Source organism: Raphanus sativus, chromosome 1 (assembly GCF_000801105.2).
Source record: "Raphanus sativus cultivar WK10039 chromosome 1, ASM80110v3, whole genome shotgun sequence".
In the NCBI taxonomy this organism is placed as follows: domain Eukaryota; kingdom Viridiplantae; phylum Streptophyta; class Magnoliopsida; order Brassicales; family Brassicaceae; genus Raphanus; species Raphanus sativus.
The window spans coordinates 16,284,631-16,343,081 of NC_079511.1; the positions used below are offsets into that span (position 1 = coordinate 16,284,631).

Genomic DNA, 58,451 nt, shown 5'->3' on the forward strand with positions numbered 1-58,451 from the left:
AAATGGTATACACAAATCCACATCATTGATCCTTTGAACAATTGGCATTACATGGAATTCAAGAATATCCATGAAATCCCTCACATCAGCAGTAGGTACACAAACTATCCCATATGTATGAATCCTAATCACTAAAATATATTTCGGATATGTAGATTTAATAACAGAACACTTGTTTGGTAGATATTATGGGAGTGGTCTTCAACATGGAAGCCTATTTTGATGACCCTGAAATGCCAAAGATGGTATTTTACATTAGAGACAACATGTAAGTATAAAGAAACATATGATCAGACAAAAAAATTTACATTAGTTATTTGACACACATTGTTTTATTCATAATAGTAAGAGTGAGATAAAATGTGTGACAACTGGCGGTCATGCTTATGACTTCCAAGATAGGTTTGAAAGTATGAGGGATCGTGGACAGGTGATTGTGGTCCTTAAGATGTGGAGGATCTATAGGATGTAGAGGATAAGTATGAGTAGTGAAGAAGGTCATGTACTATGGCTTGAGACCGAAGGTGGATTATCTGACTTCGGGTTTAATCCGCTTTTGGAGGAGGTTGAGGAGTTCCGACAATTGCTCAATGACAATGACCCTTATGTTCGGAGGTACGGGACTATGAGGCCTTTGTAAGGTTTTATCTTATGTATTAATGTTGCTGAAACTTTTTAGTATGTTTGGTGTATGTGAATGTTGAATGTTCTTATGTGTCTCTAAACTTTTCTAAGTGCCCAACTGCGTAAAACCTCGGAAAACTTGAAGATAGTGTTTGTATAAAAAGTCTAAATATGTCAAACTTTGCTACAGTTTTACTTTTGTAATTGTGAAACAACGTAAAATTAGAATAACTTGAAGTTCGTGTTCGTATAAACATGTCAAATTTAGTGTTAGTTTCACTTTCTTAATTGTTCAACATCGTAAAAACTGTAGAAACTTTTTCAATAGATTAAACTTTGTAATCGTCCAACTTCGTATAACTTAAGAGAAACTTAAGAAAAACTTAGAAAAAACAGAAAGTTTAACTTTGTCATTATCTTTAGGAATTACTTGTACATCAAAATTCCTAGAACTACAATGACACTGAGGAATAAAACAACCTCTTGATATCATTATATTAGGCATTACTTTGGGACCTTCACTCCTTATTTTTCCTTTGAGAAATTGAACTTCTTCTTCTAGCACTCGAACTTAGTAGTGCAATTGTTGTATCCCATCAGTGAAAGCTTCATCAACCCATTTGAAGACGTGATTGTCGTTCTCAAGCTACAACATTTGGTTCAAAATATTTAAACGTACAACTTAATAGAATAAGCCTTCTTAATTACTAAAGTGAGACGGATGTACCTTCCTTTGAGCCGCATAGAGACACCGATAATACCGGCAATATGTATTTGGATATTAACTTGATGATGCTCTCCACTCACCAACACATACTAGGTATTCCCGGAGTTCTTGCTCGGGGTCTCCAACCACCGGTCGTGGAAGGTGAAGCAGACAATATTTCTCTTTCGGGGTTGGGAGAGAATGATGGGAAAGAGAGAGAAAGGGGAAGATATAAAATGGGGAAAACAAAAAAAAAAGGTTTTAAACGATTTGGGGTCTGCAAAAAATTTAACAAATAGGGAATAGCAAAATTAGAAATTCGAAAAGCTAGTGGGCGGGAAAATTTACTTTAGGATTTTCGTGATAGAAGTTTCACAAAGTTTTCAGTTTTACAGAAAACATCAAAATTGTACTTTTTATTTTTTTCTATTTATCTTAGTTTTAGTCTACTTGAATGACTGATTATTTGGTTATATCAATCATATTATGTTTCCTAGATTCATTTTTCATATGATCATGTAAACACAAACTTGATTCCATTCCATAGTAAATTTTCAAATGTAACAAGGTGATTATTAACGAAATAGCTATAAGAACACAATATATTTCCTATATGATTACAAATAAGTAACAAGATGAAAATTTTATTAGTTCTGATTACATTAGAATTAACATAAAATACCTCATAAATAACCATTTTAGTACTTTCATGACTTATTAACAAGTCTAGATTTTACAATTCTATTACTCAGTTTACTTATAGAAGTTATACCAGTAAAGAACAAAGTTTCACTTAGTTGTACAAACACAAAATACAAATTTCACCATTCAACGTTCCCATACAATAAAAATATTAAAACTGAAAGTGAAAGGAAAGGTTTGCAACCTACTCCTCTTGGGTTTCTTGTGGGGATGTTCATTGTGTTCCTTCTGTTCCAAACTAGTACCCACATTCCCTTCTTCTCTCTGTCCACTCTCACGCTCACTATAGTTCCTACTATATGAGCTTTCTTTCTCAACTCTTGATAGTTACTCGGTTATTTGAACTATTTCCAATTCTTGGATGTCCTCTACATGCACAATACTTATTCTTTGCTCTTTATCCACTGATGTTAGATAAACAAACACATATTCATCATCCAAAATATATGATTGCCTCTTAGGTTCCACTACCAATAGAATGTAAATCGAATTCAGCCTCTTCATAAATGAATCTATTCCCATCTTCCTGCATATCGTCTCCTTCAACAACAAATAAGTGATCTCTTCCAATGATGGCATCCTAAAGGATATAGCATACAAACGAGAATCGGTTGGAATTCATTCATAATCATCTCTAGACTTCGAATAGTGTCCATCATAATCAAAGTGTATGTTTGTAGAAGAAAGACACATTGTCTGCGATAAAAAAATAAACCATAAAGTTATTCCTGGTTATATAGTTATAACATTTAAGTTATACATTTTTACACATATTTGTCAGTAACCAAGTTTTATAGCTTACCGTCTAATATAACCAAGTTTTACCAAGTTTTACAGTTATAATTATTTCTCCTCTTCAATTCAAAACCAAATAGTAATTGGATTAGCTTTGATTCCTAACATTCTATCTTCCTTTATGATTTATACAGTGGTTGATTATCCAATTTCCTAATAGACAGACCATCCACACTTTTCGATCCTTGATTAATCTCATTACAACTACGAATCTTGTAAATCGGAACCCCTGTAACTCATTTATGGTGGATCCTAAACTTTGGTTTTAATGACGATTTAAGATACAACCCACACGACGATTTAAGATACATACCCTGTATAATGGAATCAATAGCTCAATGATATCACCATCCAAGTGACAAAATCGAGTTAGATCAATTCGATGATAGCGAAGAAGAAAAAAGAATCCACCTCGACGGATAAGAGAGGGTAGAGGAAGGAGACTCGAAGGGGAGGAATGAACTCGGGAAGAGAGAAGACAAATTGAATGACAAATTAGAATTGTCGAGTACCCATATTTGGAATGATTTGATTGGTAAGGTTAGAGAGGGACGATTTCGACATTAAACATCCATATGGAGAGTATCATAATAAATAAGAGTATGTGAGAATTAGTAAGAGTATGACACAATAAATTTTGCCTCACTAAGAACATCGAGACCATGATTCTAAATATTGTACTCACTATATTTCGCTATCTCTTTCTTGTTTCTAAGGACAACCTCAATTGTAGAAATACCCAACTGAAAATCTAAATAATAAAATATTATTAATTTTTTTTCTGTTTTGTTTTTATTATCTAATCTATCTTATTAAAACAGAAACATTGTAATGGACCTAACTATTATTTTGTAAAATTTTAAATTAAATGCACACTCTCTTGTATAGGTATATGATATCCACATGAATTCATTAATAGACTGAGACTCTTTTTTTTATTTTGTTGGTTTAGAAAATAAATGGTCCAACGCTAATTAAAAGATTTGAAATATATTCATGTTCATAATCATACGATTGGCAACTCCATCTTTTCTTTATTTAAGTTAGTGCATAGTTGCATACGATTATTGTTTAAAATTGTCCTCGGGTTCAACATAACATATTATGTACAAATATATGTACAGATTCTATTTACCTCTATATTACGTAATGTGTAATATTATTAAAATTGAATTTAATACCACCAAACCTTAAGAATACATATAAACATTTCTTTGAGAATATATCTTCTCTATTAAAAAAGATGTATCATTTTTATCTACTATAAAATAGTCATATGATTATAATTTTATTATAAAATAATTTTAATTAGAATTTTATTATAAAAAACAAAATAAAATAAAACCAAATTTTATTATATTAGTCTACTGTAAATGTTCATTATACATTTTTGTCTACATAAATATATAAAATACCAAAATTTTAACAAATGTTTGACTAATTATTTTATATTAGTTTAATATCTTAATAAAATTGAAATTATGTGTATATGCACGGGTCTGAATAATAATGTTAACTAGACATATAAATATAAATATAACTATTATAAACTAAAAATATATAACACTAAAAATATTAAATTTATTTATAAAACATGTTTAATAGATTAACAAAATGACCCATAATTCTATATTTACAATTATGGGTGATTTTGCTAATAAGATATATTAGGAAATTGCCTTAGAGAATATTTGTGTAGTATATATTCGATGCATATGATTATTTACATAACAGATATAGATATCTCGAAATTTACTTTCAAAGAAAATATTTTATGGAAAAATACATTCACCAAGTCATTACAATTATACATAATATTTCGGTAACCATATACTGTGATTTGGTATTTATTATAAATTACTTAATTGATTTAGTATATATATCGGTGTACATTATTGTTACCCTAAAATTAAACTATAAATACTGATCTTCTACATCATCTTTACACACCCACGATCACTTCCAAAAAAATAATAATAATAAAAATGACGAAACTAAACACTTTTTGTTTATATATCAGACACATGTAATATATTAGACATCAGAATATAATAAAATTCACCGAGTAAATATGTAATAATTGTTTTTTAAATAATTAACTTTATAATGTACAAAAGAAAAATAAAAAAAAATCATAACAATAAAAAACATATCTCATGCTTCCAAAAAATATGAAAACCCGCCCGACCGGGCGGGTCATGATCTAGTAATCTATTAAAAGGGAAGTACATTTAGTACTTAACCCTGACTTTTCCTAAATAATTACCATTGAATGCCATTAGGTTAACCATTATTAATTTCACACCATTCATCTAACGTAACCATTATTAACGTAATTCATTAATGGGCCATAACCTAACACATTAGTCAGTCGCCTAACATAACCCATTAATATTATTTTTCTTCTTCTTCTTGATTGACACTAAATCTACTTTTACTAAAACAAACACACGTCCTTGGCATTTCATCTAAATCAATACAATGTATATGTACTTTGGACAATACATTATATAGTGTATCGTATATGCCAATGTTTCATATTATGTTAGCATAAATTCGTTTATACAAGTGGATATGAATTTTATTTATACTATTATTTCTGTAGTATGACCCTTTGATAACAGGATGTGTCCAACATTAAAGATATAATTGTAATTTATTTAATAGATCCACATATTAATCTAAAGCTAACAATATAACAAATTATAGTTCGCTTATATATTTTATGTATTTACAATTTTTTAAGGGATGCTAAAATTTTGGAATAGAACAAAATATGATCTACCTCTATATTATTTTAATTAGGAAATTTAAAATTTATATCATAATCTTTTATAAAATTTTAAGTTAATTTTTTTGTTATAACTGTAACGATTAATTTTTCATCTAATTTAATGTTTAAATATTACAAATACATAATTTAATATAAACAAAAAAGTTCAAAACATAAAATAAATACCCGTCCGGTCGGGCGGGTCAAGATCTAGTTTAGATTTATTTTTCAAACAAAACTAGCAATCTGTAAAAGTAACAAGTAGTATCCCCATATTTCGAGAAGTGTTCTTGTAACCTTTAAAAGAAGATACTAGATACTAAAACTTTTTATCTCTCTCCTGCTTTTTGAGTTTTATTATTTTTTTTAGATCTTTTTTCTAGATATTGCCCCTGTTCGGAAACTTGCTACGTGCTATCCGTGCAGTGACCACGGGCCTAACGAGTTACTTAAAAATCGGGATAAACTCGGAGAGTACGCGGGGTGTAACTTTTATTCATAATATAATTGTGGTCCAGGTAGTCTGCATGAAAATAAATTGATGGTGTGTTTCAACTTTGGGCCAAATTAAATTGTTTCATGGTCTAACTGTAAGATGTAAGAAACTCTCTTTTAAATTCGGCCAAAATTAATATATAAAATAATACTCTGGTTGCCTTCTCAACATTTTATTTTAGATAGAAAATCTCTTTATTTTTACTTACAATATATACATATTCACAGCTGTATATCTATTAATCAACTTCGATTGGAATTTGTTTTGCTTTTGGACTCTTCTCTTCTATGATATTAATACGGTTCTTTTTCTTTTTCTTCTTTATGTGACAGCTCATTCTTTCTTCTTTAGCAAAAGTAACATCTTTGCAGTTTCCATGATGAATATCTCGCTTATTTACATGGTGACGTTTATCAGTTTATTTTAGTAAAGTTTTTTGCAAAACAAAGACGTTTTGAGGGAGTTTCGGCCCTAATACGGATTTGGGTTCGAATCCCACAGGGCACTGGGAAATTAACATTTCGGCATCGCCACGGATAGGGGACCGGCACGTGGACCGAAAACATAGGCTGCAAACACGTGATTAGTCTGGATTCACTTCTGTGGAGGCCAAGATACCTCAGTATAATCCAAAAAAACCCCTTATTTATTAACGAGGAAAGCAACCTTACTTTTGTAATTTAATTAAAATCGAACCATCTAATGTGTACCTCTCACAGACATTTTCAACCTCATTAAGTTAATGCCTTATATAATTAGAATATATACATTTCTGCCACTGAATAATTCATTTACGGACTATAATATCAACGTCATTAATAATATGATTCATTAATAAATAGTCCAGAGGTCATAATTTTATAATTATGACCTCTAGACTATTATAATTTCTACCACTATAAAGAATCGTAAACAAAACACTAGAAAACAGTCATAATCATAAACCAGTTAAATACAAACATAAGAAATTGTTAAATGTTCAAATATGTAACTTGGTCAGGAGAATTAGAAAAAATATATGGGTTGATAATATAATTTATGAACTATACTAATTTGTCATATAGTTAGCTATACAAGAAGAGTCGGCCCTGGTCCAAATCAGATGAAGCACCTGTTTCCAGCCGTAATATTATAAAAACTACTTATAGTGTATAGGTTAAATGTCATTAGATATTTCCCGTAGTGTCAAAGTTTCAAAACCACCTTGCTACATATATTTTTTAATTCAGCCTTATTTTTGGTCTGGGCTTGTGTCCTTAGGAATTCGAGTATCCCCTCTGAATTCAAGCATATTCATTAATTCATTGATACAACTGAATAAATATTTCTATTCTAATTTATCGGTTCTTAATATTCTTTGGACCAGGGTTTACATCATACTAAATAGCATATTATATAGATATATTCATTAATATTTACAGCATACTATATAGCCTCTCTTACTTATTCAAGGAGAGGACATATATCATATAATTAATATTTTTTTCATTGAGAATTCTAAAACAATACTTATTTTGAATATATATATATATATATATAATATATATATATATATATATATATATATATATATATAATATGCTATTTAGTATGATGTGAACAATTAGAGTTAGAAGGTAAAAATAATTAAAATCAAATTTTTACTTGGATCAATTTCAATAAAAAGGTTATAAATCGGGTAAATGATTCGAGATTAGTATTGACATACTTTTATTCTACTACATAAATTCATTTACTACCATTTCAATTTAAAATGTATTATTATGTAACACTATATATATCATAAATTATTATGTAATCTTTTTTTAATTTAATAATCATTTTACTCTGCGTAAAACGCATGTTTTAACCTAGTATAATAGAAACTATATATTTCTATGTTTTATTTAACGTAAATCACATGACACTTGTCTTATTCTCTTAAATAAATTTCCATGGTTCTTATTAAATAATATTTGTATATTAAGTTGTAAGTAAAGAAGAGATAAACAAAAATTAGTGAATATTATTTGAGAAGTAATTAGTTATTTATATATGAATATAATAAGAGGGTTTAATTTAGACATAAAGTACAACTTGAAAAACAAGTAAATTCTATAATGTAAATCACATAATATTTATAACATTTTCCTTTGATGTCAATTGTAGCCGTAAGATATTTTTCCGTTAAAAAGCTTACGAAAAAAACTCAGTGAGAAAAATAATGGTTAAAAGAAATAGAGTATATCACGTAGTTGCTTCCATGCTTCCCTTCTTACGTACATGCATTAAGATATCTGAGACGACATAATCCGGTAAAGTAAACTACCTTCTTAAAAGTAGTAGTGGGTAGCATTTTTGTGAATAAATCAGTCAAATTATCACATGAACGAATTTCTAAAACACAAACATCACTATTTTCGGTAAATCATTGGTGAAAAACAATTTTGGTATAATGTGATTTGTCCTATCTACTTCGATATAACCGACTTTCAGTTGTGCAATACATGCACCATCATCTCCATAAACAACTGTTAGAGATTATTTTCCTTTAGATAGAACCCAATCTTCTCGTACTACAAACTAGGATATAAACCCTACAGAGAAATACATGAAACATTTAACGACTAGTTTCTTTTTTTACTGGATTTTGGATTTGCAAGGATCTATCAATCCAAGCTGTAAATATCAGATGATCTTTGCCTGAGATTGGTCAATCCTTGATACCAAGATCAGCCGATCCCTGCTAGATGAAAATTCAAGGCATGTGTCAACCATATATATGAAACCAATGTATTGTTGATTTAACTAGGTTTAATTTATTATGTTAATGCATGGTAGGATCCCTATACTCTGAGTTCACCTGCAAGGACGGGTAGGCCAAATGTCCATGTAATCCATCCTAGAATGACAGTAAGTGAATTTATTAGACATGATTCAAGGAAATGGAATGTTGAAATGCTTGAGGACTTCATGGCACATGATGATATACACTTCATTAGAAGTTTGGCCATAAGCCAATCTCTACATCGTGACTTACTGTTGGAGTTTTACCAAGAGTGCTATGTGTATTTCTAAGTCAGAATAATGGGTTGCTAGAAACGTACTCAGCGCTGGTGAAGATGTCGTTTATACAGAACCAAGTATCATGATGCTTCAAGCCTTTTCCTGGAAGATAAATTCCTCCTAAGAAATTTGTCTATCTTATATGGTAGTTTATCATATGACATGTAGTTGTTACAAGAAATCTGAGTTATTGCCTTATGCAATGTGGTAATATATGTCTAAGATGTGGGAACCTGATGAGTGTGTAACTCATGCTATCTTCGAATGTCCCCAAGTGTTTTCAAGTGTGGGTTCTATCAGTTACACCTTCTCATCCGAATATATTCCATGTGTCAAACATATACACTAACATGTATTATAGAAGAATAGTATTAAGGATTTGGAAAATGACATAAATCTTTATTTATGGATAATTTGGTATGTCTGGAAAGCAAGGAATGAAGGATTGATAGAAACCCATTTGGACTGATCAGACATGCATAAAGAGAATTCAAAACATGGTTCACATCAAATGTACCAGCTGAAAGTTTGACTCAAACATCAACAATAACAACTAGTCTTATATTCAGAGAAAATATGTTTGGTAGATGATTCTTGGATATCTGCATCGATCTTTAGTGGATGTAGATAGGTTTGGAAAGATATTTTTGGACAAGCACAACATATGAATACAAAAAATCAAAAACGAAGACAATCTACATTATATTCTTAGCTAGAAGCGCTAGGCAAACTAATGCAAGCATGTTACATCATTCAACATGTAAGCATTTCATGACTGATTGCATATGTTAGATAGCGATGATAAAAGGAACCTCATGCATAATCAATTTTCTCCATAAAATTAAAGGAAAAACAAGAACTGGAGAGAAGTTTCTAGAATTTTAAGATATCATATATTCTTTGGGACAAAATAAAATTGCTAGTCTTTTATCTATAACCATTGATATATAGATTTGTTTGGAAAAAAAGTATTATGTTAAAATAATATCGAAAAGGATTAAGGGAAAACGGAAGGTAATTTCGTAGGACTGTGCACAAATACCAGTTTCTTAAAACTAGGTTTATAAAGGGTGAGTGGAGGTGAATCCGTGAATTCATAAAAAAGTAAACAAAAAAAGAGTGGAAGAAGAGTGAAGCCCGTGACGAAGATGGATAGACGTAAAAGGTAAATCGAAGTAGGGCTATGCATAGAGAATAATGGGCTCAGTATTAGTTTCGTAGGCCCATATAATCCGCCACTCACTTCACTTCTTTCACTTGTGAAATAACACAGAGCTTATTAGAGCAACCTCATCAGTGGGACAAAAAAGATGTCCTTAGCATATTTTATTAGTTGTTTTAAGTTAAGGACAATGCTTAAGGACTTTTTAATTGTTGAAGATTATTGGTAGAACAAAAATATGTATCTTAGTAAATTAAATAAAGCTACCCATCTTACTATTCAACCAAAAGATCAAACAAAACAAAGTAGTTTTAACTTTTACACTCTCCAAGTGAGATAACAATTCTCATTACCATTGATGGAGTCTGGTTCTAGCAAATTCAAAGGAGAATCTTACGGCGGCGACGTGGGGCTTCACGCTTAACATACATCTTCTCCACTTCGTTGAGAGGCCGGCTTGATCCATCAGGAAGACTCACAAACTTCCAGCCACCTCCATTTCCATGTTTGCCCTGAGGACCCAATTTCTCAACTGTGATTTTCCAACCATCTGATGAACGTCTTCTGCTGTACTTGTGGCACTTCACTTCTCCTTTCCACTGGTTTAAGACACCAAAAGAGAATGCATATTTAATAGAATCTAAGAATCAAATGATCAAGGCGTCTAACAACTTTACAATAACAGACGAGAAAGTAGATAACTATCTATCCATAAAATGCCATGGTTCATCAAATGTAAACTACCCACAAGTAAGTAGCAATGCCATCATTTACTTTCGTTCTTTCTAAGACAATTATCAAGAAAAGAAACTAGCTTTGCATTTCAATGTTGACTCCGCAAACTAACTTGCATCTAGTATAAGGCTTTCAGCAATTATCTCAATCAACAAGAACATGATGAAGTTTTAATTTCTACAAATAAGTTCTTCTTTTTTAAGTTTTTAAGTTTGTAAAGTGAGCCACACACACACAGAGAGACACTTACTCAGGGTACTCATCAAGCAAACGCTCAACGGAATCATCCAAAGGACGACCAAGCTTCCTCTCCTCTTCTTCCTCATCCTCTTTAAGAAAAAGAATGGCGTGAACACGCTGCCTCATGATCCTAAAATCCTTAGCAAGCCTCTCAACGATATAAACCTCGGGATTCTCCGTATGCAACCTGTACATCTCAGTCTTCTCAGAGTCCTTGAGATAAGACCCTCTAGCACCAGGCTCCTTGACTTGCTTCAGAAGCACGCTCATCTCCATCATCTTCTGCTTGATCCCGCCAACGAATCCCCTGCTGTGCCTGTTCTCTTTCTCAATCTCCTTGATCATGTCATCGTACTCGTTCATCTCGTTAACCATGGCGGCTTCTCTCGGTCCCAACTTGCTCATCACATCACCCGAAGAACTATCAGAAGAAGGAGGATTCGCGGCGGCGTTGTTGTTCTGACGGCCAACAGAGACGCCGTCGAAATGCTCTTTGCTTAGACCAGTGGACCACATCGATTTGTGATCCCAATCGAGATCGTCGGATCCTCCTCCTGCGAACGATCCTCCCGTCGCGATGTCCCAGCCGTTTTCGTCGCCTGGTTTCCGAGAGATTGGAAGATTCTCGGAGCGCCAGAGGCAGTGGTGCTAGGGTTAAGGGAAAGCGAGCGATGGTCGTTGGTTGATTGAGTTGAAATCTCCGATTAATCGGAATCACGATGAAGAAGAAAGACCCAACGGAGGATAGTGGCCATCGCCCTTTCAATCGTCCATTCCCACGGTGACACGTTGCAGCTAAGGACGAGAAGAAAAACTTCTTAGTTAAGGACATTTTTGATATGTCCTTCGGTTAATTGCACATTTTTGATTTATTTTTTGCCAAATAATGGCTTAGGACATTTCTTAGAAACACCGATAATAGTGCTCTTAGAACTCTCCACTCTCACAACACGACGACTTGACTCAGATCACAACACTCTGCTTCTTCCTCTAAATCAAATGGGAGGAAAACAAGATCCGACGACGGCGAATGGGAGCCCGAAATCGGAACCAACGGCGACGAAGAACACCACCCCAGATCTGCTCAACAGCTTCTTCTCATTCAAATCCCTAAAACTGAAGACGAAGCAGCAGGAGCTACTGCTCCGCGTCTCGATCCTCGGCCTAGTCTACGTCCTAGCCTTCATCGCTCGCCTCTTCAGCGTCCTCCGCTACGAATCCATGATCCACGAGTTCGATCCCTATTTCAACTACCGCACCACGCTCTTCCTCACGGAGAAAGGCTTCCACGAGTTCTGGAACTGGTTCGATTCCGAGTCCTGGTACCCTCTCGGTAGGATCATCGGCGGCACGCTTTATCCAGGTCTCATGGTCACCGCCGCTCTGATCTACTGGGCGCTGAGGTTCCTCCGCTTCTTCGTCCACATCCGCGAGGTCTGCGTCCTGACGGCGCCGTTCTTCGCCTCCAACACCACCGTCGTCGCGTACTTCTTCGGTAAAGAGATTTGGGACACGGGGGCTGGGCTCGTCGCCGCTGCTCTCATCGCGATATGCCCTGGATACATCTCTCGGTCCGTTGCTGGATCGTATGACAACGAGGCGGTGGCGATTTTCGCGCTTTTGTTGACGTTTTACCTCTTTGTTAAGGCGGTGAAGACGGGGTCTCTGTCGTGGGCTCTTGGCTCTGCGTTTGGTTACTTTTACATGGTTTCGGCTTGGGGAGGATATGTCTTTATTATTAACTTGGTTCCTCTTTACGTCCTTGTGATGTTGATCACTGGAAGGTATTCCATGAGGCTGTACGTTGCGTATAACTGTATGTATATCTTGGGGATGCTGCTTGCCATGCAGATTAGGTTCGTTGGGTTTCAACATGTTCAATCTGGTGAGCATATGGGTGCTATGGGTGTCTTCTTGTTGATGCAGGTTTGTTACCTCTTCTTGTTAGCACATTTGGGTTAATCTTCTGATGAATGATCTTTTAGAGTTTAGTGGGTGGGTATTGATTATTCAACCTTTCTTTAACATTTGTTTTGATTGTGAGCTAGAAAGTTGGAACCTTTTTACTAATCTTTCTCTAGAAGACTACTGAATCTTAGATCTTGTTGGGATTAAGCTTCAGACTCATCTTTTGCTTTTCCTTTAGAGATTTCAATTCATTTTTCGACTTTTCTTTAGTGCCTAGTACTACTGTAATTGGGTTTCTGTTGATTGCGAGCTAGAAAGTTGGAACCTTGTTGCTGGTCTTTCTTCAGAAGACTACTGTTTCACACACTATATCTTGATCTACATGTACAGGTGTTTTACTTCCTTGACTGGGTGAAGTACAAGCTCAATGACACCAAGTTGTTCCAAACCTTTTTGAAGATAACTGTCACATCGGCCATTCTGGTTGGTGGTATTGCATTGGGTGTTGGAACAGCATCTGGCTATATATCTCCATGGACTGGTCGATTCTACTCATTGCTTGACCCCACTTATGCAAAGGATCACATTCCCATTATTGCCTCTGTCTCTGAGCATCAGCCTACGGCCTGGTCGTCTTTCATGTTTGACTACCATATTCTGCTCTTCCTTTTCCCTGCCGGACTTTACTTCTGTTTCAAGCGTTTGTCAGATGCTACGATATTTATCGTCATGTATGGTCTCACCAGCTTGTACTTTGCTGGTGTCATGGTTCGGCTTATTCTCGTCGCCACTCCAGCGGTTTGCCTTATCAGTGCCATAGCTGTCTCCGCTACTGTCAAGAATTTAACTTCTCTGTTAAGGACGAAACAAAAGGTTCCCCAGACTGGTTCAACGAAAGGAGTCGGTAGTTCAAAATCCTCTTCAAAGGTGAATCTTTAGTGTCCTTGTTTCCACCAATTTCTACTATATACCACTTATCACCTGCTTTGAACTGTAGTACGTTTCTCTGGTGAGAGTAGAAAATTTAATACTTATCTCATATGTCCTAGCAGGTTACACTTGATCAGTCTCAACCTTTCCAGAAGAACGGTGCCATTGCTCTTCTTGTGGGTGTATTTTATTTGCTCAGTAGATATGCTATTCACTGCACATGGGTGACATCAGAGGCGTACTCATCTCCCTCAATTGTCCTAGCTGCAAGAGGAGCCCATGGGAACAGAATCATCTTTGATGATTACCGCGAGGCCTACTACTGGCTTAGGCAAAATACTCCTACCGATGCTAAGGTCATGTCATGGTGGGACTATGGATACCAAATCACTGCTATGGGAAACAGAACGGTCATCGTCGATAACAACACCTGGAACAACACTCATATCGCTACTGTTGGACGTGCCATGTCTTCTTATGAAGACGAGGCATATGACATCATGAGGTCTCTTGATGTGAACTACGTATTGGTCGTTTTTGGTGGCGTTACTGGCTATTCTTCAGATGATATCAACAAGTAAGTCTCTTTAATTCTCCCATGTATTCCTCTTCTCGTTAATTTCTGAAAATCTGGTTATCGTTGCTGTGCGTGTCAATAAAATATGGCACTAATCATTGGCTTGTATTGTATGTTAATAAACAATCACTTCTTTACTGCGTTAAATAAACTTTTTGAATACAGTTGATGTGTGGATTTAACTGATCCATTTTACCATTAAAAATTAAAAATGTGGGTTAGGTTCTTGTGGATGGTGAGAATCGGAGGTGGAGTATACCCAGTGATCAAGGAACCTGATTACCTTGTGAATGGCGAGTTCCGTGTAGACAAGGGCGCATCACCAAAGATGCTGAACTGTCTCATGTAAGTTTCAACCTCAAGACTCTTATTCTTATTCCTAGATATTCATCCCCCAAAATGAGCTATAATTTGAAAACCGATGCAACTCATCTGAAATGTATTTTTTCGTTTCTTGTAGGTACAAGTTATGCTATTACAGGTTCGGCGAGCTGGTCACGGAATATGGCAAGCCAGCCGGGTATGTTAACTACCTAATTTCAAGTGTTAACATCGCAAACGCGTTTTTACTTTTCAACATGGTAAAACTCGAAGTTGGGCTGTGAAATGATTGGCAGGTATGATAGAGCAAGAGGGGTGGAGATAGGGAACAAAGACATCAAACTGGAACACTTGGAAGAAGCCTACACAACATCAAACTGGATTGTCCGTATTTACAGAGTCAAGCCTCCCACAAACAGGGTGTGACTCTTTTAAGAGCTTCCATCATCAGAGAATGTGGCTTTAGATAGTTTGGTAGTTTTAAGCAGGAAACAAACTTATAATTTCGGATTTTTGTTGGACATGGTTCTGTTTTCTTGCAGAGACAACTTTTTGCGACTTATTATCGCGTATAAGTTTGAAACATATTTGCACTGGTTTGTTCATCTTGTTTGGCGAGATTGGTTTGAGCCCATATAAACCCCAATAAGTCCTAAAGTAGGGTGAACAAAATCCTAACATCACTTCAACCTGAAGTAAGGTGAGTCAAATAAAAATCAATTCAACAAATTACTTTTCGAAAAGCTAGGACTTCATGCTTAATAATGGTGTTATGTAGAATTTGCTTTCCAACAAATTTATCATCAGTCTTACTTTATAACTTGAGTGTACTGTAAGATACCCTTCTGGTTGCTAAAGTTTACAAAGCAACCAAGAATCTTTCTTTGCATACAAGAAACCTCTTACCAAGCCTTTTTTTTTGTTGCACATCGCTAATCAAAGTGTTTCCCTTTTAGCTCTACCAGACCAAACTAATAACAAAACTGCATACGAAAGAAAGAAGCGTCTCTTATCAAATAGCAGGGAGAAAATAGTTTCATTATAACCAGAAAAAAAAAAAAAAAAAACAAAGCTCACATGAAAGTGATGAAAACCTTAAATGCGAAGCTACACTCACAGGCAAAATAGCTAGACTCTGACATGATAAACATTATCCTCGCAATCAGCTTCGACACTGGTCTTTAAATTCATATATCCTCTAGAAGACTCAGAACAGCAAATTTGTTAGTCTTACTATGAACATCTTGCTGCAGCTGGTGATAGTTCATATTAAATAAAAGAAGATCTTGTTGCACCCGTTGAGGTTTAATATTAAGCGTGAGATCATCAACATGATTTACAGAGGCGTAAACTGTAGCTTGATTCTTAAAACCTTGGATTTCAACACGCTGGATAGTGTTCCTTTCGGGATGGAAGTAGAAAACAGAAAACGTATAGTTATACTGCTTAAACAAAACAATTTCCCCTGTGGCAGTCACTCCAATTACGCAAACGTCTGAAGCATGACGGTAAGTGTCCCCAAATTTATCAACAGGCAGAGTGTAGGAATATTCCGACCAAGCTCCTTCCACGACATCCTCTAGAACCCATAGACGCAACTCATGCATAGGAAGACTATTCACGCCTATATTCTCACCCCAATAATATCCACTAGAGTTATGACCTCGCCAACTAACCACACCTAGTTTACCTTTATAGTTTATCAAGCTTCTAGCCCAAGGACCATAAAATTCTGCCTGAATAAACTTGAAATTCTCAGACCGAACATCAAAGCAAACTATATAGTAAGCTTGATCCCTTCCTGCAGCCAAGTAATATAAAGATCCATTGATGCATATCCCTTCGGACCTAGGATAATGGGACAAGGAACATTGGATCTTCCTCCACCTCATTTCTCCAGTTAGTGTCAAAATATTGTGAATACATCCATAAAGTGATCCATCAGCAATGAGTGACATTACCTTGAATACCTTCTCAATCGGATCAAACCCTAAAAAGCTCTCATGGGCCGTCCTCTGTTTAGGTAAGAAAACAGTCTGTCCTGTGCTAGGGTTAAACATCACATGCGCTGTATACTCATCCTTTTTTGAGATCGGCTCATGACGGAAACAAAAAAAACCAGAGGCATGACTAATAAATATTAGCCTGTCATCAGGTATCTTCAACTTACAATAGGCGGCTGACGACGCCTTCCCATTTTGACTATGGATCTGAGGCGAACAATAGAAGAGAAACTCATTCTCTGTAGCTCCTCTCATGGCAAATAAGAGACTCGGGCGAGCCGAAGACTTGGTTAAGAACAACTCGGTAAAATCTGCACTGCAGAGGATGGATCTCCATTGCTTCGACACGCAACGGCACCTTGCTATTGTGTTGGTAGACAATCTAGAGAATATTTCGTAAGAAAGATCAAGAGGGATTGAATTCATGATCAGACTGATGAATGCAAATCATCCTAGGCAATCAATTAATATATAGTTCGAGAAGAGCCTAGGGCTTTCATATTGAACCGAACCGAACCATATCGTTCATGGTTCGGTTGATTTAGTTCAGTACCGGTTTTTAAGGTATAAAACTGGTCAAACCTTGGTTGTGTTTTTTTTTGGGTCTACTAGATTTACTGCTGTAAAGAAGGCATATGCCAAAGCAGAAAACCAATCACCTATATATGAAGAATTATGGAATGTGGTTTACTTTCTTTTTTTTTTACTTAACATTGTGGTTTACTTTCTGAGGGAGATATGTAGTATGTGGATATGTTTCGTTTGGGTAAGTCTTTTCCTCTTGTTGCAGCAGGCGAGCTGCTTTTCTTTGTCTGAGAACAAACTACTTCATGTTCAATGGTGTTTGTCTTAAGTTTTATGTTATGACATTGCTCGGTTTTAGTTGGTATCTAACTAACCTTGGATGAATCTTAAACCTTGTTATTTTCTTTACTCTTAATTTTATTCAGGAACCAAGATATGTTGAAATTTGCTTTCCTTGATATTCATCATCATGAGTTTTATTATAAGGCAACCAGTAATCTTTCTTTACAAACAAGTTATACTAATACTACTTCTGTCTACTTAAACTATGGTCTTTTTCTGTTTCATGTCGCTAGTCAAAGTGTTCCTTTTAGCTTTAGTAGTCCAAACTAAATAATAGAATGAATACGGAAAGAAAGCGTCTCATATCTCATAGCACAGAGGAAACAGTTTTATGATAACAAGGAAAAAGTGGTAAGCCAAAGGAATGATAAAAACTTGTAAAGTGCGAAGCTACACTCATAGCCGAAATAGCTATACTTTGTGATATTATATAAGACTATGAAGACAATTTCAGCCGACATGGATAAAATAAAACTTAGTATCTTTGATTAACTTGATGTTTACATAGAAAGAGAGAGAGACAGAGAGAGAGAGAGAGAGAGAGAGAGAGAGAGAGAGAGAGAGAGAGAGAGAGAGAGAGAGAGAGAGAGAGAGAGAGAGAGAGAGAGAGAGAGAGAGAGAGAGAGAGAGAGAGAGAATACACGTTTTATTAAAATAGAGCATTTAGCCGACTGGAAGAAGGGATTGTAGCAGTCCGGTTTTGACACCTGTAAATTCATACATCCTCTAAAAGCATCAAATTTGTTAATGCTTTCATACCTAAAAAGATCTGTCGCAGCTGGTGAGGTTTCATATTAAAAACGTAACATCTTCTACATGGTCTACAAAGGCGTACACTCTACCAAAATTCTCAAAACCTTGGACTTCAACGCGTTTGACAGTGCTTCTTTGAGGGTGGAAGTAGAAAACGTAAAATGGGTTAGACCGATAATAGTCCTTCATCAAAACAATTTCACTGGTAGCGGTTACTCCAACTGCGGAAACGTTTGAAACAGAATAGGCAATGCCAGAGAACTTATCACATTTCAGAGTGTAGGCATGTTCCGACCAATCATTTTTCTCGACGTCCTCTCGAACCCAAATAGTCATACTTGCATTAAGGGAATGGCGTGGCCAACTAATCAGACATAGTTTACCATTATAGTTAATCAATCTTGTAGCATAAAACATCAATAAATGAAGGACACAAAATCAATCGATGACTTCGTTGGCACAAGAGACTTGGACAACATAATACAAAGTACAAGTATGAAATCACATTGATCCTCAAGTTGTGCTTTAGAAGTTACCAGTAGAAAAAAAATATATATAAATATTATATATATATATATAAGTATTATATATATATTTTGTTAGTCAAATTTAAATTTATACAAAATAGTAGATAAGATATGTTATACTGTTTAATTTATTTGTAAAAAAAAACAAAAACAAAATTTTTAAACAATTTATGTCCACATTTTCAAATATTTTTAAGTTAAATCAAATGTTTCAAATGTACATAATAGAAACAATTAACATGATTCAAATTGTGATAAAATTGTATAAAATTCAATATAAATACTAAAATTTTGAAAAAAAAAATTTAAATAGTTTCAAAAATCATTTTCGAATTTTAAAAAAATGTTTTTTTTTAAATTGAAAAAACCAATTTCTTTTTATAAAAAAATCAAATATGAAAACATATAATTTGAAAGTTGAAACGATAAAAATTATATATATGTATACTATTAGAAAATTATATAATATTTATAAATTTTAGTATAGATATAAAAATATAATAAATAAAATTAGTTTTTGCTGTTATAAAAAAAAATTAGTTTTTATATATTTTTTTTGGTTTTTACAATAATTATCAATAAAATTCCGGATCCAGATATCCGGACTGAAAAATCAAGATATACGAATTCGGACTCGGTTTTGACAGATACAACATTTTACTATCCAGATTTGAATTTGGCGTCATTGGATATCAGGATTTACGGTGTAGATCCGGATCGGATCTCGGATCAAATCCAAATTTCGACTAATAAATCTTGAGGTCTACAATAGCTTTAGATTAAAAAATGAATATTTAATTAAAATAAGAAAATTGCCTAGGATAGTCCTAATTTTGTTTGTCATAAATATAGTTCCCAATGATCAAAATGACCAAACTGTTTCATTAAAGAGTTAAATTTATATTTATACCACTTAGGTTAACTAATTCAAACCTTAGGACTTAGAGGTTAGGGAGTGGGGTTTTGGGTTTAAGGTTTAAAATTGTATAAAATTAAAAATAAATACTAAAAATTTGAAAATATATTTTTTAAATAGTTTCAAAAATCACTTTCGAATTTCAAAAAAAAGTTTTTTAAAAAATTTGAAAAAACCAATTTTTTTTATAAAAAATCGAAATTGAAAACATATTATTTGAAACTATAAAAAGTTTTTTATTTTTTATTTTTAATAATTTATTTATTTATTTGTATTTACATACCTAGGATATATAAGTCTTTTGTCCCTCTTGAATGAAACATTTTAGTCATTTTCATTCTTGTATGCTATTTTAGTGACAAAAACATAGCAATGGTAATTGCCTTTAAAATAATTACTAGGTGGATGTCCGCAATTTTGCAGGTTTGAATGTTTTGTAACAATATATTTATTATAGTTTGTCAAATTAAAATATTTTTTCATCATCAAAAATTGTATAAGTGTTTACTGTTAATATTTGTAAAGAATAATTATTTTTGAAAAGATGATTATGACTATTTTAAATATCTGTTGATATTTTGTATTTAATTTTTTACTACAATTAGTTATATATAATATTCATAATTCAGATTTTAATAAAAATGAGTTTTGAAGGTATGTAGTATTGAGACATTTGATTTTTAAATAATTTGTTGCTAAAGTCATATGTCTCTATTAAGATTAAAAGATAAAACAATATGATTGTTACACATTCTCTACATATTCATATTCAATTACATAGGAAATAAAACTACTATATAAATTATATAAATTACTTTTGAAATATATTATATAGTTTATAAGTACTTTAGTAATAAAATGATTTTATGAGCATTACATATATTTTATAAAAATCACATATTTAATTACCATAAATTATTTATGCAATATATTATATCGTTTGGATACTGATAAAAATTGGTTCTAGAAGTGATTTACTTACTCATAAAATAAATAAAACAGAAAATCTTTTAACGAATCAAATTATAATAGTTTTTTATAAAACTCAGAGACACCTAAGCAAAAATTAATTAAATGAGTTATCATTTAATATAAAATAAATTTTCAAAATACATTTTATAAATTAATATATAAGCTTTTATAAATGACTTAGATCCTCTTACAATAATTTAAAACATCTGATAAGTCAATATACATAATTTTATAAATGATTTATAAAGCATGCAAGGAATTTATTAGACATTAATAGTTACTATGATACTTTATATACAAATATAAGGCTTTCTATTCGAATACAAAATCATTATATCAATTCAAATAAACATTTTTGTTTATTATTTTATATAGTCTATAAATATATAAAAATTTTGATCACATTATTACTCTTTCATAGTTTCAACAATTAGTTACCACAAATAATTATTTCTAACATTATGTAGATTATTTGGAAAGTGGTAATTGAATTATCCTTTTCTTTCAGATATAATTATAATAAATAAAATTAAAAATTATTGGCCAGTCAAATTATAACAATATAAAAAGTTCATTTATAATCTACACGTAATAAAAATCACTTATGTGACTTCTCAATTAATATATAGTAGGACTTATATTTTTATAAATAATTTATAACGTTTTATAAATCATTTTAAAATTATGATAAGTTTATTCTGTAAAAAATGATAAATAATTTAAAATAATATTAATAAACATGTTTGGATTTTATAATATTTAAAATATTTATTATATAATTATATTCAAATACAATTCATCAAGTATATTATAAAACTATTATAATTAACTTATATAAAAATTCGTTCATTATATTTTATAGTTTATAAATATTAAAAGTAGTAAATAAAACAGTATTAATTTTTCTATAATTATAAGAATCAATTTTTCTATATTTTTATAAATAATTTATAACATTTTATAAACTATTTTTAAAAGTCTGATAAATTTATTCTGTAAACAACGATAAATAATTTAAAATAATCTTAATAAACATGTTTGGATCTTGTAATATTCAAAATAGTTATTATATAATTATATTTGAATACAATTCATCAAGTAGAGTATAAAACTATTATAATAGGGGGGTTTACCTTTGACCACCACTTCTTAGACCCGAAACCGTCTCTCCCTCCTAAACGCCGTGGTTGAACATTTTACTATCCAGATTTGGATTTGGTCTCACTGGATATCCTGATTTTCAGAGTAGATCCGGATCGGATCTCAGATCGAAGACACATTTTGAATAATAAATTCTGAAGTCTACAAATGCCTTTAGTTTTAAAAAATAAAATCCTCTAAGAAAAATAAATTTAGTCACTTTATTGACTTTTCCTCACGTGTCACTCATACAAGCAGTCTCAGAAAAATTCTTATAATTTCATTGGTTGATGATTTTTAATTTTTATTTATTCTAAGCAAATCTAAAAAAAGAAAATCACAGAATCAATTATTGTTAGTTGCCAAATTATTTACATAGTCTTATGCATAATCATTTATAGTATCAAATGGTATCAAATATGGAAATTCTATATAATATTTCATCATTCCATTTTCTATTAATAATCTATTTATAAATTATATGAAGTATGTTGTTAAAAAGTTGTTAGTAAAACTAATATACTAGCTTTATTTTTCTATTATAAACAATCCTTAAAACATTATTTTTCTATATAAGTCACAATATACATATATAAAACATATAATTTTAATAAAAATATTATAATAACTATTGATGCATCATATAACGAATTTATTAATTATTTAAAATAGTTTAAAATCATCTGTGATGATTAATATATATATTTTTTTAAATATTAAAGTCATTTATATTGATTCATTAGTAATGTTTTATACCAGATATATAATAGTATACAATTATATAAATATTTGGTAATCATTTTAAGGTTTTAAATCATCAATAATGATTATTATATCATTAATAAGAGTTTACAAATCAATATATAAAGATCTATACAAAATGTTATAAATATTTATAAAACCATTTATAAAGAAAAATTTCTCGTTGTTTATAGGAGTTTACAAAATATTTATGATGGTTAGTAGGTTTTAAATCATCACAAAAGTTTTAAAATCTTTATAAATTTTTATATAGGAGTTTACAAAATATTTATAAAATTATTTAAAGTGAAGATTTTAAATTATTGATCGTTAATAACAAATATTTTCTTGAGTTATAGAACCATTTATTAGGATTTATGAAACTATTTATAAAAATTTATGAACTATTTATAAGGATTCTAAAGCTTCAGAGAAATAATTCATAAAATTTAAACTTTGTAAATGTTTTATGTATTATTTATAATGGTATAGTTTCCTTTCTAAGAGGTTTTAAATGTTATCAAATCAGAATCAATTCCAAAATATTATTTCTTACAAGTTCATCATTTTCAAAAACTTTTTTCAAAATCTCCAAAACAAAAAAATTGTTTTGATTTTATTTAAAAGAAAGTTACCAGAAAAATTACATCAATCAAAAAATTTCCAAAAAATATTATGAATAAAAGTGTATTCCTTAATTTATGAAATTTTTATATTCATATATATTGTTTTGTTTCTTCTTAATAATTTTTCGTGTGTTTATACTTTAGTTACAAGCGTGGATCTATTTGTCACATTAGTTGATGTTTTGGATTTTAATAATTTTACTAGATTTGACTCGCGCTTTCAAAACGCGGGATTTAATATTTTGTTATAATTTTAAGATGTTATGAAAATAGTGTATTAACTATAGAATTGTTGATTTTTAAATCAAAAAGTGTTTCTCAATCACTCTATACCAATTTTAGTTGACTGACATCACTTTGGATTATGGTCATTTTCTTCATATTATATATGTATATTTTAGTCTAAATTCAATATTTTTTTTAATAGTTATTATGTGTTTTTTGTATAATAATACAAAGAATTTTATTAATACATGATAATTTATAATAATGGAAGTTTTCATGTTTTGTAATCAAATTATCTATATTTGAATTTTTTAAAAGACATGTGTAAATTTTTTATATTGGTTAACCAAAAAACATTAAAAGCGCATGATTGTCTATTTTTAATAATTTTGTACATCAAATTTTTATAATTTGTTTTGTAACATTATTTTATATTTATTTTCACGAAATATTTAATAATTGTCTGATATGTTTTTGATGACTAATAATTTTTTTTTTGTCAATTTGATGACTAATACTTTAAACATCTACTCTATTAAAATAGAGTCCTAAATCTTAATAGGAATCTTCGATCTTAAAACTTGGAGCGAACATAGAATTTATGCCCAAGACATAACAGCTAGCATAACCGGTCGATGTTTACACAACGTAACAAAAACAAAGGTAAGATATAATTGTCCAGAACAATAATTTTAAAGTATAAGATTATTAGTTGAGAAACTGATGTTGAATAATAGAAAACATAGATTCATTGTCTGCTTCGACTGCTGGTATAATCTGAATTAGAAAACTTATGCAGTAGTTCAAATACGCTTGTTAGAAACAGTCATTGTTTGATACTGAGGCTTTCGAGTCTCATCAAGAAGCAAAAATATTAGAAACTTTTTATGTATTGAACTTTTCCAAAACTTCTAATAATATAAGAGAGACTTAATAATATAAAACAGTAACTAAGCATAAAACCAAATTTGTTAATAAATAACCGAAAGAGAATTTGTAAGTAATAAAAGATAAACCAAACAAAGAAAATCATAGATTATCGAAAATCTCTCTGAATTTTGTGCCCCATGTACATGTTACAAAACCATTAAAAATAATAACATCAATAAGCACTAGTTCAAATAACATATAACATAAGAACATTAATTTATATTCTCATCAGCCAAGACGAATTCCATGGTTCCCCCCCCCCTTGATTAATGTTTTGTTTCAACGTATGTAGAACCTTGACATGAACAATCTTAGTCGTGCGCCTTGGCTTCAACTCGTTGATGGCGAATGCTGCTTCATTAGATGCTATTTTTTTCTTTGACGGAATGAGTTTGTTTATTAGAATGCTGCTTCATTAGAATGCTGCTTCATTAGAAGCCATTTTTTTTCTTTGACGGAATGAGTTTGTTTAGGAAAAGGCCTCAGTGTTTATAATAGGAAGAGTAGATTAGGTTTGGGCTGAAAACTTGTAGAATACTCAAAATATTGGCGAGATTTTTGCAGTTATTAGTAGTAATTACAGTTACCAATTGAAAACCTAAAATATTATGTGCGTAACTTAGACATAATTTTTGACATAATTTTTTAAATTCTAAAATGCAATTATATATTTTATAAGCAATTATATATTTTATAAGAAATTATTATATAAAATCACTTTATATATAATTTCAGTAAATTGATCCTCAAAATTGTTGCAGTTAAGTAAACTACATGATAGATGATTTGACTTTTATTTTTTTTATAAAATACGTATAATTTATTCTCTCATTATAAGGTCACTACAAAAACAATAAAAATAATTGTTAGACAAAATGAATAACATTCCGATCAGATAAAAAGTTTGAACTAAAATATTTATTAAAAACACAAAATACTACACTATATCATTGTACTATTTACTTAATGTTTAAAATAATTTTGATGTGAAATTTATTTGGAAAATACTTATAATGGATCACATTTGTTTATGTTCCATGATATATAATTAACTATTAGATTAACATTTATTAATTATATTATTTATTAATACATATATGTTCAGAAATATTTTACTATTTTATTAGCATCATCCTTATCTTCCACAAATGATTTTTTGTTTAGTAGAAATGCATTTTTTCGCCATCGTTTTTTATTGACATTTTTTTATTATAATTAAGTTAGTTGAGATGACTTTAAGATACGGCTTTGTTTTGAATATGAGAATAAACTGTTGGTGTGTTTTCACCGCTTTCGAAAATCTTGTTTTTCCTAATGTTTTTTTCTCGAAGCTTGACTCATTTTTAATTTCTTTATCTCACTTATGATTTTTAGAGTTTTGTTTTATTATATTCAACCTATTAGCGAGACAATTTTTGCATTTTTGGGTTTTTGTATCTCATTTTTGGATTTTTATTTTGTTATGCTTATTTCTAGATTTGGAAGGTCAATGATCAATATTGTTAATTACAGGTTCTTTTACTCCATCCTCTGATTATATCACTTATTTAAAATGATTATATTTGTTTTCTCAACAAATTATATTTGTTTGTTGATTTTTTTATTTGCTTAGTTGAACTCTATTTTGGTTGGCTCTATAGAGAGTATTAAGTTTTATTGTTGGTTGTAATGGTAAGGCCGATCCTGCTATTTTAAGAATTTTGTGAATCTTACTATCTTCTTCCATATCCGACAAAAGATAGGATGTTTTGGTTGGCTCCATACGAAATGCTGTTTTTTATTTTCATTGTTTCTGAGTCTCCGATTTCGTATGTGTTTTTGTGGCGCAGTTTAATATAGCCTCTAATGTTGCGTCTGTATATTTTTTTGTCAACGGTATAAGTATTGTTTTTCAACTGCATATGCATATCTTTTTAAGTACGACTGATTTTTGTGATTATGGGCTGCATCACTTTCCTCCAACTGAGATAGATAAAGAGAAAAAGACAACAATATTGTGAAAGATCTCAAATAATACAATTTCTTGGGCTATAAGATTTTGATGGCACAACCTTTCTTTCAAGATCTATGGTGGTTTCCAATAACATTTTTTCCTGTAAATTAATCAATATGAGAGTGTTGTATTGAGATAATTGAACACTGTGAAAGTTTATGTACTTTTGTTTTGAGTTCAGAATGTTGATCAAGCATTGACCGGGACTGGCACTTAGACAACAATTCCAAGATTTGGTACTGTTCTAAATTCTCTTTAGACTAAAAGAATCAAATATAAGCTTATGGTTTCTTGAGATTCTGTATACCTTTGTGGATCTTATCTGTCTAAGTGATGTATCTACTTGATTTGTAGCTGCTCAAGCTCATCCACTGCCATCCCGGCTATCTCTTCACCTAGCAAATGCCTAAAGTCAGAAGAGTTATAAGTATACAGAGACATGGAGTAAGCATTCACATGTGTAATGAATAACGCTATGTACCGTTGTGAATGTTGTAAGATCTCTACTCTTGATTTGAGCTTCAAGTAGTCCTCGTACTTCTCCATTCACATAAGAATCGTGAACGATGCCAATATCTGGAGATCAAATAACACCAATCAAGACCACTTCGTCTGAAATATAAAAAAATAGCATAAACAATATCAAACTTATGTGTATTGTTTCCTTGTTTTGATCATAGGAAACTTATTTAAGCAGATCCGACCAGAAGATATATAAAAATGCTCCATCTTACTCACTTGTTTCGTGTCTCTATATCTATCTCGACTTCTCCGTTGCTCTTCATCTCAATATCTCTGTCACTTACTCTGTTGCTCTCCATCTCGTTCTCTCGGTTTCTTACTCCAGCGCTATCCCTGTCGATTTCTCAGATGTGAGAGACGATTGGTTCAGAAATAATAAGCCAACAAAAACAATCAAACCAGAAGGCTCTGTAAATCAGAATTATAAGGGGGAGGAAGGTTCACTTGATGTTTATAAAATGAATAAAGAAGAAGACTGGAAAGAGTGTGACGTTCAAACTTTTTGATTGATGCAATTAAAAAAAAAAGAAGAAGAACAACTTGGAATTTGCTGAGATGGAGATGAAGAGATGCGAAAGGGGAAAATTGGTGTGAAGGAAACAAAAGAACAAACCTATTTGCACGAAGAAATCAACTTAAACCAATCCTTCATTCCATTTATCGTACAAAAAAAAAATTCCAGCTCTTATAAACTCACATCCGAGAGCCTATCACCTCCCATGTGAGAGCTTAAACTGCAGCAATCGACTTTGTTATCTCTCTCTTCACACTCTCCGTAACTTGTTCCATGGCTATCCATCTTGATATGCCCGTCGCCTGGTCCATAAGCCCTCCTCCCGCTTGCTCCGCCGCTTGCTATGAACCCTCCCACTCGGAGAAAAAAATCCTGGAATTAGCCATAACACAGATCTATTAGTATGAAATAAAAGAGATACTAAGATAAGATGAGATTAAGGAGAGAAGCACTTACACATATTTATAATAAGAATTCACCGCCTTTCAGATCAAAGAAACATTGAAGACGACGCAGTGGGGTAGTGAATCAATGAGATTAATCACTAAGCCTTTACTCAGACCGTTTCGACTGGTGTGAAGAAGGGGAAACGGCATCAGATCACCGCCCGGGGAAGAGGACCTTGGTTTCTTCTCCGTCGTATTAGGGTTGGCGACAACATCACTCAATCGGGCTGACAAAATACCGAACTCCACAGCCCAACGCTCAACTCACAAAACAAAGCCCACAAAGGTAACGTTTAATGAAACACGGCGTTAGCAACTCATGGACACGTGTCGGCGTCACAGAGACCCTATTTGTGACATGGCGTCTAACGTGTCAACAGGAGAGAAAGAACCATATTTTATAGTAATAGATATATATGTTCTAACAATAATGTTATAAAACAATTTAATGAATTATTGATTTGTAAAAGATGTAAAAAAATGTAACTAAATATTACATAAATCCTACTAACTTTTTTTAAAAGTATTAATAAATAAAATATGTTTAAAATTAATTGGACTTTGTAGTCTGGTGGTAAAGAACTCACAACTGTGAGTTCCGCCACTAGGTTCGAGTCGCAGCCACTGTTAGATTAACATGAGATGATTACCAGTCTTCTCTAAATGTTTTCGGCGGCTTTTCTGGCGGACAAATTCCCAGATTTCTGGGATAGTCATTAGGTGTTAGTCGGGAGTTCCTTGGGACATCCGAATACGAGGGTCATCAAAAAAATATGTTTAATATTAGCTACTAAAAATTCACTTTTTGATTTTAAAATATTAATATATGTTATAAAAAATAAAATATTATATTGTATCAAAATTTTTAACTTAGTAAATATTTAATTAAAATAATGATTTAGCTCTAGTTTTGACCACCACTTGGTCCATCTTCCAAGACCCGAAACCGTCTCTCCTAGACGCCGTCGTTGAACTCTTTTCAACAGGCGTCGAGAGTCTCACACGAATTCGAAAGTCCGTCCACATCAGAACCGTCTTAAACTCGGCCGCGCTACAGAGATGACTATGCCCTGCGGCAACGGCCTAGACTCTGAATCAACTGTAGAAACCGAATTAGCGTCTCTCCGTAACCGCGTCAAGGTAGTTTTTCTCCTCTAATAATTTTGGTGAAGTAACCAAGAAATTGATTGATCTATATATCTCACCAGGAGTTAGAGGCGGAGAATGCCAAATTGCTATTACAGGTTTCGAGTTGCCAATGCCAACAGGTTAACTATTTTCTTAAACTTGTCATTGTTTTTGGTTGTCCATGTGTTGGGTGTTTAACTTTATTTTTCTGTAGATGGAAGTGAAGCATGATGTGCCTGTGTTAGATTCTGGAAATTTAGTTAGGAGAAGCAGGAGAGGTAGAAAACGAGCTGATAAAGTCATACCGACTCATCTTATCTCAAAGAGATTTGTTGCTCTCAAAATCATGTATTTTGGTAAGAGGTATGATGTGTTTTCTTTAGCTCTCTCTTCTCCATGAAATCTTATAAATGAATTTTAACTTTTTCTTGTTATAGATTCTATGGCTTTTCTGCCGAAGCACAGATGGAACCAAGTATTGAGGTTTGGTTATGTTCTCTCCTTATGTTTTGTGTTTACAACATGAGTAAGTAACGTCTGTGCAGTCAGAAATTTTCAAAGCACTAGAAAGGACACGGCTTTTAGTTGGTGACAAGAAGGACTCTAATTACTCCAGGTGCGGGAGAACAGATAGAGGTGTTTCGTCAACAGGTCAGGTGGGTTGCTTGAGCTTTGTATTACCTTGTTTCTCTCCCACCAGTTTGTATGTGGTGAATCATCTTGTGTGTCAATGGTATACCTTTACATAGATTCATTTTAAACTCACCAGTTTAGATATCAATTACTCATCATGCTGGTCTTCTTACAGAACATTCCGTAGGGTAGCATTTCGGAAGCAGTAACTCATATATGCATTTGATTCTTGATTCAGGTGATTGCTTTGTTTCTAAGGTCCAGACTGAAGACACCTTCTGGAGACTCTGAGGCCCAGAAAATTAATGGAAGTAGGTTTACTCTGAGAATGTTTCTCACTACTCAGTCTACTTGTTTCTCCTGTCTCGTAATGGTGTTTATGTAATTCTCTGTTCTATCTTGTCTAGGACCAGAATATGATTATGTAAGAGTGTTGAATCGTGCTCTCCCTGATGACATCCGAGTTTTGGGATGGTCTCCCGCTCCCCTTGACTTTCATGCAAGGTGAGAGCGTTGCCTTCTTTTCCTTCTGTTCTTGTGTGCATGCGTTATTCTCCCCTTCAGACTCCAGAGTATTCTGTGAACCACTTTTGGAAGGGGCGTGCTTATCTTTATGTTTCTTTGGGTACAGGTTTAGTTGCTCGGCTAGAGAATACAAATATTTCTTCTGGAGACAAGACCTAAATCTTTCGGTGCAGTGATCCTCTACACTTGTGATATAAAGTCAAAGCACTTCATGATTGAAACAATCTAAGATGCTTAATTTGATTTGCATTTTTTTCTCTAGGCCATGGACATTGCTGGTAAGAAGTTCATTGGAGAGCATGATTTCAGGAACTTTTGCAAGATGGACGTAGCAAATGTGCATTGCTATACACGACGTGTTACTTTCTTTGAAGTCTCTCCTTGTCAAAATAGGTCGGCTTTGGTAAAAAAGAGCTCATTGAAGCAAGTTTTTCTGTTTCCAGTTTGATTACTGCTGGCTGCATTAGTATACTAACTGATTTTGGAAGCTACAAAAGGCTTAGGTCAACTAAGAGTTTTGCTTAAGACCGCATGCTTTTCTGGAACATAGGGTTTTATGACAAGAATTGGGCAAACTTTTAACAGTTCACAAAATCATAGAAACAAATTAAATTGTGCATCCTGTTAGGTACAATAGCACCCATTGTTAAGCTCTGACCAGTCTTTTCTGATCATTTTACTGTTGTCTTTATTTTTTTGCCTTTAGTCCTAAAACCTCCTGTGATGTATTTGTTTTTCTTCTTGTGAAGTCACGAGGGTGATCAGCTTTGCACATTTACAATGAGAGGCAGTGCTTTCCTTTGGCACCAGATCCGCGCCATGGTTGCTGTGCTATTCATGATTGGACAGGGCGTCGAATCTGTTGATGTAAGTTCTTAGGCGCCTTCTTGTCATCTTTTCCCAGCTCAATCCCACCCTTACTTAGGGGGTTCATATTTTCAGGTGATAGATACATTGTTGGACACCAAGAAAACGCCAAGAAAACCTCAATACCTCTTGGCCTCAGAGATCCCCTTAGTCCTCTGTACATGCGAATTCGAAAATGTCAACTTCATTTGTTCTTCTGGTAATGAAATGAGCTTTGCTCGAGATAATCTTGGAACTGAGTTTCAGAAAAGCTAATGATAATAGCAAATCTCTTTTTTTTTTTGTCTAAAAGGTGCTGCAGAGTCATTGAGGTCTCATTTTAAGAAAGAATCGCTGACGTACCAACTAGAGTCCGTGATTTTCCAGGAGGCTCTCCGGAACTGTTTACCTATAGGCAATGGTACGTATCCCCCTCTACCCTTAGTAGTAACCTAACCTGAGTTCAATGAAAGAGAGAATCAACTCAAAGCTTTTTTGAGTTTTAACAGATCAAATCTCATTTAATAGTGAAGAAAAGAAGAAGAAAGCAGCAATACACGTTCCTCTATTATCTCGTCCTACTGAGCGTAAGTATCTCTATATCTCACTGCAAACATGTAGAGATGCAAAGATGGAGAGCTCTTGTATGATGATCCTTATCTTTTTATTTCTGCAGCTTCGTATGAAGAACGATCTGCGAAATTGAAACCCAGACAAGAAGAAACATGTCCTGTGTAGTGTAATCGACCAACAGGGATCTTCTCGGCGACCATTAAAAGAACAGAAAGGCTTCTCAATTTGTTTGTTGTAGCAGTTGATTGAGGATTTCTGATTTGATGATATAAATTTTGATTTCATATAATATGATTCGATACTTTTATGTAGATTCATATTGGTTTCAAACTTTTGATTTATTCTCTTTTTAACAGTTTGCATATGAACAGTTTATATATTATTATTTAAAAAAAAATGTAGCCAAAAATTGATAAAAATGTATTTCTGGTCGACGATATCAACAGATCTTAACAATATGGCATATTGTTACTACTTAGTCCTGTTCAAAATCGCGGCCGCTAGGTGTTTGGAGTTTGACCGCGGAAATCGTTGAAGCTGTGTATTGATTTGCCTAATTCTCGAGTTGATCGCTTAATTTTCAAGTTGACGTTTAATTTCCGTTTAATTCCAGCGTAAAGTTTTTTTTCGCCTAAAACACTGTTGACTATTGACTATTTTTTATTCGTTATTGAATAACAGAATTTGTATAAATATCATTACCAAATAATAACAATTAGCTATTAAGTCCAAAATCATTGTTCAAACCTAAAACAAATACATATATATTGCAATTGGAGATTCTAACGTATCAAATAAATCATAATCTAAATGATTCAACAAATCAAAAAAAACTATTTAAATGTTTTTATAAAAATTTATGTAATTATGTCTAAGAACTTGCAACATCATGTTTAAAAATAGCTAAATAAATTATAAATATATAAAACTATATTTAAAACTAGTTTCTAGTTTCCGAATACTCCTTAATTTTTTTGGTAACTCGCTAGAGCCTAGTGCGTTTCCGAACAGGGCTACTTCCTAGTGTCGGGAAGAAGTCTGTCGGAACAAAACGGCTTCGCTACCAAGACCAGAAGCGCGGTGAAACTGAAACATAAAAACAAAGAGTTGAAAGTGAAACAAGAGCGTCATAGTTCAGTTTTGGTGAAGCCTCAAATGGAATGGCTCGAGTTTACATGGAGACGCTGATACAGAGATGCGTCACTTTCCCCCAAATCAAAGAGCTCCACTCCCATTTCGTCACCGCCGGCCATCTCCAATCCTCCTTCCTCCGCTCTCGCCTCCTCGATCGCTGCGCCGTTTCTCCCTTCGGAGACCTCTCCTTCGCCCTACAGATCTTCCGCCGCATCCCTAAACCTTTAACCAATGATTGGAACGCAATCATCCGCGGATACGCCGCCAGTTCCCAGCCGTCCCTCGCGTTCTCGTGGTATCGCTCCATGTTGTTGTCGCAAGCTTCGTCGTCATCGTCTCTGTCTAGAGTCGACGCTCTCACATGCTCTTTCACTTTAAAAGCCTGCGCACGTGCGCTCTGCTCCTCCGCCACGGCCCAGCTTCACGCTCAGATTAACCGTCGCGGGTTACTCGCGGACGCGCTTCTTTGCACAACCTTGCTCGATGCCTACTCTAAAAACGGAGATTTGGCAAGCGCGCATAACCTGTTCGACGAAATGCCTGTTAGAGATGTCGCGTCGTGGAACGCTTTGATCGCTGGATTAGCGTCTGGGAACCGAGCTCACGAGGCGTTGGAGCTGTATAAACGAATGGAGATTGAAGGAGTTCGAAGAAATGAAGTAACTGTTGTTGCTGCTCTCGGAGCTTGTTCTCACTTGGGTGCTATTAAGGAAGGTGAACATATCCATGGCTACGTAAAAGACGCGAACTTGGATCAAAACGTGTTCGTCAGCAACGCGACCATCGATATGTATACGAAATGCGGGTTTGTGGATAAAGCTTTTCAAGTGTTCGATCAGTTCACAAGCAAGAAGAGCATTGTTACGTGGAACACTATGATCATGGGGTTTGCTGTGCACGGAGAAGCGCACAAGGCGTTAGAGATGTTCGAGAAACTTGAGCACAACGGCAGCATCAAGCCTGATGATGTCTCCTACTTAGCTGCTCTAACCGCGTGCAGACACGCCGGATTAGTGGAGTACGGTACATTTGTATTCAACAACATGGCTTGTAACGGCGTCGAGCCTAACATGAAGCATTACGGCTGTGTGGTTGATCTGTTGGGCCGCGCAGGAAAGCTGAGAGAAGCTCACGACATTATATGCTCCATGTCTATGGTACCGGATCCTATTTTATGGCAAAGCCTTCTTGGAGCTTCAGAGATTCACAAGAACGTCGAGATGGCTGAAATAGCTTCTAAGAAACTGATTGAGTTGGGTGTTTACAACGACGGGGATTTCGTCTTGTTATCCAACATTTATGCAGCGCAGGGAAGGTGGAAGGACGTAGGACGAGTGAGAGGTGATATGGAGACTAAACAAGTGAAGAAGATTCCCGGTCTTAGCTACATAGAAGCTGAAGGAACTATACATAAATTCTACAATAGCGATAAGAGCCATCAACTGTGGAGAAAGATCTATGAGAAGATCGATGAGATCAGGTATATATATTTTGCAATTAGTACACAACTGAGAATTGCAAATCTATTGCTTTTGGGTTTACTCTTTTTTTTCATTTGATGAAATTAGTTTCAAGATAAGGGAAGACGGTTACGTGGCGCAGACGGGACTTGTGTTGCACGACATTGGAGAGGAAGAGAAAGAGAACGCTTTGTGTTATCACAGCGAGAAATTGGCGGTGGCTTATGGATTGATGATGGTGGAAGGTGCGGGAGAGGAGACTCCGGTGAGGGTTATAAAGAATTTGAGAATTTGTGGGGACTGTCATGTTGTCTTCAAACATATCTCGAAAATTTATAAGAGAGAGATCATTGTTAGGGATAGAGTTCGGTTTCATAGGTTCAAAGACGGCTCTTGTTCTTGCAAAGATTATTGGTGACATTACAATATAAAGAGGCGATGATGAGTATGATAAGAACTTGTATGTATTTGTATTAAGATCCGCCCAACCACCCTCTCTTAGACTCTACAGATCAGAGTACTAAGCCTAACTTGTATCTCACAAACGAGCATACAACTCTCGTGATTCCAACTGAATGAATAACTGTAACAACTAATGAATCCCTTATATACTGAGACTCATTTACATTCTTTATTAGTCACGTAACTAACTTGCCAGCTAAGCAACACTCGCGTTCCTTTCCTCTTCGCTTCTTTTCTTTCTCCTTGAGATATAAACTCTCGAAGGCATATCAATACCCCCCGGGTAGAGAACGAGCTTGTCCTCAAGCGAATAACTTGGAAATTGATGCTTCAGATCAGATAAACGCATCCAAGAATTCTCATGAGACGGCAGGTTCTTCCATGACACCAACACCTCCAAATGTCCTTCAGCATCATATCGTGTACTAAGCAACTCGTTAGGTTCCACCAGTAACTCATCATCTCGAGACAAGGACACCGGTAAAGGAGTAACAATGCTACCCTGTTCAATGACTGCTTCAGCTGAGAGACATGAAAAACCGGGTGTACCTTTGATCCTTTTGGCTTATCGTCCCAATTCTTTCCAGAACCTCATAACGACCATAGTAACGTGCAGCAAGCTTCTGACAGAGACGCCGACTCACAGTCTGCTGTCATATGGTCGCAACTTCCAGCTCTGCCCATTCACAAGGACTCGATTCTATGTCCAAACATCACATGCCAGCAGATGTGGTCACCATCATAGGTACTCAAGATATGTCTATGATCGATCTCCTTATGCTTTCCTCGTCGAGACAAAGCCTCCTTCTTCTATTGCCTTGGCTGATCGATCCGTATCGGGCTTATCTGATGGAAGACCAGAACATCCACCTACTTACGGTCCGCCCTCACTTATCTCTTCCTTAGATTAACCGAATCCGCTAATGTGTCCAATGGAAGGGAGGCTACAGGTGTAGCTTCAAGGTGTAGGGTAGAAGTCAGGCTATACACTAGGATGGCAGTCCCAACTGAGATGAGTACTTTGCTGGAATGGCAGCCCCAACTGCTTAGCTCAAGGAACAACACGACCTCTATACCCCCGAGGAGACTCCAATGAAGATGGTGGAGGAGCGGAAGGCTGATAGGTGTGCTCAAATAGATTTTCACACAACCTCAAACTCCAAATCTCTTCTTTTCTTATCTGTGTTATTCTTCATAATATCTTGAGCACGAAGCAAGTGCTGTTTAACGTCCTGTAGCATCACATCTCGATCTCGTAACATCGTTTCCAACTCAAAATTCTTCGTAGAACCCTCTTCAAACCGTAACAGAGCAGGCGGTTCACGACCATAGACCATTTGAAACGGAGTACACCTAATAGCTGTGTGATAAGACGTATTGTACCAAAGCTCAGCCCACATCAAATACTTGGACCACGTCTTAGGATGCACAGAAGCGAAGCAACGTAAGTAGGTTTCAAGACAACGGTTCAAAACTTCAGTTTGACCATCCGAATGAGGATGAAAAGCCGTGCTAAAGCGAAGAGTAGTACCAGCTGCCATGAAACAATCTTTCCAGAAAGTGCTGAGAAAGATCTTGTCTCTATCAGAGATGATTGATCTAGGGAAACCATGAAGTTTGACCACACTTTCCACGAACTTCTGAGCAACATCTGCAGCAGTAAACAGATGCTTCATTGGGATGAAGTGACTGTATTTACTTAACCGGTCAACTACCACAAAGATCACGTTCCAGCCTCTAGAAACAGGCAAACCCTCAATAAAATCCATCGAGATGTCTTCCCATATCTGATTCGGAATGTCAATAGGTTGCAGCAATCCTGCTGGTACACGCGTAGAGTATTTATGCGTTTGACAAATCTCGCATTCTGCTACATACTCTTGTACACTCTTCCTCATCTTTGGCCAATAAAATGTTGCCCGAATCCTCTGTAGTGGTTTAAAAACACCAGAGTGTTATCCCAACAAGCTGTCGTGACATTTACGCAAATCACTGGAATGTGGATCGAGTTACTTGGCAGAAACAAACGGCCTTTGTAGAACAACCTTCCTTGCACCACTGTAAACCCTTCCTTAGGTGCTTCACCACTACTTACTTTCGCAATCAGATGTTGTATGCTCGTTCTGATCCACTTCTGCATAAATGTCTTGAGCTTGTAAAGACGCTGGCAACGTCAAGGCAAAGAATCTAGGGATCACCTCAATAGCAGTATAATGAACTATTCTTGACAGACCATCAGCTACACGATTCTCTGCTCCCACCTTGTACTCAATGTCGAAATCATAACCCAAAATACGTGTCAGCCATCGTTGATAATCCAAAGTAACCTCACGTTGCTCCAACAGATACTTAAGACTCTGTTGATCCGTTCTTACTACAAACCTTCTGCCCAACAAATAGTGACGCCATTTTTGAATAGACAACACAATAGCCATTAATTCCCTCTCATAAATCGGTTTCTGCTGTTCCTTCTCTGTCAAGGCATGGCTGGCTGAAGTAAGCAATGGGGTGTTTACCCTGCATCAGTACTGCTCCCAAGCCATATCCCGACGCGTCAGACTCGATGATAAAGACTTGAGAAAAATCAGGAAGCTTCAATACCGGAGTTGACGTCATAGCCTTCTTCAATGCTTCAAAAGCCACAAGAGTGTCGTTAGACCATTCAAACTTGTCTTTTTTAAGTAGCTCTGTTAGTGGTCTCGCTAACATCCCATAATGCAATACAAATCTTAGGTAATATCCAGTTAGTCCCAAGAAACCTCTGACATCCTTCACTGTTCTAGGAATTGGCCATTTAACCACTGCTTTTATCTTTTCTGGATCTGTAGAAACGCCTTGCTCTGAAATACAATGCCCCAAATACTCAATCTGCGTTTGACCGAAAGCACACTTTTTTCTGTTCGCAAACAACTTGTGCTTGCAGAAGATCTTCAACACTTCTCTGAGATGCTCTACATGTTCTTCCATTGAAGAGCTATACACCAATATGTCATAAAAAAACCAACACGAACTTGCCCAAGTAAGGTTGAAACAGCTCGTTCATGAGAGACTGAAAGGTAGCTGGAGCATTCATCAATCCAAACGGCATGACTGTGAATTCATAATGCCCCTCATGTGTCCTAAACGCAGTCTTCTCAATATCCCCTTCTTTCATACGTATCTGATGATAACCCGATCTCAAATCCAGCTTAGAAAACCACTTGGCTCCGTTGAGTTGATCCAACAGCTGGTCTATCATAGGGATGGGATACTTGTCTGGAACGGTAGATCGATTTAGCATCCTATAATCCACACAAAACCTCCAACTCTTGTCCTTTTTCTTTATCAAAAGAACAGGACTAGAATAAGGACTATGGCTCCTGCGAATCACTCCAGTCGCTAACATCTCCTTAACACTCTTCTCCATGATTTCTTTATGCACTTGAGGATATCTATAAGGCCTCACAGTAACCGGTCCACAACCTTGTTGTAGGATGATCCCATGTTCACGTCCACGTACCGGAGGAAGCTCGGTAGGTTCGTGAAAGATATGCTCAAACTCATTCAACAAGTCAATGAGTTGAGGAGGAGTCTCAGAGTCTGGCTGTAGTGATTCAATCATATTTTCTTGGCGCAAACTTGGCTGTTCTCCTATTAATGTAATCTGCTTCCCTTCATAAGCAAACGTGTATTGATGCCTCTCCCAATCTACTTCACATTTCCCAAGCCTACGCAGCCAATACATGCCAAGAGTGACATCAATATTTCCTAACTCCAAAACAATGAAATCCGTAGTGAAAGTCCACCCTTGGAGAGTTATTTGCACATTTCTACAAACTCCCACTCCACTCACGGAAACTCCTGTACCCAACAACACTTCCAGGCTATTACTCTTCTCAGTAACTAGCTTCAGCTGCTCTGCTACTGCTGGTGATATGAAGTTATGAGTGGCTCCACTATCTAACATCACCAATAAAGAACATTTCTTGATACTGCCTTGGAGCTTAGTTGTAGTTGGTGAATCTTTTCCCAAAAACGACTGTAGAGATAAGGTCTTTAATTGTGGTTCCCACAGTATCTCATCCGTCTCTGTATCAGTAGTCTCTTGATCAACTAGCTCCAACTCAACTCCATTAAAAACTGTCAAAACACGAAGAGAAGCATTTGGACAAACTCCATTAACAAGATGCTGACGACTCCACTTAGCATCACACTTAAAGCACAAGCCAAGTCGTCTCTTTTCTGCAATCTGTGCTTCTGAAAGACGCAGTGCTTGTCTCGCAGTTCCCTGAGGTGTTGGAGTTGTTGTTACTGCAGGTTGCGCGGTTTGTTTCTGCTTCCAACTACTCGTAGGAGCATAACTCGAGTAAGATTTAGAACTACTGCTCATTGTTGAGTTCCCTTTCGTTTTCCTCAATTGAACCTCCTTCTTCACCACACTAAACAGAGAACTGTCTTCCATCTGATAAGCCGTAGCAATCATATCTGGAAGATCCACAGGCTTACACATCGTCACTACCTCTCTCATCTCTTCAGTAAGACCATTCATGAATATCCCTTCACGCTGAGTATCCGAGATGCCAAAAGCTTGTGTTGACAGGTCCTCAAACTGGGTGAATATATTCTGCAATCGTTCCCGTCTGACGAACGGCGAAGAACGGTTGACTAGGATCTCGCAATCGCACTCTGCTGAATCGCGTGATCAACCTTTGCTTGAAATCTAACCATGTCTCAAACGGTCGCCTCAAGATTTCACTATTGAACCAGCTCAGCACATCACCGCTCAAACTGACCGAAACCAGCTCGATCTTCGCTACCTCATCGTAACCTCCCAATCGAAAGAATCTTTCAGCTAAATGCGATCCAACCGTACGCATCTTCACCATCGAAGATCGGAAGTTCGACGCGTTTCATCATCTCTCGATGATCGCTTATCGCGTTCTGAACCCTAGCTTCTCCCATCGTAGGACTCCGGCCAGGAATCGAGTCAGAGTTGTGTACTCGATTGTCACTGGTTGACGGAATCTGTTGATGATCTTGAATCGCCGTCGTATTCTTCGTTAACAAGTTGAACAGCTCCGTGAACATATCCTCCAAGCTCGTCATCGAAGCTCGTAACTGCACCGTCGATTCTTGTTGCTCGGCGTAGTTCGCCGCAACCGTCTGTGAAAGAGATTCTAACGTCGTCGCTCTCGTCATCTTCAAATCGCGATCTGTTCGATCCAGAACGCTCTCACGCACCAATTTGATAAGAACTTGTATGTATTTGTATTAAGATCCGCCCAACCACCCTCTCTTAGACTCTACAGATCAGAGTACTAAGCTTAACTTGTATCTCACAAACGAGCATACAACTCTCGTGATTCCAACTGAATGAATAACCGTAACAACTAATGAGTCCCTTATATACGGAGACTCATTTACATTCCTTATTAGTCACGTAACTAACTTGCCAGCTAAGCAACACTCGCGTTCCTTTCCTCTTCGCTTCTCTTCTTCCTCCTTGAGATATAAACTCTCGAAGGCATATCAGAGTATGTTTCTTTAAACCAAAAATTTTGACTAGGCTTTTTACAGAAACACTAATTATAAATGAAAATGAAAAAATCATACATTCTCTTTAACAAGAAGTGCGTGGAATAATATTTTTTTGGTGAAAGTTTTATATGATTGCATTTTCTCTTTATTTAAAGTAGGCATATGCATAAAATACTTAATCTGAAATCTGAACCATAACCCAAACCAAAAAAAAAAAAATCTGTACTTAGTCTGAAATTTAAGAAATACATGAATGGGTTTTGTAAGATGATACAAGACATATCCGAACCTCAAGTATTATTAGCCGAACATAAACGGATAACCCAGAAAAATCAAAAAATCCAGAAAAAATAATCTTAAAACCTTTAGTATGTCTAAATTAATCACAAATATAAACATTTGAAACTTAAATATGTATTTCATATATTTAATTATATATTTATTTTGAAATGATATCTAAAAGGTATTTATTTATTTTATTTTAAAATACCGTAAATATCCAATTCTTTTTTTTTTTGAATTATACAGAGGTATCCTGGCCCCATCGAAGTGGTCCAGACTAGTCACGTGTTGCCACATGTCGGTAAATATCCAATTCTATATAAATACATATTTATTTCTTTTTTTTGCTTTTAATTTTGGATTTAACTTCATATATATCTTAACCGAACCAATATAACCAGATCCGAACGGTATATGGTTAGTCTATGATTTTTACGATGTAATACAAATTAGAACCAAAAAAATGTGTTATATCCGAATTCAATCCGTACTTAAAAATTTACCAGAATGAGACTTATGGTGTGATTTAAATGAGAACCAAAATCAAAAAATTCCTATTCCGTAACCCAATGGGTATCTGAACGCTCAAACCTAATTTTAAAATATTTCTATGTTTTGTTTAAAATAGTTTTATATTTAATAAATATTTACATATTTGTTGGAATAACCCGTAATATTAACTCATAAAAATATCAACAATACCATGTTCTATCATATCATCAAGCATTCATAGTAGTTAAGTATTAATATTTATTGTATCAATATATATATATATATATATATATATATCTATTTTTAATACTATATCTATAGGAATTATATTATTATGTATCTATAGTGAGGGTTTTCAAGAATTTGTCTTTTGCATTTGGTTTAAATTATAGTTGTATAGGCATGTATAATTTTTATTATATTAATAAATAAAATATAATTGCTTAGTTACTTAAATTTAATGTGAATAGAAATTGAATTCATTATTTTTTAAAGAAAATAGATTAGTTATTTAGCTCCTTAACATTAGGAAAGTGTATATATTTAATAATATTTATGTTAGGTATAAGTAGAAATAACAAAAAAAGCTAGTTAAATGTATGGTTCAACCTAGACTACGTGTAAGTAAATAAAATTACTTCTGTTTTAATAGTATCAATGATTAATTCTATTTTAATATCATATATAATATAATTATAAAAATTATAAAGATATAATATATTTTTATAATAGAATGTTTATATTAAATTAATTTATAATTATACTATAATACTAATTACAAAACTAATCAATTCATTAATTAAACAATATTTAAAAAGTTTAATAAGATTTTGTAAGTTTTTTTCTCAGAAATTTTTTATAACTAAAATTAATTAGATTACACTTAAAATTCATTTATTATTAATATCCTTATAACTATGTAGAAATGTTCTATATTTAATAAATTAATGGTTTGTTGAAAATAACTCGGTTTTGTCATTCACTGTTTAAGAAAATATTTTATGTAAAACAAGAATTTTTCTTTGTCATGGTTTAGAAATTTTATAAGGATATGTTATATATTTAATAAAGTATTGGTTTCTTCAAAAAACTCATTTTATCATTCACATATTTAAAAAATATTTTATGTAAAATAAAATAATAATTTCTGTCATGGTTTATATATTACTTAATCTAAACTTTGGCTTTTATCTTGTTCTTGTTTGATTATTTTATGTATATAAGATACAGATTATAAAATGCAAAATGGAAAATGATAAACAATATCACAATGTTTTGAATGGTTAAGAATAATTAACGATTGAGTTCATTTGAAAAAAACTAATGTTTTCTTTATGTTTATACAAAATTTATAAATTAATCTTTATTATAAAATTTTATGGACCATATTTGACAAGACCCACACCACATTAGGGTTTTTATACGGTATATTATCTTATAAAATTGTGTCATATTTTGAATCATACCAATCCGAGCATTGTGAAAATTATTAATTTTGTGGTAATAAACTTATCTAATACTAATTTATACTAAATTTTAAAATTATTTTTATTTTATTTTATAAACCAAGTGTTACAAAATTTAAATACAGTTACACAGTCTAAAATGGTTTTATTCTCATTTTCTATAGCATTTATAAACTTCTTAAATACAATTATATATATCGAATTTTCGAAGAAATTCCAAAATATTTAGTACATAATACTAGCTCCTCCTCCTGTAGAATAGGAATTAATTACTATTTATTATTTGAATTTAGGATAATAGGAGTATGCAAATATTTGGTATACATATGAAAATTCTGTTTGGAAAAATTCAGCGGCCCCAGATGCTACCAGATGCACATCTTCTCACATTCCGCTTTGGTGTTTCGGTAGCGTGTAGTGGAGCTGCAACACCAAACATTCTTTTGGTCTTTTAAAGAATGTTCATTTGGGTTTTTAATCGAGGTTGGCACATACATAAAGTTTAAAGAATAAAACAATTAAAAAGATGATATAGTATAATAATATTATATTAATGGTAATGATGTTAAAGGATTGGATGGACCGTAAGCGATATATGACTTACATTCATAAAAACTAGCAAAACAAACCAGAACAATACAAAATATAGTAAATTTGGATGCCGACATTGTAACTCTTCACTGTAAATAAATGCTTTGTTTTATTGTATGAAAATAAACTTAGATGTTTTGTAAATTCAGCGGCCCCAGGTGCTACCAGATGCATATCTTCTCACATAACGCTTTGGTTTGTCGGCAGTGTGTATTGGAGCTGCAACACCAAACATTCTTTGGTGTTTTAGAGCAGGTTCCTTTGGGTTTTTTTTCCAGGCTGGCACCTGTATAAAATTTAAAGAAGAAAACAATTAAAAAGATAATGAAGTATATTAATATTATTTTAATGGTAATGATGCTAGAGGATTGGATGGAATGTAAGCTATATATGACATACATTCATGAAGACTAGCAAGACAAACCAGAACAATAAAAATAAAGCAAATTTGGATGCCGACATTGTAACTTTTCACTGCAAATAAATGTTTTGTGTGTTTATTGTAGGATGCCTTAGATTTGAACATGTACATATATATATATTTAATTCCGAAGACTATTTTTAGAATTATCCAGAAATAGTTTTTTAAATTGATTGGTTGATTTTATTTTCTTTCTATCCTAAAATATTTATGTTAAATTTTTTTCAAAACATTTATTTTAGTTTTTGATAGAATATGTCATCACCTAAAAATACCTATTAGCGACGACCATATATATATGTAACATTGAATGATTAAATATGTGGTAAAATACAACTAGCGATAGATTAACTACCAATTTTAGCATTTACTAAGTTCACATCAATACCATTAAATGGTGACATGTGTATATGTCCCTGAAAACTTTTCGCGTCATGATCCGTAGAATCTAAAATTAGATTTTGGTTACCCTTATTATCCTTATATCCTAAAATATTTACCTTACAAAGTCATTCCAAATTCTCATTTTATTTTTTTGTAGGATATATCACAACCTAAACATACAAATTACTGATAGCCACATATATATTTCCACGTTGAAAGATTAAATATGTGGCCAAAATCAATTAGCAATGAATTAGCTACTAATTGTTTTATTTACTAATTTATTGTAGATGGAAAAATATAGTCTTCGATTCTTAAAGGATTAATCTGTATATATTATGCAAGTCTTGAATATATTGATTGAAGTGAAATATTATTGTAAGTAATAAATTAATGGGTTGTTGAAAAAAAACTTGGTTTTGTCATTCACAGATTAAGAAAATATTTTATGTAAAACAAGAATTTTTTTTTGTCATGGTTTAGAAATGTTATAAGGAAATTTTATATATTTAATAAAGTAATGGTTTCTTCAAAAAACTCATTTTATCATTCACATATTTAAAAAATATTTTATGTAAAATAAAATAATAATTTCTGTCATGGTTTATATATTACTTAATCTAAACTTTGGATTTTATCTTGTTACTGTTTGATTATTTTATGTATATAAGATACAGATTTTAAAATGCAAAATGGAAAATGATAAACAATATCACAATGTTTTGAATGGTTAAGAATAATTAGGGATTGAGTTCATTTGGAAAAAAACTAATGTTTTCTATATGTTTATACAAAATTTATAAATTAATCTTTATTATAAAATTTTATGGGACCATATTTGAAAAGACCCACATCACATTGGGTTTTTATACGGTATATTATCTTATAAAATTGTGTCATATTTTGAATCATACCAATCCGAGCATTGTGAAAATTATTAATTTTGTGTTAATAAACTTATCTAATATAATTCATACTAAATTTTAAAATTATTTTTATTTTATTTTATAAACCAAGTGTTACAAAATTTAAATACAGTTACACAGTCTAAAATGGTTTTATTCTCATTTTCTATAGCATTTATAAACTTCTTAAATACAATTATATATATCGAATTTTTGAAGAAATTCCAAAATATTTAGTACATAATACTAGCTCCTCCTCCTGTAGAATAGGAATTAATTACTATTTATTATTTGAATTTAGGATAATAGGAGTATGCAAATATTTGGTATACATATGAAAATTCTGTTTGGAAAAATTCAGCGGCCCCAGATGCTACCAGATGCACATCTTCTCACATTCCGCTTTGGTGTTTCGGTAGCGTGTAGTGGAGCTGCAACACCAAACATTCTTTTGGTATTTTAAAGAATGTTCATTTGGGTTTTTAATCGAGGTTGGCACATACATAAAGTTTAAAGAATAAAACAATTAAAAAGATGATATAGTATAACAATATTATATTAATGGTAATGATGCTAAAGGATTGGATGGACCGTAAGCGATATATGACTTACATTCATGAAAGCTAGCAAATCAAACCAGAACAATACAAAATATAGTAAATTTGGATGCCGACATTGTAACTCTTCACTGTAAATAAATGCTTTGTTTTATTGTATGAAAATAAACTTAGATGTTTTGTAAATTCAGCGGCCCCAGGTGCTACCAGATGCATATCTTCTCACATAACGCTTTGGTTTGTCGGCAGTGTGTATTGGAGCTGCAACACCAAACATTCTTTGGTGTTTTAGAGCAGGTTCCTTTGGGTTTTTTTTCCAGGCTGGCACCTGTATAAAATTTAAAGAATAAAACAATTAAAAAGATAATGAAGTATATTAATATTATTTTAATGGTAATGATGCTAGAGGATTGGATGGAATGTAAGCTATATATGACATACATTCATGAAGACTAGCAAGACAAACCAGAACAATAAAAAATAAAGCAAATTTGGATGCCGACATTGTAACTTTTCACTGCAAATAAATGTTTTGTGTGTTTATTGTAGGATGCCTTAGAGTTGAACATGTACATATATATATATATATATATTTAATTCCGAAGACTATTTTTAGAATTATCCAGAAATAGTTTTCTAAATTGATTGGTTGATTTTATTTTCTTTCTATCCTAAAATATTTATGTTAAATTTTATTGAAAACATTTATTTTAGTTTTTGATAGAATATGTCATCACCTAAAAATACCTATTAGCGACGACCATATATATATGTAACATTGAATGATTAAATATGTGGTAAAATACAACTAGCGATAGATTAACTACCAATTTTAGCATTTACTAAGTTCACATCAATATCATTAAATTGTGACATGTGTATATGTCCCTGAAAACTTTTCGCGTCATGATCCGTAGAATCTAAAATTAGATTTTGGTTACCCTTATTATCCTTATATCCTAAAATATTTACCTTACAAAGTCATTCCAAATTCTCATTTTATTTTTTCGTAGGATATATCACCACCTAATCATACAAATTACTGATAGCCACATATATATTTCCACGTTGAAAGATTAAATATGTGGCCAAAATCAATTAGCAATGAATTAGCTACTAATTGTTTTATTTTTCTAATTTATTGTAGATGGAAAAATATAGTCTTCGATTTTTAAAGGATTAATCTGTATATATTATGCAAGTCTTGAATATATTGATTGAAGTGAAATATTATTGTAAGTAATAAATTAATGGGTTGTTGAAAAAAAACTTGGTTTTGTCATTCACAGATTAAGAAAATATTTTATGTAAAACAAGAATTTTTTTTTGTCATGGTTTAGAAATGTTATAAGGAAATGTTATATATTTAATAAAGTAATGGTTTCTTCAAAAAACTCATTTTATCATTCACATATTTAAAAATATTTTATGTAAAATAAAATAATAATTTCTGTCATGGTTTATATATTACTTAATCTAAACTTTTGATTTTATCTTGTTACTGTTTGATTATTTTATGTATATAAGATACAGATTTTAAAATGCAAAATGGAAATGATAAACAATATCACAATTTTTTGAATGGTTAAGAATAATTAGCGATTGAGTTCATTTGGAAAAAAACTAATGTTTTCTTTATGTTTATACAAAATATAAATTAATCTTTATTATTAAATTTTATGGGACCATATTTGAAAAGACCCACACCACATTGGGGGTTTTATACGGTATATTATCTTATAAAATTGTGTCATATTTTGAATCATACCAATCCGAGAATTGTGAAAATTATTAATTTTGTGTTAATAAACTTATCTAATACTAATTCATACTAAATTTTAAAATTATTTTTATTTTATTTCATAAACCAAGTGTTACAAAATTTAAATACAGTTACACAGTCTAAAATGGTTTTATTCTCATTTTCTATAGCATTTATAAACTTCTTAAATACAATTATATTTATCGAATTTTTGAAGAAATTCCAAAATATTTAGTACATAATACTAGCTCCTCCTCCTGTAGAATAGGAATTAATTACTATTTATTATTTGAATTTAGGATAATAGGAGTATGCAAATATTTGGTATTCATATGAAATTCTGTTTGGAAAAATTCAGCGGCCCCAGATGCTACCAGATGCACATCTTCTCACATCCCGCTTTGGTGTTTCGGTAGCGTGTAGTGGAGCTGCAACATCAAACATTCTTTTGGTGTTTTAAAGAATGTTCATTTGGGTTTTTAATCGAGGTTGGCACATACATAAAGTTTAAAGAATAAAACAATTAAAAAGATGATATAGCATAATAATATTATATTAATGGTAATGATGCTAAAGATTGGATGGGCCGTAAGCGATATATAACTTACATTCATGAAAACTAGCAAAACAAACCAGAACAATACAAAATATAATAAATTTGGATGCCGACATTGTAACTCTTCACTGTAAATAAATGCTTTGTTTTATTGTATGAAAATAAACTTAGATGTTTTGTAAATTCAGCGGCCCCAGGTGCTACCAGATGCATATCTTCTCACATAACGCTTTGGTTTGTCGGCAGTGTGTATTGGAGCTGCAACACCAAACATTCTTTGGTGTTTTAGAGCAGGTTCCTTTGGGTTTTTTTTCCAGGCTGGCACCTGTATAAAATTTAAAGAATAAAACAATTAAAAAGATAATGAAGTATATTAATATTATTTTAATGGTAATGATGCTAGAGGATTGGATGGAATGTAAGCTATATATGACATACATTCATGAAGACTAGCAAGACAAACCAGAACAATAAAAAATAAAGCAAATTTGGATGCCGACATTGTAACTTTTCACTGCAAATAAATGTTTTGTGTGTTTATTGTAGGATGCCTTAGATTTGAACATGTACATATATATATATATATATTTAATTCCGAAGACTATTTTTAGCATTATCCAGAAATAGTTTTTTAAATTGATTGGTTGATTTTATTTTCTTTCTATCCTAAATATTTATGTTAAATTTTATTGAAAACATTTATTTTAGTTTTTGATAGAATATGTCATCACCTAAAAATACCTATTAGCGACGACCATATATATATGTAACAGTGAATGATTAAATATGTGGTAAAATACAACTAGCGATAGACTAACTACCAATTTTAGCATTTACTAAGTTCACATCAATACCATTAAATGGTGACATGTGTATATGTCCCTGAAAACTTTTCGCGTCATGATCCTAGAATCTAAAATTAGATTTTGGTTATCCTTATTATCCTTATATCCTAAAATATTTACCTTACAAAGTCATTCCAAATTCTCATTTTATTTTTTCGTAGGATATATCACCACCTAAACATACGAATTACTGATATCCACATATATATTTCCACGTTGAAAGATTAAATATGTGGCCAAAATCAATTAGCAATGAATTAGCTACTAATTGTTTTATTTACTAATTTATTGTAGATGGAAAAATATAGTCTTCGATTCTTAAAGGATTAATCTGTATATATTATGCAAGTCTTGAATATATTGATTGAAGTGAAATATTATTGTAAGTAATAAATTAATGGGTTGTTGAAAAAAAACTTGGTTTTGTCATTCACAGATTAAGAAAATATTTTATGTAAAACAAGAATTTTTTTGTCATGGTTTAGAAATGTTATAAGGAAATGTTATATATTTAATAAAGTAATGGTTTCTTCAAAAAACTTATTTTATCATTCACATATTTAAAAACTATTTTATGTAAAATAAAATAATAATTTCTGTCATGGTTTATATATTACTTAATCTAAACTTTGGATTTTATCTTGTTACTGTTTGATTATTTTATGTATATAAGATACAGATTTTAAAATGCAAAATGGAAAATGATAAACAATATCACAATGTTTTGAATGGATAAGAATAATTAGCGATTGAGTTCATTTGGAAAAAAACTAATGTTTTCTTTATGTTTATACAAAATTTATAAATTAATCTTTATTATAAAATTTTATGGGACCATATTTGAAAAGACCCACACCCCATTGGGGTTTTTATACGGTATATTATCTTATAAAATTGTGTCATATTTTGAATCATACCAATCCGAGCATTGTGAAAATTATTAATTTTGTGTTAATAAACTTATCTAATACTAATTCATACTAAATTTTAAAATTATTTTTATTTTATTTTATAAACCAAGTGTTACAAAATTTAAATACAGTTACACAGTCTAAAATGGTTTTATTCTCATTTTCTATAGCATTTATAAACTTCTTAAATACAATTATATATATCGAATTTTCGAAGAATTCCAAAATATTTAGTACATAATACTAGCTCCTCCTCCTGTAGAATAGGAATTAATTACTATTTATTATTTGAATTTAGGATAATAGGAGTATGCAAATATTTGGTATACATATGAAAATTCTGTTTGGAAAAATTCAGCGGCCCCAGATGCTACCAGATGCACATCTTCTCACATTCCGCTTTGGTGTTTCGGTAGCGTGTAGTGGAGCTGCAACACCAAACATTCTTTTGGTTTTTTAAAGAATGTTCATTTGGGTTTTTAATCGAGGTTGGCACATACATAAAGTTTAAAGAATAAAACAATTAAAAAGATGATATAGTATAATAATATTATATTAATGGTAATGATGCTAAAGGATTGGATGGACCGTAAGCGATATATGACTTACATTCATGAAAACTAGAAAAAACAAACCAGAACAATACAAAATATAGTAAATTTGGATGCCGACATTGTAACTCTTCACTGTAAATAAATGCTTTGTTTTATTGTATGAAAATAAACTTAGATGTTTTGTAAATTCAGCGGCCCCAGGTGCTACCAGATGCATATCTTCTCACATAACGCTTTGGTTTGTCGGCAGTGTGTATTGGAGCTGCAACACCAAACATTCTTTGGTGTTTTAGAGCAGGTTCCTTTGGGTTTTTTTTCCAGGCTCGCACCTGTATAAAATTTAAAGAATAAAACAATTAAAAAGATAATGAAGTATATTAATATTATTTTAATGGTAATGATGCTAGAGGATTGGATGGAATGTAAGCTATATATGACATACATTCATGAAGACTAGCAAGACAAACCAGAACAATAAAAAATAAAGCAAATTTGGATGCCGACATTGTAACTTTTCACTGCAAATAAATGTTTTGTGTGTTTATTGTAGGATGCCTTAGATTTGAACATGTACATATATATATAATATTTAATTCCGAAGACTATTTTTAGCATTATCCAGAAATAGTTTTTTAAATTGATTGGTTGATTTTATTTTCTTTCTATCCTAAAATATTTATGTTAAATTTTATTCAAAACATTTATTTTAGTTTTTGATAGAATATGTCATCACCTAAAAATACCTATTAGCGACGACCATATATATATGTAACAGTGAATGATTAAATATGTGGTAAAATACAACTAGCGATAGATTAACTACCAATTTTAGCATTTACTAAGTTCACATCAATACCATTAAATGGTGACATGTGTATATGTCCCTGAAAACTTTTCGCGTCATGATCCGTAGAATCTAAAATTAGATTTTGGTTACCTTATTATCCTTATATCCTAAAATATTTACCTTACAAAGTCATTCCAAATTCTCATTTTATTTTTTCGTAGGATATATCACCACCTAAACATACAAATTACTGATATCCACATATATATTTCCACGTTGAAAGATTAAATATGTGGCCAAAATCAATTAGCAATGAATTAGCTACTAATTGTTTTATTTACTAATTTATTGTAGATGGAAAAATATAGTCTTTGATTCTTAAAGGATTAATCTGTATATATTATGCAAGTCTTGAATATATTGATTGAAGTGAAATATTATTGTAAGTAATAAATTAATGGGTTGTTGAAAAAAAACTTGGTTTTGTCATTCACAGATTAAGAAAATATTTTATGTAAAACAAGAATTTTTTTTGTCATGGTTTAGAAATGTTATAAGGAAATTTTATATATTTAATAAAGTAATGGTTTCTTCAAAAAACTCATTTTATCATTCACATATTTAAAAACTATTTTATGTAAAATAAAATAATAATTTCTGTCATGGTTTATATATTACTTAATCTAAACTTTGGATTTTATCTTGTTACTGTTTGATTATTTTATGTATATAAGATACAGATTTTAAAATGCAAAATGGAAAATGATAAACAATATCACAATGTTTTGAATGGTTAAGAATAATTAGCGATTGAGTTCATTTGGAAAAAAACTAATGTTTTTTATGTTTATACAAAATTTATAAATTAATCTTTATTATAAAATTTTATGGGACCATATTTGAAAAGACCCACACCCATTGGGGTTTTTATACGGTATATTATCTTATAAAATTGTGTCATATTTTGAATCATACCAATCCGAGCATTGTGAAAATTATTAATTTTGTGTTAATAAACTTATCTAATACTAATTCATACTAAATTTTAAAATTATTTTTATTTTATTTTATAAACCAAGTGTTACAAAATTTAAATACAGTTACACAGTCTAAAATGGTTTTATTCTCATTTTCTATAGCATTTATAAACTTCTTAAATACAATTATATATATCGAATTTTCGAAGAAATTCCAAAATATTTAGTACATAATACTAGCTCCTCCTCCTGTAGAATAGGAATTAATTACTATTTATTATTTGAATTTAGGATAATAGGAGTATGCAAATATTTGGTATACATATGAAAATTCTGTTTGGAAAAATTCAGCGGCCCCAGATGCTACCAGATGCACATCTTCTCACATCCCGCTTTGGTGTTTCGGTAGCGTGTAGTGGAGCTGCAACACCAAACATTCTTTTGGTCTTTTAAAGAATGTTCATTTGGGTTTTTAATCGAGGTTGGCACATACATAAAGTTTAAAGAATAAAACAATTAAAAAGATGATATAGTATAATAATATTATATTAATGGTAATGATGCTAAGGATTGGATGGACCGTAAGCAATATATGACTTACATTCATGAAAACTAGAAAAACAAACCAGAACAATACAAAATATAGTAAATTTGGATGCCGACATTGTAACTCTTCACTGTAAATAAATGCTTTGTTTTATTGTATGAAAATAAACTTAGATGTTTTGTAAATTCAGCGGCCCCAGGTGCTACCAGATGCATATCTTCTCACATAACGCTTTAGTTTGTCGGCAGTGTGTATTGGAGCTGCAACACCAAACATTCTTTGGTGTTTAGAGCAGGTTCCTTTGGGTTTTTTTTCCAGGCTAGCACCTGTATAAAATTAAAGAATAAAACAATTAAAAAGATAATGAAGTATATTAATATTATTTTAATGGTAATGATGCTAGAGGATTGGATGGAATGTAAGCTATATATGACATACATTCATGAAGACTAGCAAGACAAACCAGAACAATAAAAAATAAAGCAAATTTGGATGCCGACATTGTAACTTTTCACTGCAAATAAATGTTTTGTGTGTTTATTGTAGGATGCCTTAGATTTGAACATGTACATATATATATATATATATTTAATTCCGAAGACTATTTTTAGCATTATCCAGAAATAGTTTTTTAAATTGATTGGTTGATTTTATTTTCTTTCTATCCTAAAATATTTATGTTAAATTTTATTCAAAACATTTATTTTAGTTTTTGATAGAATATGTCATCACCTAAAAATACCTATTAGCGACGACCATATATATATGTAACATTGAATGATTAAATATGTGGTAAAATACAACTAGCGATAGATTAACTACCAATTTTAGCATTTACTAAGTTCACATCAATACCATTAAATGGTGACATGTGTATATGTCCCTGAAAACGTTTCGCGTCATGATCCGTAGAATCTAAAATTAGATTTTGGTTACCCTTATTATCCTTATATCCTAAAATATTTACCTTACAAAGTCATTCCAAATTCTCATTTTATTTTTCGTAGGATATATCACCACCTAAACATACAAATTACTGATAGCCACATATATATTTCCACGTTGAAAGATTAAATATGTGGCCAAAATCAATTAGCAATGAATTAGCTACTAATTGTTTTATTTACTAATTTATTGTAGATGGAAAAATATAGTCTTCGATTCTTAAAGGATTAATCTGTATATATTATGCAAGTCTTGAATATATTGATTGAAGTGAAATATTATTGTAAGTAATAAATTAATGGTTGTTGAAAAAAAACTTGGTTTTGTCATTCACAGATTAAGAAAATATTTTATGTAAAACAAGAATTTTTTTTTTGTCATGGTTTAGAAATGTTATAAGGAAATGTTATATATTTAATAAAGTAATGGTTTCTTCAAAAAAACTCATTTTATCATTCACATATTTAAAAACTATTTTATGTAAAATAAAATAATAATTTCTGTCATGGTTTATATATTACTTAATCTAAACTTTGGATTTTATCTTGTTACTGTTTGATTATTTTATGTATATAAGATACAGATTTTAAAATGCAAAATGGAAAATGATAAACAATATCACAATGTTTTGAATGGTTAAGAATAATTAGCGATTGAGTTCATTTGGAAAAAAACTAATGTTTTCTTTATGTTTATACAAAATTTATAAATTAATCTTTATTATAAAATTTTATGGGACCATATTTGAAAAGACCCACACCCCATTGGGGTTTTTTATACGGTATATTATCTTATAAAATTGTGTCATATTTTGAATCATACCAATCCGAGCATTGTGAAAATTATTAATTTTGTGTTAATAAACTTATCTAATACTAATTCATACTAAATTTTAAAATTATTTTTATTTTATTTTATAAACCAAGTGTTACAAAATTTAAATACAGTTACACAGTCTAAAATGGTTTTATTCTCATTTTCTATAGCATTTATAAACTTCTTAAATACAATTATATATATCGAATTTTCGAAGAAATTCCAAAATATTTAGTACATAATACTAGCTCCTCCTCCTGTAGAATAGGAATTAATTACTATTTATTATTTGAATTTAGGATAATAGGAGTATGCAAATATTTGGTATACATATGAAAATTCTGTTTGGAAAAATTCAGCGGCCCCAGATGCTACCAGATGCACATCTTCTCACATTCCGCTTTGGTGTTTCGGTAGCGTGTAGTGGAGCTGCAACACCAAACATTCTTTTGGTCTTTTAAAGAATGTTCATTTGGGTTTTAATCGAGGTTGGCACATACATAAAGTTTAAAGATAAAACAATTAAAAAGATGATATAGTATAATAATATTATATTAATGGTAATGATGCTAAAGGATTGGATGGACCGTAAGTGATATATGACTTACATTTATGAAAACAGAAAAAACAAACCAGAACAATACAAAATATAGTAATTTGGATGCCGACATTGTAACTCTTCACTGTAAATAAATGCTTTGTTTTATTGTATGAAAATAAACTTAGATGTTTTGTAAATTCAGCGGCCCCAGGTGCTACCAGATGCATATCTTCTCACATAACGCTTTGGTTTGTCGGCAGTGTGTATTGGAGCTGCAGCACCAAACATTCTTTGGTGTTTTAGAGCAGGTTCCTTTGGGTTTTTTTTCCAGGCTAGCACCTGTATAAAATTTAAAGAATAAAACAATTAAAAAGATAATGAAGTTTTTTAATATTATTTTAATGGTAACGATGCTAGAGGATTGGATGGAATGTAAGCTATATATGACATACATTCATGAAGACTAGCAAGACAAACCAGAACAATAAAAAATAAAGCAAATTTGGATGCCGACATTGTAACTTTTCACTGCAAATAAATGTTTTGTGTGTTTATTGTAGGATGCCTTAGATTTGAACATGTACAAATATATATATATATATTTAATTCCGAAGACTATTTTTAGCATTATCCAGAAATAGTTTTTAAATTGATTGGTTGATTTTATTTTTCTTCTATCCTAAATATTTATGTTAAATTTTATTCAAAACATTTATTTTAGTTTTTGATAGAATATGTCATCACCTAAAAGTACCTATTAGCGACGACCATATATATATGTAACATTGAATGATTAAATATGTGGTAAAATACAACTAGCGATAGATTAACTACCAATTTTAGCATTTACTAAGTTCACATCAATAACATTAAATAGTGACATGTGTATATGTCCCTGAAAACGTTTCGCGTCATGATCTGTAGAATCTAAAATTAGATTTTTGTTACCCTTATTATCCTTATATCCTAAAATATTTACCTTACAAAGTCATTCCAAATTCTCATTTTATTTTTCGTAGGATATATCACCACCTAAACATACAAATTACTGATAGTCACATATATATTTCCACGTTGAAAGATTAAATATGTGGCCAAAATCAATTAGCAATGAATTAGCTACTAATTGTTTTATTTACTAATTTATTGTAGATGGAAAAATATAGTCTTCGATTCTTAAAGGATTAATCTGTATATATTATCCAAGTCTTGAATATATTGATTGAAGTGAAATATTATTGTAAGTAATAAATTAATGGGTTGTTGAAAAAACTTGGTTTTGTCATTCACAGATTAAGAAATATTTTATGTAAAACAAGAAATTTTTTTTGTCATGGTTTAGAAATGTTATATGGAAATGTTATATATTTAATAAAGTAATGGTTTCTTCAAAAAACTCATTTTATCATTCACATATTTAAAAATATTTTATGTAAAATAAAATAATAATTTCTGTCATGGTTTATATTTACTTAATCTAAACTTTGGATTTTATCTTGTTACTGTTTGATTATTTTATGTATATAAGATACAGATTTAAAATGCAAAATGGAAAATGATAAACAATATCACAATGTTATGAATGGTTAAGAATAATTAGCGATTGAGTTCATTTGGAAAAAAACTAATGTTTTCTTTATGTTTATACAAAATTTATAAATTAATCTTTATTATAAAATTTATGGGACCATATTTGAAAAGACCCCACACCACATTGGGGTTTTATACGATATATATCTTATAAAATTGTGTCATATTTTGAATCATACCAATCCGAGCATTGTGAAAAATTATTAATTTTGTGTTAATAAACTTATCTAATACTAATTCATACTAAATTTTAAAATTATTTTTATTTTATTTATAAACCAAGTGTTACAAAATTTAAATACAGTTACACAGTCTAAAATGGTTTTATTCTCATTTTCTATTGCATTTATAAACTTCTTAAATACAATTATATATATCGAATTTTTGAAGAAATTCCAAAATATTTAGTACATAATACTAGCTCCTCCTCCTGTAGAATAGGAATTAATTACTATATTATTTGATTTAGGATAATAGGAGTATGCAAATATTTGGTATACATATGAAAATTCTGTTTGGAAAAATTCAGCGGCCCCAGATGCTACCAGATGCACATCTTCTCACATTCCGCTTTGGTGTTTCGGTAGCGTGTAGTGGAGCTGCAAGACCAAACATTCTTTTGGTGGTTTAAAGAATGTTCATTTGGGTTTTTAATCGAGGTTGGCACATACATAAAGTTTAAAGAATAAAACAATTAAAAAGATGATATAGTATAATAATATTATATTAATGGTAATGATGCTAAGGATTGGATGAATTGTAAGCGATATTCATGAAATTAGCAAACAAACCAGAACAATATAAAATATAGTAAATTTGGATGCCGACATTGTAACTCTTCACTGTAAATAAATGCTTTGTTTTATTGTATGAAAATAAACTTAGATGTTTTGTAAATTCAGCGGCCCCAGGTGCTACCAGATGCATATCTTCTCACATAACGCTTTGGTTTGTCGGCAGTGTGTATTGGAGCTGCAACACCAAACATTCTTTGGTGTTTAGAGCAGGTTCCTTTGGTTTTTTTTCCAGGCTGGCACCTGTATAAAATTTAAAGAATAAAACAATTAAAAAGATAATGAAGTATAAATTTATTTTAATGGTAATGATGCTAGAGGATTGGATGGAATGTAAGCTATATATGACATACATTCATGAAGACTAGCAAGACAAACCAGAACAATAAAAAATAAGCAAATTGGATGCCGACATTGTAACTTTTGACTGCAAATAAATGTTTGTGTGTTTATTGTAGGATGCCTTAGATTTGAACATGTACATATTATATATATATATTTAATTCCGAAGACTATTTTTAGAATTATCCAGAAATAGTTTTTTAAATTGATTGGTTGATTTTATTTTCTTTCTATCCTAAAATATTTATGTTAAATTTTATTCAAAACATTTATTTAGTTTTTGATAGAATATGTCATCACCTAAAATACCTATTTGCGACGACCATATATATATGTAACATTGAATGATTAAATATGTGGATAAAATACAACTAGCGATAGATTAACTACCAATTTTAGCATTTACTAAGTTCACATCAATACCATTAAATGGGACAATGGTATATGTCCCTGAAAACTTTCGCGTCATGATCCGTAGAATCTAAAATTAGATTTTGGTTACCTTATTATCCTTATATCCTAAAATATTTACCTTACAATGTATTTCCAAATTCTCATTTTATTTTTTCGTAGGATATATCACCACCTAAACATACAAATTACTGATAGCCACATATATATTTCCAAGTTGAAAGATTAAATATGTGGCCAAAATCAATTAGCAATGAATTAGCTACTAATTTTATTTATTAATTTATTGTAGATGAAAAAATATAGTCTTCGATTCTTAAAGATTAATCTGTATATATTATGCAAGTCTTGAATTTATTGATTGAAGTGAAATATTATTGTAAGTAACTAATTAATGGTTTGTTGAAAAAAACTCGGTTTTTTCATTACAGATTAAGAAAATATTTTATGTAAAACAAGAATTTTTTTGTCATGGTTTAGAAATGTTATAAGGAAATGTTATAAGGAA

General features: G+C 32.1%; 5 protein-coding genes and 1 long non-coding RNA gene across 10 annotated transcripts; 3 read left to right on the top strand and 3 right to left on the bottom strand.

Annotated features, from left to right (window-relative positions):
* Positions 1-10,538: 10,538 nt before the first annotated feature.
* Positions 10,539-12,102, bottom strand: LOC108807057 (protein GAMETE CELL DEFECTIVE 1, mitochondrial-like). 2 transcript variants are annotated; one of them, XM_018579297.2, is made up of 2 exons: positions 11,444-12,102; positions 10,539-10,902 (listed from the first exon to the last, which is right to left on the bottom strand). In XM_018579297.2, exons 1-2 carry the CDS (start codon positions 11,792-11,794, stop codon positions 10,684-10,686), a joined length of 570 nt encoding a protein of 189 aa, XP_018434799.1. In that variant the 5' UTR covers positions 11,795-12,102; the 3' UTR covers positions 10,539-10,683. The 2 variants fall into 2 exon arrangements, with proteins under 2 accessions (XP_018434799.1, XP_018434807.1); XM_018579305.2 differs by having other exon boundaries at positions 10,739-10,902; positions 11,289-12,101.
* Positions 12,103-12,196: 94 nt separating this feature from the next.
* Positions 12,197-15,601, top strand: LOC108807047 (dolichyl-diphosphooligosaccharide--protein glycosyltransferase subunit STT3B). The gene is made up of 6 exons (XM_018579287.2): positions 12,197-13,204; positions 13,577-14,113; positions 14,239-14,693; positions 14,916-15,038; positions 15,154-15,213; positions 15,311-15,601. Exons 1-6 carry the CDS (start codon positions 12,278-12,280, stop codon positions 15,438-15,440), a joined length of 2,232 nt encoding a protein of 743 aa, XP_018434789.1. The 5' UTR covers positions 12,197-12,277; the 3' UTR covers positions 15,441-15,601.
* A 136-nt stretch (positions 15,602-15,737) lies between these two features.
* LOC108860484 (putative F-box protein At1g33020) lies at positions 15,738-17,467 on the bottom strand. 3 transcript variants are annotated; one of them, XM_056986736.1, is made up of 2 exons: positions 16,132-17,467; positions 15,738-15,997 (listed from the first exon to the last, which is right to left on the bottom strand). In XM_056986736.1, exon 1 carries the CDS (start codon positions 17,441-17,443, stop codon positions 16,202-16,204), a length of 1,242 nt encoding a protein of 413 aa, XP_056842716.1. In that variant the 5' UTR covers positions 17,444-17,467; the 3' UTR covers positions 15,738-15,997; positions 16,132-16,201. The 3 variants fall into 3 exon arrangements, with proteins under 3 accessions (XP_056842716.1, XP_056842712.1, XP_018489860.1); XM_056986732.1 differs by having other exon boundaries at positions 16,109-17,467; XM_018634358.2 differs by having other exon boundaries at positions 16,092-17,467.
* Positions 17,468-27,013: 9,546 nt separating this feature from the next.
* On the bottom strand, positions 27,014-28,343 carry LOC130498477 (uncharacterized). Its single transcript, XR_008937374.1, has 4 exons — positions 27,843-28,343; positions 27,446-27,562; positions 27,189-27,283; positions 27,014-27,113 (listed from the first exon to the last, which is right to left on the bottom strand). It is a non-coding gene; the product is annotated as an uncharacterized LOC130498477 (long non-coding RNA).
* A 780-nt stretch (positions 28,344-29,123) lies between these two features.
* LOC108840052 (uncharacterized) lies at positions 29,124-32,256 on the top strand. 2 transcript variants are annotated; one of them, XM_018612879.2, is made up of 14 exons: positions 29,124-29,329; positions 29,398-29,457; positions 29,532-29,680; positions 29,755-29,800; positions 29,863-29,973; positions 30,189-30,261; positions 30,358-30,454; positions 30,582-30,642; positions 30,738-30,868; positions 31,225-31,342; positions 31,418-31,541; positions 31,635-31,742; positions 31,850-31,908; positions 31,998-32,256. In XM_018612879.2, the coding sequence occupies exons 1-14, from the start codon at positions 29,249-29,251 to the stop codon at positions 32,025-32,027; spliced, it is 1,248 nt and encodes a 415-aa protein (XP_018468381.1). In that variant the 5' UTR covers positions 29,124-29,248; the 3' UTR covers positions 32,028-32,256. The 2 variants fall into 2 exon arrangements, with proteins under 2 accessions (XP_018468381.1, XP_018468373.1); XM_018612871.2 differs by having other exon boundaries at positions 29,126-29,329; positions 31,831-31,908.
* A 592-nt stretch (positions 32,257-32,848) lies between these two features.
* Positions 32,849-34,961, top strand: LOC108839876 (pentatricopeptide repeat-containing protein At1g34160). The gene is made up of 2 exons (XM_018612662.2): positions 32,849-34,508; positions 34,597-34,961. Exons 1-2 carry the CDS (start codon positions 33,055-33,057, stop codon positions 34,904-34,906), a joined length of 1,764 nt encoding a protein of 587 aa, XP_018468164.1. The 5' UTR covers positions 32,849-33,054; the 3' UTR covers positions 34,907-34,961.
* Positions 34,962-58,451: the final 23,490 nt, after the last annotated feature.

What these genes read in the sequence shown, in the direction of transcription:
- LOC108807057 (XM_018579297.2), bottom strand. Translation starts at nt 11,794, where the DNA reads ATGTGGTCCACTGGTCTAAGCAAAGAGCATTTCGACGGCGTCTCTGTT. An exon ending in TGCATACGGAGAATCCCGAG is followed by an intron (nt 10,903 to 11,443) that starts GTTTATATCGTT and finishes GTCTTAAACCAG; the next exon opens with TGGAAAGGAGAAGTGAAGTG.
- LOC108807047 (XM_018579287.2), top strand. Translation starts at nt 12,278, where the DNA reads ATGGGAGGAAAACAAGATCCGACGACGGCGAATGGGAGCCCGAAATCG. An exon ending in GTGTCTTCTTGTTGATGCAG is followed by an intron (nt 13,205 to 13,576) that starts GTTTGTTACCTC and finishes CTACATGTACAG; the next exon opens with GTGTTTTACTTCCTTGACTG. An exon ending in GTTCAAAATCCTCTTCAAAG is followed by an intron (nt 14,114 to 14,238) that starts GTGAATCTTTAG and finishes ATGTCCTAGCAG; the next exon opens with GTTACACTTGATCAGTCTCA.
- LOC108860484 (XM_056986736.1), bottom strand. Translation starts at nt 17,443, where the DNA reads ATGAATTCAATCCCTCTTGATCTTTCTTACGAAATATTCTCTAGATTG.
- LOC108840052 (XM_018612871.2), top strand. Translation starts at nt 29,249, where the DNA reads ATGACTATGCCCTGCGGCAACGGCCTAGACTCTGAATCAACTGTAGAA. An exon ending in GGCCCAGAAAATTAATGGAA is followed by an intron (nt 30,262 to 30,357) that starts GTAGGTTTACTC and finishes TATCTTGTCTAG; the next exon opens with GACCAGAATATGATTATGTA. An exon ending in CCCCTTGACTTTCATGCAAG is followed by an intron (nt 30,455 to 30,581) that starts GTGAGAGCGTTG and finishes CTTTGGGTACAG; the next exon opens with GTTTAGTTGCTCGGCTAGAG.
- LOC108839876 (XM_018612662.2), top strand. Translation starts at nt 33,055, where the DNA reads ATGGCTCGAGTTTACATGGAGACGCTGATACAGAGATGCGTCACTTTC. An exon ending in GAGAAGATCGATGAGATCAG is followed by an intron (nt 34,509 to 34,596) that starts GTATATATATTT and finishes TGATGAAATTAG; the next exon opens with TTTCAAGATAAGGGAAGACG.